This window comes from Convolutriloba macropyga, chromosome 6 (assembly GCF_964194025.1).
Source record: "Convolutriloba macropyga chromosome 6, txConMacr16.3, whole genome shotgun sequence".
NCBI classification, from domain to species: domain Eukaryota; kingdom Metazoa; phylum Xenacoelomorpha; order Acoela; family Convolutidae; genus Convolutriloba; species Convolutriloba macropyga.
This window is the reverse complement of record NC_134473.1, coordinates 10,628,915-10,701,003: the sequence shown is the minus strand read 5'-3', so window position 1 is coordinate 10,701,003 and position 72,089 is coordinate 10,628,915. Positions and strand designations below refer to the sequence as shown.

The 72,089-nt window shown below is 34.0% G+C and overlaps 2 protein-coding genes across 2 annotated transcripts in view; both read right to left on the bottom strand.

The window, feature by feature from the left end:
• Positions 1-6,977, bottom strand: part of LOC142341224 (4-pyridoxate dehydrogenase-like) — a 7,138-nt gene extending 161 nt beyond the window's left edge. Inside the window, exons 1-5 of the mRNA XM_075392144.1 lie at positions 6,889-6,977; positions 6,312-6,428; positions 2,256-2,486; positions 482-668; positions 1-20 (exon numbers count right to left, since the gene is read on the bottom strand). The exon at positions 1-20 is cut by the window's left edge and continues 161 nt beyond it. Of these exons, the coding sequence (XP_075248259.1) occupies positions 1-20; positions 482-668; positions 2,256-2,486; positions 6,312-6,426 (553 nt within the window). The 5' untranslated portion in view covers positions 6,427-6,428; positions 6,889-6,977. The remainder of the gene's footprint in view (positions 21-481; positions 669-2,255; positions 2,487-6,311; positions 6,429-6,888) is intronic.
• A 5,967-nt stretch (positions 6,978-12,944) lies between these two features.
• Positions 12,945-40,540, bottom strand: LOC142340753 (choline dehydrogenase, mitochondrial-like). Its single transcript, XM_075391457.1, has 9 exons — positions 40,418-40,540; positions 36,476-36,592; positions 32,334-32,564; positions 26,212-26,398; positions 23,144-23,319; positions 20,412-20,602; positions 19,778-19,948; positions 16,531-16,773; positions 12,945-13,560 (listed from the first exon to the last, which is right to left on the bottom strand). Exons 2-9 carry the CDS (start codon positions 36,588-36,590, stop codon positions 13,225-13,227), a joined length of 1,650 nt encoding a protein of 549 aa, XP_075247572.1. The 5' UTR covers positions 36,591-36,592; positions 40,418-40,540; the 3' UTR covers positions 12,945-13,224.
• Positions 40,541-72,089: the final 31,549 nt, after the last annotated feature.

Sequence of the window (72,089 nt, the reverse complement as noted above, 5' to 3'; positions counted from 1 at the left end):
TTTGACCACTGTTCAAGTCACTAAAACATGAAACCAGTTGGTGCTTCAACTAACCGTAAAAAAACCAATAAAGAACCGTAACAAAATTACGCGAAAAAAGTTGTTATATGCAGTTTAAAAAAAAAATGTACATTTCCCACACTGACATTAGGATTATCTTTAAGACCATCTTTTCAAATTCATTTTTTGCCAGAAAACTTTGAATCTTTTTTACAACAAATTTCTTCTGAATTGCTTGCAGCTTTCTACATAGAGCTTGTTTATACTGAAACTTCAGTGACGATAAAGAACGGCAAAATAATTTGAAACCCAAATTCTGTTATCTCACTAGAATTAAACAAAATTTCTTCTGTGGAGCACAAATGATTAAAGAAAAATGCTTTTTGGGACTCATATTTGACAACAACTAATTGGTTACTTTTATATGACAATTAATTTTTCTTAAGAAAAAGCTGTTAATATTTTCTTTTAGGTTCCCTACTCAGTGATAGGATATCCCATCTGTTCTGCAGCTTTAAGTACAGCGGACACAAAGTGACTCTTCTCTTTGGGTTTTGTGAGTTTCATAGGTCCACTGGTTCCTCTGATGTCTGTGTTGCATTTGAATGTACATCCCTCTACTTTTTTGAAATAGGGAGCCACGTCACTCCAACTCCAACCTTCAACTCCTTGAATAGAAACAAAGGTTTCAATTGCTTTAGTCGACCAGAATTTACGTAAGAGAGGCGCAAGTACCAGTTTAGCTCTTTCGAAAACATATTGAAGTTTAGATGTAAGGTTTTTTGTTTCAATATTAAAAAAGAGAGATATCATTTGAACAAGGTTACTTATTAGAAAAATAATGAGAAACTTTTTGTTCAATTTCTAATTTAAGCGGACAATTTGGAAAGTTCGAGGATTGTTTTACAAAATCAGAGATTAAAATAGTTATCTTTGGTCAAAATAATTTTTCCTCGAACTTCTGATAAGGGCGTTTATTGGCAAAAAATTTTTGCAATTGAGAAAGAGAACCAGATAGACGTAGAAAAAATCTCGGCTGGTCTGACTATATTTATGTATAAAGATTTACTACTTTGAAACTTGCAGAAAATTTTCAAATTTTAAATATGATAAATTTTATAAATCATTTTCTCTTGATTAGCTATAATTTTTTTTACTCAGGCGTTATTATTTTAAAATTGTATGTAACTTCAGTCAATCGAGAGCAACGTTACGCATTTGTGCATGGATAAAAGAGCTACGCTTTTGGAGGTGGTATTAGAAACTTACGAACATTCTGTTTTTGTTGACAGAGATGTCTCATTTTTGTTACAAAGTTTTCATGAAAGCAGGAACTGAAAAATTTTCAAATTTTTATTATTTTTGAAAAATGGTTAAGGGCTCAGATGAACAGAGCAATACTGAAAAAAAAGATCATTCCATGAAAAGAAAGTCAGACATCATTGATTTAGTTTTGTATTATATTCATTATTCCTTTACGTATATTTAATTTTTTTTTCAACAATACTATCATTCAGATACTCAAATCTTCTTCCCATCTATTGCATTCATAAATATGTTCCAAACAATTACTAACTTTTCACTACAAAAATTTTGTTAGTGTTCTTACCCAAAGCAGTTAAAGCGCAAGGATCTTACGGGTGCTTATTGTTTTCTTGGGTTAAACCTGCGCCTCTAACAGAGCAACAAACGTATTGTGGTCAGAAGACATTTGATATTTTAGTCAGCCATTATTAATGTTTAAAGAAAAACAGTTGTTCTTCTATTAGGATGATATTAAGAATTGAATTAAGTAGCAAATGTCCTCTTAGAATTTCCTCCAAATTAAATTTATCTTGAACTTGTCAAAAAAATTTCGCTGAAATACTGTAACAAGAACACATTTCAATGATTTGTCGAAATTTACAATCAATTAAAAATGTAACAATGCTCGAGAAATATCATTTTTAACATTTGTGTTTATATTAGAAATGCAAACTTTTGAGAAGCGATAAAGAAAAATGCTAATTGCTAAATGATTTTATCCAAAAACTGATCATCAAAAACGATCCCATACGAGTTTATAGAGATAAATAGCTAATGTCCAAAAATTTTGAATCGTAGTTTTTTTAGTGTTTCTTTTGTCACTTCATTGCTATTACTTCTAATAAGAAAATTGAATGATGAAAGAAAACTGCTGAAAATATTTGCTAGCATGAAAGGGCATAAGCATCATTTTGCAATGATTAATAATGATACTGAATTTGACCTCTCACCCAATGAAGCCCATGAGTCGTAATCTGATTGGTTGCCTCGCATCCAGCACATTGTGTTAATGCTAGCCGATCCCCCAATCACTTTGCCAAGGTATGCAGTAGTACTTTTACTGTTTTTCAGGTGAACTTGTGGAGTTGACATTATAGGCCAACTAAATCTCTCATCGCCCCAGGTGAGACCACAGTGCTGTGGCATCAGAACCTCCCATGATGAGTCCAGACCTCCCGCTTCTGGAAGAGAGAAAGTGAATAAAGTTTTTCTGTTGTTTATTTGAAAGCTGCTAAAAACAAAACAAAACTTCAGTTTTAATGTGGATAAAATTATCTCACACATTCCCAGGTCGAGGTGGCCAGACCGAAGTGACCCCTGATCAGACGAGTTTCGAGCGCACACATGTTCCCGGTGCGCTCGAATTACATGGTCTGGAAAAGGCTTCGAGCGCACTTTTGTCTGGACAATGGTCTGGAACTTGCCTGATCAGAGGCCACTTTGTTCTGGGACGGTCTGATCAGAGGCAGTTTCAAGCGCACACTAGTCTGATCAGAGGCCGATTCGAGCGCACACTAGTCTGACCAGAGACCAATTCGAGCAAAATTTTTTTCAATTTTTTTTGTTTTCTTACTGACTTTGGTTGTCTCGGGTGAGAGACAACAATAAAACAGCTTTGTGATCGGAACTTCATCTGAGAATCTGATGGGTTTGATCAGAACCAAGGGGTCCAGCTGATAACAAATGCCGGTCCCCTCAAGAAAAGATTTTGAATTAAAGTAGATCAAGACGTTTTTATGCAGAGCTGTCTAAGTTCATTTTTTCAGTTAAAATCATAAAAAATGGCATACTCAGTAATTTTTTTGATCATTTTTTTTTTATTTACTTTCATTAACGATACTTTCAGGATTGGTTTTTTTTGTTAGTTGAATATAAGATTGATAAAATGATAGATGAAATGAATATGTTATAACGATATTGAGAGATTTGTTCATGTTCAAAATCATTCTCCGATCAGAGGTGATTTCAAGCGCACTTCAGTCTGGGACAATATTTCGAGCGCACTGTAGTCTGGACAATGGTCTGGAACTCGTCTGGACAATGGTCTGGAACTTGTCTGATCAGGGGTCACTTCGGTCTGGATCTCGTCTGATCAGAGGCGGCTTCGAGCGCACTTCGAGCGCACAATGATCTTCGAGCGCATACTCGTATGATCAGAGGTCACTTCGGTCTGGGACGGTCTGATCAGAGGTCCCACTTGTCTGTGACGGTCTGATCAGAGGTGATTTCGAGCGCGACCTCAACCTGGGTTAGTATAGCATGCAATTCTAGCAAGAATACGATATGCAACAAGGAAATGTAAATATTATATAGTGGTTGAAGAGAGTTGAAGAGAAATTACAAATATATATAGTTTTCAATCCAAACAGTATTCAAAATTTTTTGGTTTTTGATTTCAGAAAAACGCGCAATAAGATATTCTAACCCAACGATTTCATTGAAGAACCAATTTTTATATAGTCATCATCACGAATGAACACTTGCAAGGTAGTTGATGAAAAAAAAGGTATTGATTATTGCAAATCATCCGAAAGCCTGATTAGTATAGATATGTGATTAAAAAAATGTGGAGCTAAAAAAATTAGTAAATGCGTGAGATTAACTACGATTGAATACTTATCAATAAAATAACAGACCAAAAACATTGTTAATTCTTTTTAATACACATAAAAACAAAATATATTAGTAAAGAGGCAGTGTGCAGTTGAAAGTAAATCGTTATGCATTTTTTTTAAAAAAAGCTTTAAAATAGTTATTTAAAGTACTTGACCTCAAATTAAAATTAAAATCGAATTTTTTCAATGACATATGGCACATCAATTACTCTTGGGTTGTTCAAAAATTTCTATTCTTTTTTCAAGGAATGTCTCGATGTTGTTTCAAATCTGATATTCAGGGCAGACTATTACAGAATTGAACCGCATATGCAACAAAAAGTCAGCTAAAAATTTATTATGCCTTCTTATACCAAAGGTAACTTTCTTTGTCTTGTCATGATTTTGTTTTTAACTGACGGTAGCTACAGATTCATTTTTCAGAAGAGAAGATCGTTGATGAGTACGCCAAAAAATGATTTGAACAACAATATTTTTGAGAGAAAAGCAACTGGTAAAATTTTTGTACGAAGTTTAAGATCTATGGAAAAATTATATTTTCTCCTATTAAAACTTCTTGTTTTCCCCAAATTGATTTTTACCTTTTTAGCAACCCCGACAAAAATTAAGTCTGAAAATTGTAAATGATTTGTTAAATTGCATTAAGTAATGTAATTTTTGTTTTCTCCCCTAATCTTTTACCCATTGTACTCAAAATTTTTGTTCCCCACACCGTTCTGTGAATAATGTTTTTCAATTCTTCATCAAACTTTAGTTTGCTAACAATATCTACACCAAGAAAAATAACCGTAGTTGGCTCTACTATTTTTTGTTGCCGATATTGAAAATGTTTATCGTTAACTTTTCTTGCTGCTAAATGATATTTACTCTGTCTTTTGTTTGTTCGCCATAAACTGGGGATTTTTCGAAAAAATGATAATTTTATATATGTTTTGTTCAAGTATTATATTTGACAGGCTTCCTCACTGTTGTATGTAAAATGTAAAGTGTCGTCTGCATACTGGACGAGCTTACAATCTTCTTCTATAACTTTTGCTAAATCGTGCTTGTAAATGGTAAATAACAGAGGAGCTAATTTTCTAATTTGTGGCACCCCTCCTTTCAAAGTTATCCAATCGGATTGAATTCCGTTTAAAGAACTAGATGCGTTCCTTTACTCAAATTGTTTTCTTTAAAACTGGTAGCGTGTTCGTCAAAAGCTTTTTTTTAAATTCTCCGTAAACTTTCTTTTGTAGACTCAAATTTTTTTGAAAGGTCCAGTAATGTACTTGCGAAAGTTTTTTTTTCGATGAAATCTTATCCGATTCGTTCTGTAAATTTTAAGGTAGCATCCATTGTTCAAATGTTTTCTACGATCAAACTGAGTGACGGACCTAAAAGCTATCTTTCTAAGAAATCTATTATATGCTAACTAAATGCTTTTGCAAAATTTTCTGATAAAACGGAGGGTCTATAAGTTAGTGGGCCTTTGGGATTTCTTTTTTGAAAAGAGGAGTTTTATATTCTTTTTCAGATGTTCTGCAAATTTTCCTTCTGATATAAGCTAACTAATGCGGTAGCAAAGTTGTTCCGCTAGCACTGCTTTAGAGTCTTTTACCGCCCGTGCTGGTGTTTTTGAAGGACCGAGTGGTTTATTTGTATGTAATTATCAGACTTCACACAAAAACTTTTAACCCCATAATCCCACGTTAACAATACTGCCTGATCAACTTTTCTTCAATTTGTCCCATACTAGGAGAAGGTAAAACAAATATAAGCAACTATTTTGTATATTGAAAAGGATATAATTGAAGAATGAGAGAAGGAGAGAGACATAGAGATTGAGAGCGATAGAGACAACGAGTTGGAGAGAGAGATATATGCAGTTAGATAGATAGAGAGAGAGAGAGAGAGAGAGAGAGACGGAGAGAGAGAGAAAGAGAGAGAGAGAGAGAGAGAGAGAGAGAGAGAGAGAGAGAGAGAGTTAGAAAGAGAGAAAAAACAGAGAGAGAAACAGGGAGACAGAGACAAGGTGAGAGAGAGAGAGAAAGAGAGAAAAGAAGAGAAAGAAAGAAAGAAAGAAAGAAAAAAAAGAGAGAGATAGATTGATAGATAGAGAGAAAGAGAGAGTGTTTTTGCCGATAACGTGGGGAAAATTTGCAGTGAAAGTCCGTTAAAAGTAAACAGTTACTGGCTGAGAGACATCATAAACTATTGAATTTTCATTCACTTTGCATTTTAATTCACAAATGAGACTTTGCATTTTTTGTTTTTATTGGACAAATATTTTGCTGATTAATTTTTGAGCACTGTGAAATAAACTTTGGACCCTATTAAGTTATAGATCCTAACAAGTTATAGATCCTAATAAGGTGTAGGTCCTAATCAGCTTTTTGTGGCTTTGTTGCCTACCAATGAGGAGAGTCTTGTTTGTGCTGCTGAGTCTGTTTGCCACCACACAACCAGAGGCGCCTGCTCCCACTATTATGTAATCATAACACTCCTCTGCACTGTCTACAAAAGGCATGTCTAAAAAGTAAACAAAAGCTAACATGCGCAAAAGCTATCATGAATAGTTTGAACAAACGTGAGTCTCATCAAACCAACTGTAGAGATTACTGAGAATGATTAGAATGGAAAAATGGAGAGCTAAGATAACAGCCAACATGCCGTGTTTGGTCAAGTTTAGTTGGCAGCTGAACTTTGTACTGGTTTTGCAGGGGTGAATGAAAAAGGAAGCTTGGATTGGATTTTGATGAGCTATGATAGTCATAATTAAACCTAAGTATATCGCAAATTCTTTGATTCCATCCTCGCTAAGGTTCTAGTGAAATTTAGTGCTAATTAGGCAGGAATAATTTTAAAAATGTGAAAAAACTAAAAATTTTTATGAAAACGTTTGCTGAAAGTATATCATTTCATGCAATTTTTTTCTATATACATATTAAGCGCTAATCACTGCTGAAAGTATATCATATAATGAACACACCTTCTCACTAGTCAAGAAAGTCTAAACCGATATGCGCCAGCGTCTATATACGAAAGATATTAATAACTTTTAGTTACAGATAGTTTACTTGTTTCAACTCAAAGCAGATATCAAGACAACAATGTCACGCTAATATGAGATTGAAAAACTTTTAAAGTGAGATTAAAAAATTTTAATTTTATACTGATAGATCGCTATCTTGTTTAGAAAGAAGAACACATACAAGCAAAAACCATTTTTATCAAAAATTATACGCGCAAAATTAATGACGCTACGAATACCAAATGAATATATATAACGAGATAACTACATTTTATACTGTAATCGTTTGAATCTATCAATATTTCATTTTTTAAATTCGATTAATCTACCATCGGCGCTGTTTTAGTTGTAAAAAGTGTTCACACACATCTCGTGAAACTTTTCTTCTGATCTCGTTAACCTTTCAAGGCCAAGCATTGGTACACGCCGATTTTGTGCGATAAACAGACAAAAGTAAAACAATGCCTTCTGTTTGGCTCTTTTATGCTTTTTTGAACTATTTTAGCAAAATAGCAAAAAAATTTCCCACAAAACGATTTGCAGAAGTATAGTCAGACAAATTCTGAAAAAATACGCTTTTCAAAAAGTGCTTTCAAGAAATTAAAAGAAAATCAAGCTTTTTTTCAAATTGGAACTTTGATTTGCTAAAGAAGTTTTTTCTTGGCAGAATGTAGTTATTAATGTTGAAATCAGAGCATTCTTGTTCAACAACGGAATTGTTCAAGTCGTCCAAAAAAATTGAACGCATTTAAAGCAAAACAGAAAATTTAGCATGCACACCCGGACCTGAGTGTCAGAGTTATTCATGATTGGACCATTCAATTTGAAGTTAGAGTAGCACTGATTCAGTGTCTTACAAATATAAAGTGCCTAATCAGTCTATCCAGAGTTGTCACAGTTCTGTGTTTTCTAATGTAGAGAGCATGCTGGAGACGCCTGATCTATGAATTCAAATTTTTGAAAGAGTTTAATTGTTTCAATTGCAGCAGCGTTGTTTGTAGAATTTAAATTGAAAGAGGGTTAGCTCTGGTAGTTCGCCATGTGCAGAACGAGAAATGGAGGGTAATTAGCCTGCTCAGATAGAGTGAATTTGGATAATTAGCAATGCTCAGCTGGAAGACATTCGTGAGTAAAGCTTCACAGACAACGCTAATAATAACAAAAAATGCGTAGATGATTCACTAATAGTTTTCTGAGCAAAACATGCTGCAAATTGAATAGTGGTACTTGTTACGAAGAAAGGCTTATATAAAATCGAGGCTGTAAAGCTTCATGTTCCAGCACTGATTTTAACTGCCTAACAGATCCGGGCAGACTGTCACTTATGTTTTGGGCTGCAACACAATCAGACGGACAGAAGTGCTCATTAGATGTCGAAACAAGCTCAAATTTGTCGGTGATCTAAAATTATGAATGATTGTGAAGAATTCAAAGACCGTTTCATTGCTTTTTTTAATTTTTCATTGAGAGAATGCTCGTGTGAATAAATCGAAGAATATAAATTTTTACCCATGAAAAATAGAAGATACCGGAATGGATAATTTATAGTCAAAATCTGAATCAAATTAAAAAGTTATAAAAGTTTTTGCAACAGCGATTGCGGTAACAGTTTTTGAGGAAAATTTAGAAGAAAAGCATCAAAGATTGGGAACAAAATTGACACAGATGTTTCACATTCTTGTACAAAACCATACAAACCGTATATTATTCGTTATGAGAGCTAAAGGCATAATGACGTGTTATTAGAGAACTAATTATAACTCAAATCAAAATGTTTCAGTTGTTTTATTTCATGTTTATTATGTTTTCAAAAAAAATATTTGAATGTCGTATTTTTGTGGTACCATAGTCTACATAATTTAGTTGCTATTGCACGCAAAAATTTCTCAGTGTCTGGAATTTCAATCAAAGTCTCATTTTTGAAGTGTCTACTCGGTTTATTCAATCTTTTTTACGTTCCAAAGTTTTGTCCGGTTCCTCACTGTTTACCAAAAATTCGCTAAGTTTTGAATCATGCTACTAAATGTTGCTGAAATCATGGATCTTTTCGGATCTGGATCAAACGTGTCGAACCTCAATGACCTCGCCCAGGGTACGGTTCGTGAGCTTTCCTCCTCATGTCTATTTCTCAGTGAGGATTTAAAAAATTGACGCCCATTGCGCCATTGCAAGAAATGTTAAATTTTCATCCTTCAACGCACTTACATTCATCTGCAGTTTTTAACTATAAGTAAATTTAGGTTGCTAACCGAGTTGCCATTGAAAATTTGTTTAACTATGTTTTTTTTCAAAAAACGAGTCTGGTAAAAGATTTAAATTAAAGACAACAGAATTGAAAAGTGTAGATTTGTATTAAATAGTAAACAACTTTTTGTGCCACTGCTAACTCTGAAAAAAATGCATTCATTTTTTATTAGCTTTAAATTTTAGCAGATATCACTGCAGATATTTTATCATACAGCCTTGCATGAATTGACCGGAATGGCCTTCTCGGTGCATCTGATGTGATTGATCTCTGAATCACCCTTACATCTCCCACACCCCACACTCGTCCTTGGTTATCAGTGTCAGCCATTGAGTCAGAGTAACTTCCCATCTTACAAGTGCCTGAATAGTATCCGTGAGAACCTGTGATTTATATCACAAAGTTCTCTAGCTGCTGTTCGTCAAATGTTCTCTAGCTGCTGTTCTGTTGTCTTATAATGAGTTCGTCAAATGTTGACAATTTCAGGTAAATCAAATTTTAAATTAAATGGCTAGCCAAATTTTTAATAGTTAGCTTAAGGTTTCACAGATATCGAAAAAATGAGATGCAAAGCTAATCATTTTTCTCTTTAAACAAAATCATTGTTCTTTATCTATTGTCCTATAACACATACTTGTTGAATCTGGGTCACATCTCTTATCCACGGAAACTTTTTTTTCAAACTTGTCCAATATTCAAATGCAATCAACAAAATATAAAGTGAAAGAATCTGTAAATTTTTCATTCTCTCATAAATTTTTCTGTTTTCTTATTTCGTGTATTCAAAAGAAAATTAATCGTACATAAATTTAATACGTAAATTTTAAATTAACTCATTGCTCTGATTTTCGGGCATCTCAATAGTTGAGAAAAACTACAAGGTAAAGTTAAAAACATTATCCACTTGGATTTTGAAACACAATTATTTGCCCGGTTTTCTTCTTGGATTCTAACAAAACAATTCATTCTAACCTCAATTTTAATCTGAAGAACCACGAGAAAACAAAATAAATAGAACTAAAAAATTTTTAGTTGCTTAGAATCAAAATTGTCGTTATATACCATAAATTAAACCGTCAGATAAGATTAGAGAGAGTTGAGTAGTTGCGTCGTAATGACTGTGGTTCTGTTTTAACAATCAAATGGTAAGATTTCGTTTTTTGATCTATAAGGCGTATAGAAAAAGAATCTTTTTCGTTTGTACCCCCCAGCTTAGTGGTTTCTTTTTTTTGCACCCCCCCCCCCCGACGCACGTGCCATATTTTTACATAATGATTTAAAGAAAAACATTGTTAATTCCTTTGAGTATGAACTATGAAATACAGAACATAGTTTAAAGGCAATGTAGTGTTAAGAAGTATAAATGAAACAAACGTCACATATTGTGAAAGTTTAAAATTGTATTAAATTTTAAACTTTCACAATACCAGGTAATTTACTTTCACAATTTACCATGTAATGACACGTGCTTTGTGAATGGGGGAAGCAAAACGTACTGGGGGGGGCAACGGAAAAGATCCAGAAAATAAAATAAACAAGGCTTGGGTGAAGATTAATTTTCTAATTTCAAATCTGGTTCTTTGTAAGGATCCCGGATTGAAAAATGTCAGCGCATTATTGTATAATGCTTTTTGCAGTGAAATTTTTGGAAAATTAGCTTTTTTCAGCGCATTTCTTAAATAGTGTTTGGAATTAAACTGTAACGCTCAGTTCTTGAAAAAAAATTGGACTTAAAAAACATTGAACGTAATCAGACGTAAAATTGATTGGCAACTAAAATTAGATCGTTACAAGCAATATCGTTTACAATAACCAGATCTCTAAAAGGTGTCTAATAAATGCAATAAAATTAAAATCTATTGGTAACATTGTTCTGTTCCGTTAGTATTTCAGAATTATAGACAGAATTATTTTTCCTAATTGTCTTCAGTAAATTAAAACTTTTGCTGAGCACTCTCGATTGCATTGCACATTTTCTCAGCTAGCATTGTACAAACTGGCAAGAATGGCGTACTGGGTGCGTCAGGTATGATTGAACTATCGATCACCCTCAAGTTTCCCACACCCCACACTCGTCCTTGGTTATCAGTGACAGCCATTGAGTCAGAGTAACTTCCCATCTTACAAGTGCCTGAATAGTATCCGTGAGAGCCTGTGATTTCTCTCACAAAGTTTTCAAGTTACTGTTTGGATTGTACTCTGGGTTATGGAAGAACCACAGCCGACGTCTTCAGCAAAATATGGATGCTGAAAAACCTTGACAAAAAACTGGAAAGAAGCACTAATTAACGTTTTTCACCATTTAACCTTCGGGGAATTTTCTTTTTTTTTCTGAACAAAGGAAAGCAAACGTTTTCCTTCTTTGTTTGACAAATTGACATATTGTAGATAAATTCAGGCTCTGTTGAGACTAATCCTCATACAGAAATTTTCAACATTCGTATGTAATAGTAGCTAACACATCTTTTAAAATGTGATATTTCTTACGACTTTTTAAAAATCATGGTTGGTTATCTTAGAGAAAAACGGCCTTGGTTGATTTATTTGGCAAATGGGAATCAAAACCAGCTGAATACGTGGTAAGACTTGAGTTTTCAGAGGAATCAAAAAAGCAAAAGCTGCAATTGAAAAAGCTTTGTCTTTACAATCAACTCTGCTGATACGTTTAATAGCAAATGCAATGTACCATTTTCTAATGATTTAAATCACATTATTGCAATTTTTCGGATCTATTCTGTCGCCCCCCCCCCAGCTTAGTGAGCATAAATCTCTTATGACCCCCAGGCGCACGCTATTTTCTTACATAGTAACGTGCTATATAACATATAATTTGTAACTAGGGGTCATAAAAAAACACTGAGGGCGAAACAGAACACATCCAATTTTTTATGCACAGCAGTAGCCCAGTGACGGCGTCTAATCGTTTCTCCTATTTTGATTTTTGTTTCTTTAGTGTTTAGCCAAATGAACAGATTGATGACCTAAATTTTCCTACTGATAAAATGCTCCTTTTAATCTAAAATCTCATAAATGCTCAAAAAGGTCAAATATTACTCAAAACGAACAACGAATTGTCAATTTTTGCTCTAAATTTATTTTCGACTGAATAAGTTAAAATTCCCTCTGATTTTTGTTTTCATCAGATTGACCTGAACAAGTTGAGTTTTCATCCTATGAAAAGAGAGGTACAAAATCGATCTCCATAACACCACTTCAAGTCGTAATAGGAGTGCAAAAATAGCCAATTGAGAAAATGATGCGGCTGTCAATAAGCTAGAAACAAGAGTGATAATGAGGCTCCTACAAGAGTGACAATAAACTGATCCTCATTCGTATCACTCAATGAATGACTTCATTTCACCTTGATTTTAAGACGGTCATTAAAAAAAGTTTTCTGACGATGCTACTACAAAAATTACTTTTTGAAGGTTTTTGAAGAAACTTCTTTGTTTTTTTAAACTTACGTTAGTAGTAGGGTGTATACTTTGACATGCTGCAGATTCAAATCAAATTACTTACGTAAATAATAGGAAAGTTTTCAATTGGGGCGGCGTAAATCATATTTTTGTATTAAAAAAAATAATTCCCCGGTACTGTAACAACAATACGATTTCTCTGCTGTCTTGATAAAAAAATTGTCCTTATATTTGTATGGATTTAAATATTTCTCTGTTTATATTAAATTTGTCTCTATTTTGCTGCTAGTCAAAAAGCTGATTTTTATGATCCTTCATCTGTATTGCAAAAAATATTTAGGTTCTATGAATGTTTAATTAATATTTGATTGTAGAATTAATTTCACTTAACAAAATCATTCAAAGATAAGCTACATCGTAGAGAAATCAGATACATTGTTTTTTTTCGATCTAGTCTCTTTGGACTCTATTTTCTATATTCCCGTTGTTGAATGTTTTGTAACACTAAGTAACGTGCTATGCAATGGCGAATAGATTGTTATCGGGTCCAAATATCTTTATAATTTTTAAAAATCAAATCAACAATGAAGAAAAATGGACAAAACTTTGAAATAGAAAGTCAAAAGTATCAGTTCAGAATTGATGTTGAGCTTCTGTAATCTTATCGGAGATTTTCTCAGCCATCATAGTGCAAACAGAGACCAAAGGTCCACTGGGTGCATCGGGAATAATTGAACTATCCACTACCCTCAAATTTCCAACACCCCACACTCGACCCTGGTTATCAGTGACCGCCATGGAATCGGAATAGCTTCCCATTTTGCATGTGCCAGAATAATATCCGTGTGACCCCACAAACTCTCTGACGAAGCCTTCCAGCTGTTGATCCGTTTGGACATCAGGAGGTGGGAGAATTATAGTTTGAACATCATCTGAGAGAGCTTCGTGTTCGAATATTTGTCGGACAACCTTGAACATGGAATGAGCAGTTATAACAAACAGCGAAATCACATACTCTCTCTAAGGTTGAAAAAAATTGTTAAAAAAATATGAATTGAGAATAAGAACGTCCGATCTGGAGTGTGAGCACTTGAAATTGCTTTTAAAAACGTATAAAAACCCGAAAAAGTGTGATGAATGCTGTGAAATAATTTAAGAACTGCATTTCTTGGCACTAAATTTAGCAATGGACAGAATTTTTTTAAAATTGCGGCAGCTATATTTGGTGAGCTTTTATAATAATTTCGGTTTTAAACGGTATTTTTTTTGTTTTCCGTTCATAGCAGTGAATTTTTAACGGCGTTTTTTCCTGTTGTTGTTTTTATCTTTTTTTTGCTGTAAGTTTTGTATGGGTTAAACGATGAAAACATAAATTGACTAACATCGGATGAATTGCTCTCGAAATACAGGTGTGACAGCTTCGAAATGTCGAAATGTTTTATGCCTGCAAAGGTGCGACCCCCATCACCCCCAACGGACTTGATTTCAGAGAGAGCGCAACTTAGATCAAGAAAAGAGCAAAAAGTGTCAAGCAAAAGTTTTTCATAAAAAAGACTAACAGGTTTACAATAATTCCTTCAAATTTTGTTCGAGAGCAATTAATAAATGTCTCTCAGATATTCACCCCACTTCAACGCTAAAAAGTTAACCATATATTTCACTATAAAGTGACCTGAATCTGATTTGTTTAAAAACAAACACAAGTACAATAAGTGAAAGGTGGTGCATTAAAGGCACACGCGACTGATAAGCAAATGTCAGAGGATCGAAGGATGACGAAGTAGCTGGTTGTTGTCCGAATTGCTGGCAATTAATTGAAAGACCAATTGTCATCCGTAAATCCACCCCAACTTGTTTCTTTTCATTCGACGCAAAAAAGTTCATGCTCTTTGCGAGGAAAAACAGTTTTTTTCTAAGCAATTCTATCTGCACGATTTTTGTTGTGACACCTCGACATGTGTGACAATAAGTTTTATTTAGTTTTGAGAGACTGTTTCTTCTCTCCTGGTATAATAGAAACCGAAACAATAAATGTTTAGATTCATAGAAAAACCATGTAAAAACTATTATATATGAGAAGCTGAGAGAGGATGAAATAACTCGTGATCCATTTTTGAAAAGTTAGGTCACAATACTTTGTTTCGAGCCTCCAATGTTTGTATACGCCCCGCATATACATTGTGTGTGTAATGATATAGCGAATTTCTATGTAACAAAGAACGTGTCGCAGGGGGTGTAAACGTCATATGCCGAAGGGGGCCGAACAGGTCCATTTATTGATTGAGGCTATATCCTTTTTGATGTATAACTTTATAAACAATATCCAAGGCTCATATACTCTGTGCATTTCTCATGCATGATTTCTCATTTCCATCATTTATGGTGGAGTTGTCAGCATGGTCCAAATATAGTTGATAATTTTACTTTTTATTTGTAATTGTAAAATTATATGTTGATTTCAATAGCCACAGAAACGAAAAATGAAAGATTTTGATTTTTTTGCTCAAAAGCAGCCTGATTTTTGGTCGGAATCCTTGCAATTGCACGAGTAGCTTTACCGTAACATTAAAATAATACCAAGAGTAATTGATTCTGATTTTTTTTGGTTTCTTTCGTTTAGACCATTTAGTTTCAAACCATTTAAACAAAAATTGTACTATTTAACTTTTTTGGCCATGTATTTTTAATGCGTCTCCTTCTTTGGTTCCAATTTCGAAGAGTTTGACTATTTCATCCAACGTTTCTATGAAAAAAATATCCCTAAACTTTTTGGCAAAAATTTTTTTTGGCATAAAGTAACTTATTGAGAGAAACTTATCTTTTCCGGCTGGGAAATTTTAAAATTTGTCTGCTTTTTGTCAATAAAAACATTCGATTTGTTCAATTTTCAAAAGTTCTTCCATTTTTCCAAAGGTGTCATCTAAAAGGCTTCGATGAAAAGGCTTCGCCATCTAGAAGGCTTCTCCAAAAAAAACCATCACAAATCGATTAATCAAAATTTGTGAGCATAATTATGCATTCAAATGTAAATTTTTTGTTCAAAATGTTATCAAGACTTAGTAGTTCTGGCTAAATTTGCCTGAAATTGGGTTTTAAAACGCTGTTTTCATCATAACTTGTGTTTTTGCCGAAATGGTCAAGAAAAGTCCCGACATAAAAGAACCGTAAATAAACCTCTGATCAACACCGTAACCGACAAAAATTACCTATGATCAGACTTTCCGGCAACCCATAAGAAAGTGCGTTCTTTTTGCGACCAGAATCATCTCTGATCTACCAAAATAACCTTTGATTACACCTTGTTATCACCAAACTCTTTGTCTAATTTTCGAGCAGCTTACGCTCCCTATGATCAGACCACCCTCCAGACCAAGCCCCTGATCAGAACGTTCTTTGGAGTACAAATTGCTTAAAACTTGTAGAAAATATACCATTTCAACATAGAGTACTGAATTTTATTGTGAATAAGATAATTGATCATTTTACTATTAGCTTAAAAATAATGTACAACATTATCACCAATGTTTCTTTCTAAATGCGTACGTTCTTGTTTTTGAGTTAATAAGAACATTGGTACTGAAAGGATAGATCAAATGAAAATCGTCACTTATTATTCTGTGGTCAAGTTTCAATGCAACTTACGATAGACTATGTCCAGTCGTTTGTCTCTGATCAGACTTTTGTGCGACCATTATCACAGTTTCCCGAAATTTGTGATCAAACTATGTCCAGATATTGGTTTTGGTTTATGATTATTTTTTCGTGCGATCATTGACCAGAATTTAATGCAACCCTATGCTTTTCCAGACCATGTAATTTGGGTCACGCCATAAACCCACGTGTGCAACCCAAAAAGTCCGATCAGAGGTGACTGGGCTTCTTCATTCAAACAGGGTGTACTATGATGCTATAAATCCTTCTGTTATATTAACAACTAACCTTTACACCGTCAATAGCATTTTGTACATCCCGGTTGTCACTCAACATGCCAAAATCTACCAGAGGGTCAGTTTTTGGGTCGCTGTTCTGGAGAGTCACGGATCCTTTGCTGAAACACTGGGTGTTGGAAACACCGCACAAGTATCCAGGAGCTTCCGAATGGTCTTTTTGGAACATGTTTCCTCCAGGGAATGGTCCGAAGAGGGAATCCACAAACATGAAGTTGGCATTTGGTCGCATCAGCTGAATTACAAGATCGGTTACGTAATCAAGGTGTTATTGGTAAAAGTTACGTGACTCTGGTTAATTCAGTGAGAAAATTTGGAATTAATTGAGAACCCCGCTGTGGCTCGAGGTGCAAGCCAGAACTTCAAAGTGACCATAAGAGTAATGTAGTTTGTTTGAAACACGCACTTGCAAGTATTTGAATGCCAGGCCTCTATGCTGCCAGACTCTAAAATACGAGATCTTCCTATATGAATTGCTAGATTTCAAACCGCTAAGTTCGTGTTTCACGCAAAGTTACGTGAATGTCACTTCAAAATATTGGTATATCTTGAGTCGCAGAGAGATTCTCGACTAATGGCAAGTTTTCCCAGTGATTTCATCTGATTGACGTAACCTAGTCTAGAAACAAATAATTGCAGATTTAAAAATCAACCTTCTTGCATATAGGAAAATTTACGCGCAGTAGAAATATGGTTTCCGGAAACTTGCACGGGCTTTTTAGTATTATTGAGAAATAATTAAGTTAAATAAGGTAGGTGATAATAAAATTAGCTGTTGCAGGTTCTGTAGTTTTTGATGTCAAGACGAACAATATATCTATTTCCGAGGCCACGTGAAAACTAGAATTTTTGAGCAATTTTTGTTGAAGTTGCAATTTCTTCGTGATTTTATACAATTCAGATGCAAACGTTACATTTAAGATTTTTTAAGATAGTTGTTTTCATTGTTGCCTAAAAAACAGGATCCCAGTTGTAATAACAGGAAGAAGCTTTCTTTAGCGGAGCTCATCAAAGCTCATTTGTGGGCATGTATTTCATCAAATTTAGATCACAAAAATTGAGTAACTTGATTGTTCTGAAAATGCAACTAAAAAGCAAATGAAGTACTTAAATTGGCTCTGGAAACAACAACAGCGGCTAAACTAAAGTTAAGAAGCTTCAAATTTACGTGTTCTACTTTGCATTCATTTCAGGCAATAGCTGTAAAGTGTCCTCTCTTGAGCTATTCATGACGACACATTTTTTTGGGAAAAATTAACTTTTCTGCTTTCAACAACTTTTTAAACAAACAGCAATTCCCCAACAGCCTCAAGAAAGCAATGGTGCCTTTGACGATCAGGTAAAAAGGTAAACATTTCTCTAACAACATAAACAGCGAATGATTTCATTATTAATTTCGAAACAGTAAGTTATATAATGGATTCTCCTATGGAAATCAGATAATATTTGAATCCCAATTCGGTGTCAGGTAAAACATTGATTTCAAACTCCATTTCAACAGTAGTAGCACTTGATTAATTACCAAAAAGATTTAGGGAATATTAGAACTCAGCAAACTTCGTTTCAGCTTTGTTTTCTGCCCGTACCGAACCCCCAGAGACCATCAGGCCTGATTCAGAAAAAAAATCAGGTAAGGTCCCAGGCCTGGAAAAAAATCAGGCAAGGTCCCAGTACAACCAAGACTTGGTGACCTCTTGGCAGGCAAGACACATGACTTGTGATTTACGGTTAGGTACGGGTGGTATATCAAAAGAATGATAACTTCTGAAAAAAATACATCGTTTGAGGCTGAAAACATATGCGGTTAAATTAATAAAAGCCGTTAGAAACAAAGACTATTTTCTAGAAAATTATTTGCAGTCCCATTGGTTAAATTTCAGTGACAAAAATCTTCAAAGAACGGTGCTGGCCTCTATATTTTTCAGCCTGTACGTTAAGAATATAAAAATGTAATTGCTATTTAATTCGAATGCTGCTTAATTCTTTATGCAGTTGACATCGTCATACTCAACAGTAACCAAAGTTCCGACAAAAATATACCGGGGAAATTATTCCGTTTGTGACATGACCGAATGGTTTAAATTAGTGTTTTCATTTATTTAAAATGAATTTTGAGGAGACAAACTTCGTGCTTTTTACCTATTTGATACACAAAAAAAACTGAATAAATAATAATAAAAATTGCTCGCAAAACTGCATTGCTATACACACTTAAAAATCTTTTTAAATTACGTCGGATTTCTTTTGCTAAAAGCATTTCTCACATGTCATGAGAAATGAGCAGTGGTATCACTTTAATAATCAAGGCCCATTTGATGGTAGTCTAAGAAAATCAGCTACCTAAGATAATAAAAGCATGATTTGATCGAACTACATACAAATCTTCCACTCTATTAAAGTTGGCAAAAAAATTCATTTAATACAACTTTTAATTGCACCAGGCATGCAGCTAACATCGCTGAAATCGACGCAGCCTCTTTTTGTAATGATCCTCGATTTAAAGATAAAAACTTTTAAATTCTCGGCCAAATAGGATCCACAGAATCATTTCAAAATTTATTGCTAAGTAATTTTTCAAACCACAAGTATTGCAGGAAAATGTGAAATAAAAAAATTGTGAAAAAAACCACATGATAACTATGTTAATTATTATTATTTATTATTATTATAATTATGTTAAGTATAATTATTATTATTATTAATAAATAATATTTGGGATCAACGAGAATTTCACATATCTTTAGTTACTAATAAATTGTTTCCCTATCAGGCAACCAATCTCCTCGATGGAGGACGCTGGTAAAGCCAAACGGCTGCAGAGCAGAATGCAATAAAATGAGATTTAATGCCAATTACTTTCCGTGCGCTGATTGGTTGATTTTCAACTGATTACTATATCGCTCTTTTTGTGAAAAAGAACTTCCAAAATAGCGTAACGATGGTCTATCCGTGGTCGCGATCTCCGACATGTGAGGGGGTCGAGAGACCGAGTGGAACGTAATCCGACCCCACACCATGGCTAATCAAGCGACGACAACTAATTATTTTGTCATTTTTTGCATTAATTGCACTTTAATTTAAACCAATCAGATTATTTGGCTAATCAAATTTAAGCATCTGGCTCTCATCCTAATTTTTTTATCAATCAGCTCTGCGCTCTTTTGACTCTAATTCCTTGCTCCCTTCTTGAGGGCGCATTTTCATTGAGTACATCTGTACAGCGGTTTGTTGTGGCTGACCTTGTTATCAGTTTTGACAATTGCTGCAACGTCGAGGCCGAGTGACGTATGAGGTCCCGTGTGATTCACGAACCAATCGCGTTGTGCCATTTCCTTCTTGCTGTTCGGATACATGCCATAGTAGTAATTGTCTGATTTGTTCACCGATGCAACAGGGATTAATATTGGCACCTGGATAAAAACACGTTTCAGTTTCTTAAATACTTTTTCAATCGCAGCTTAGCTCTCTAAAAACTGTCAAAATAAAAAAAAATATGGTAGTTCTACATCAGAACCTTATAGGGAGGTTAAATGGGCTTTGGTTTGAGGTAATTCACGCCAATTTTGTTAGTTAATTACTTACTTGGTACTAGGGGACTAAGCTCAGAGATGACTTTTTCTCCGTCCTTTTTTGACAAGTCTGTAGGATTCCCTGGTAGATGTACAGAATGAAAAAACCGACTGCGTGTGATAACGTAAGTCTTGTATTTAACGCTGATCAAAGATATTGTAATTCTGATGAAGTCAAATCAAATGATAATGCAACAATTATGCGAAGGAGCTATTGCTCACTAGAAAATGCAAAAGGAGGGAGACAAGATAAATTTAAATGCTCGCAGAAGGCTACTGAACAAAAATGTGCTGTATACAATACCTGAAGATTTTTTCCAACTCCAGGAAGGTTGCGTACACTTTCGATTCCAAGTGCCTCTAACTCCTGTTTTGGTCCAATTCCGGAGAGCAGAAGGATTTTGGGTGAGAAAATGGCACTGCCGCACAGGATGACCTCTTTACTTGCTCTCACAAGCGCTAGCTTTCCTGTTTGACCGTCCACAAAATCAACACCTGACAAGCATTGTACATGTGCAACGAACAAATAGGCTCTTTTGGAAAATTTAATTTGCCTCTAAAATCAGTAGACTCTAAAATCTCTAAAATCAGTAAACTCTAAAATCAGTAAACATATTAAAAACATATTAAAAATACTCTAAAATTAGTAAACATATGTAGACTCTAAAATCAGTAAACATATTAAGAAACTTAAGTTCAGATTAAATAAAAAACATAGCAGGACAAGACCTGACGTACAATTCAAAGAATTTTCATTGACTAAACAGAAAATCTAGACCTAGAATGGGCTATGAGTGAATTCAGAAAACCATTTTAAAAAAATCAGAACAAAAAAATAAGAAAAAAACAGAAAATCAATATCAAAATGCCGCATGTGAGCAAAAAAACCCTAGCGAGAAATGAAATTTTAATTCAAACAAAAAACTAGGCCTAGAATGAGCTGTGAATGGATTGGGAAAACCATTTAGAAAAAAATCCGATCCAAAAAATCGAAAAAACAGTAAAAATCAGAGTGAAATTGCCGCATGTGAACAAAAAACCACTACCGAGAAACCGAATTTTTGTTCAAACACCGTTTTCTCACTCTACTTTAAAATTAGAGCGAAAAAAATTCACGCCGCAAAACCACTCGCTTTTTCGCTCCACTTCTTGTTTCGGCGTGACCAAAATCACTACGCCAATTTGACTTCAAAAATCATGAAAATGTGTGAACAGATCTTAAAAAAAAAGACAGCGCCCCAATACAATTCAAATTCTTTGAATTGTAAAAAACTCATTCGGCGAGACACAAATTTCCAAAACTTGATTTTAATAACGGCAAAGGATAATTCAGCTGCAAAAACAGCGGTCAAATTTTTTGCGTTAAGATAAAAGCCATACTTTTTCCATAATTTTCCACGGGAAACATTGATAATTTTTCTATTCCAACGTAAAAATTATTTTTTTTTATTTTCGACTCGCTTCATTTAGTTGTACTGAAGTTAAACTGGCTGAGTTTCATAAAATATCCCTAATTGTTCTTAACGGAGATATAAATCTCGCAGAGGCACTTGAAATGCTTAATGTTACGAAAAGAAGAAAACATTTTTAATACTTGTTTATAAATTGCTGTAAAAAGCGAGTTACATTTTTCAATTGAAATTTCAACTTCGAACTAATCAGTTTTAACAATTTTTAAGTTAGAATTTATTATTTTTATCTTACCTTAATAATTAACGTTTTAGAACCATATAGGAGTCGTTGAAACACATTGAAATTATGTTAGAAATACGCTGAACTTCCATCGAATTTTTGTACATAATTTTCGGACACTTCTTACAAAAATTGTTACTAATATAAAAAAAGTTAAGTGGGACAAATTATAGAAAAATATGTTGTAGTGGATAAAGTGATGGCTGCGACAACGGAGAGGAGTTTGAGGCTTTTTCTTAAAACAAATTTTCCAAAAGTCGGCGGTTTTCAGCGCATTATTTTCTCTCAAATTTTCAACGCATTATTACATAAGGTTTTTGAGCAGGGAAAAACGGAGGATTTCAGTGCATTTCTTATATACTTTTGGACAAACTTCTTGACCCGGGTAATGAAATTGTACAGCAAATAACTCCAGCAGGCTAGCGGTTTGTGTTATTTAAACAAAAACCTGCTTTTGTTGCTAATTGTTATAGAAAAGACTATACTTTTAGGTAAGTGTGAGTGTCTCATTCGGCAAGGAGAACTATGAAACAGCTTTTTTCATCAACCAATTTGAGATTGGCAAATATGTGACAAAAACTCAAAAAGTCTCGAAATCAATGCGCTGTTGTTTTAATTAATAATTTTTAATTGAACTTGGAATGTTGGTATCTGCAAGCTGCACAAGTTAAACGTTGATAGATAGCTTTGATGAGAAACATAATAAAATTGGGGAAATCATATCAAATCATTGCCTTTGTGCTCGGTATGGAAACACAAAGATGCGTGCAACCTTTCAAAACCTTTGCATTTGTTAAATAAAATCCAATTAAAGTACAAACAAAATTGAGGGGTAATTCAAATGTCGAAGAGCCGTGAGTTTTGTCATTTCCCAGTCTTATTAGGCCAAGAGTATTGGCAACTCTAACTTCAGTAGATCCAAGCTAAATATAATCTAGTTCAAAACATTTTTTAACGCTCATGTTAAAATCAAGAACTAAGCAAAATATACCGATGCTAACTGATTGATCGTGAGAAGAATTTAATACGAACAGAAAAAGAATCCACAAGAGTTTCAGATTGGGTCAACTTTTTCATAGGGTATTTGAAGCTTCGTCGAGAGATTCAAAACCTTCATTGTCCTGAAGTGGTGTGGCGAGCTTCTTTACACTCTTCAATCAATTATTTAAAATGCAATAAAGAACGAAAATTCGGGAAACATTTAAGGGATTGAAAAAAACACTCCACAGGGTTTATTAGACTTTTCGAGTATTGATTTTAGAACGAATTTTAAACATTTTGAAGGAAGCAACTTTTAGAGTGCATAAGTAAGATGTCAACAAACCGAGATGCAGAATTACTCACCAGTTGCATGTGATCCTTCCACAGTTACTTTAGCAACTTGGGTTTTACACAACACATGAAGATTCTCCCTGGACAGAACTGGGTGCAAATATCCCTGGGAGGGACTGTGTCTGACGCCCTTATGGGTTTGGGATTCAATGGTGGTGAATCCTTCCATTTGGCCACAGTTGATGTCACTGGATAAAAGTCAAAAATGAGTGATCAAAAACGCAAGTAATAAGCATCGTGATCAAGTTACGATCGAAAACTTTGATGAATATTCATTATGATAGTTGCTGCGTGCAATGGAAATCTATGCCAGCACAAAAGTCATTAAAGATGACATGATGTAATGATGTAATGAGATATAGTTTAACCAAAATTTAGCGCATTCCCCGTGTTGACTTTTTGCTGAGAAAATAAGGCAGTACCGATGTGGGCTCCTTTTACAGCCTTAAAATATAAAGAGCTAGGGCTACTTATTTCTGCGCGCGAAGTAGACTTACCTATATCTCTAAGACTAACGACTCTGTAAAACACTGAGAGTAAACTTCTATTATTACGGTGATTAAGAAGTATAGCACCGGAGTCAATGATATACACATGGTGTATCTAACTAAAAGACTGACTATAGTTAGTTCAGTTCTCTCTATTTAAAAAAGAATGGTGTCTTCTCAGTTTCTGATAGGTTGAAGGTGCACATTCAGTAATTTCACTGCTACATGCATCTGGGGTTGAGAGTTTCAAATCCGAATCTGTAAAGTGTAGCAGAAATACAGAGTGCGTCGTCCTCGTTGAGAGTAGGTGAAGTGAGTGATGAAGTGGTCCATGCTGTGTCCTCTCTGAAGTGGATTATGACTTGTGTCGTCATCTGGAGTCCCTATCAGTGAAGTGATGACTAGTGTCGTCAGTGAAAAGGCTCGTCTTGATTGTAGAACCAGTAAGGGTGCCAGTTACAGGGCATGCTGGCCAGTAACGTCAGTCCTGTTGAGAGTATGTCCAACTGCTCTCACTGTCTTGTAGTGAGGATTTGTTCCCAGAGGGAGGATCGCTTGTAGTCGTAGTCTGTGTCTGGTTTGCACAAGGAGATTTCTGTTTATCTCCAACTGGTACAAGGTCTGAACCAGTCGGATTTACCAGCTTATCTTCTGGTGGAAATCCATCTTTAAGCTATTGTGTGAGCTACTTTTCCTATTAAATCTATTAGTGAGATATAACTATTTGTGAGTGGATCACAAATGAAAAGAACTGATCCTTTTTTGAGTTGAGTTCCGTAAAATTCAACTAAATATGAAAGAAAGGCGGTTCGTGAAACCTGTGATGCCTTTTCTGGTAAAGAGAGGTGAAGTTGTTGTTCTACTGCAAAGTAGTGGTATTTAAGCTGTTTAGCTGTATTTAAAAGAATATTCAATTCATCTTGGTGCTTATAGTGTTTAACCTCAAAGGGTAAAATTTCGCGTGTTAACCGCTTGTTCTGTTGTGTAAGAACAGCTAGTTGTAATTCGTCCGAGTGTGTTGGAACGTGGGAAGAAGGTTGATCAATATGATGATCCATTTTAGTTATTTCTTTTGTTTATATGTTAACGGTTTTTGTTTTGTTGGGGGCTGTGTTCCCTTTTTTCTTTAATTTTAATTAAATAAAGAGTAAAAAGCTATGTAATCTAGTTCCAAATTTCTTTCTCAGGAGAGAAAAGGGTGTTTTGTGTGAGTTCTTTTTACGGTTAGAGTTTGTTAACTCACTGGTTGCACCAGTTAAGGCAGACCCGATGTGGGCTCCTTTTACAGCCTTAAAATATAAAGAGATAGGGCTGCTTATTTCTGCGCGCGAAGTGGACTTACCTATATCTCTAAGACTAACCGACTCTGTAAAACACTGAGAGTAAACTTCTATTATTACGGTGGTTAAGAAGTATAGCACCGGAGTCGATGGTATACACATGGTGTATCTAACTAAAAGACTGACTATGGTTAGTTCAGTTCTCTCTATTTAAAAGAGAATAGTGTCTTCTCAGTCTCTGATTGGTTGAAGGTGCACATTCAATGTTTTCACTGCTACAAAATAAGTTAAATTTTGTACAAATTGTGGTTTTTGAAGGAGAAATTTTTGTCACCACTTCAAGTTAAGTGGCCATCATCAGTGGCTCTAGAAACTATGACACCCTGCCTGTCATCAACCCCTGCCTGTCATCTATTGTGAAATAAATAAGTTGAAATTTTGTAAGATTCGCGGTTTTTTGTGGTGAAAAAGAAGATTTAACCGATACCAAATATAGAGCCTTCGCGATTTGATCGCTAAAAACAGAAAAGGCTATTTTCTCCGCTTCCACCGAACTCATTGCTTAAATTAGCAATTCTAGCATATATTCACCGCATTCAACGCTTGCGAAAATAATGTGAAAGAAGCCGAACTAATGTGGTACTTGTAAACAAAAAAGCACATGGTTTTTTTAAGGCTTTTTGTTTTTTTTTCATACATTCTTCAGGTGTTTCGCACGTTTTTTGCGCTTTTCTATCAGAATTTCCACACTGTCGACGAGCTTTTTCCTGTCTTGCGCACGTTCCTTACAAACTTTCCACACTTCTCCAAACTTTTTTCTGAATTTTCAGCTCATTTTCGCACATAGCATTAAAGCTTTCTTGACATAATTTTACCTTATTTTACACTTTCAGCATTTACCTAATATTTCACACTTTCATCACACATCTTACATAATTTCCACACATTTCTTGAAAAAAAGCTCTTGAGGGCTTGCAAAAGTTAGTTTAAAAATAATGCTGAACTGCATTTTGAACTGTTTATTTTATGTAAAGAGTTTACTGGAAATTTTACTAAATTTTGTAGGAAATGCGTAAGAAAATTACGCAAGGGGTGTGCTGAAAGAGGGGTGTATCGAATATCAAATTTTTGAAAGTGTTGAAATTGTGTAAGAGATGTACTGACTTTAAAGAGATATACGAAGCACTTTCAGCGCATAATAATATACTTTATATATTTTTCTCGCATTCAGTAGATTTCGTATAAAATTATCCGCTTAAACCCGCTGTCACCTGGCGAAAAATGATTGAAATTTTTCTAAACAGTGTCTAACTCAGTAAGAGGATATCCCATCTGTTCAGCCGCTTTGAGTACAGCTGACACAAAGTGACTCTTCTCTTTGGGTTTTGTGAGTTTCATGGGTCCACTGGTTCCCCTGATGTCTGTGTTGCATTTGAATGTGCATCCCTCCACTCTTTTGAAGTAGGGAGCTACCTCACGCCAATTCCAGCCCTCAACTCCTTAAGTAAAAAAATATTACACGTTGTTCATACCGCTCAATCATAAGTTGCATAAAATAGAGCACCGGTTCCATAGTAGTCCCGTTGCTGGTCGATCTAGTCAATCAACTCAATTCCTTAAATGGAAAGATTTGTTCATTCTGATCGTCAGTCACGCAAAAGCTACTCCACCCTAGTGATGAGCGGATTCAAATCTTGCAAGAATCTTGCAAGATGATTCAAAACTTTCAAGATTCTTGCAAGAATCTTGCAAGATATCAATCAAGGCAAAAAAATAAATCGGGGTACAAATGTTTTAGGAAACATCTTTGAAGCGAACTTTTGTTTATTAAACAAATTACAAAACCGAATTCAATGAAAAAAAAATTAGCTCGGATTCAAAAACTTGCAAGAATCTTGCAAGAATCTTGCAAGTTTTTGAATTCTGGAAAGTTTATTTGTGTGTAATTGGTGGCTGAAACTAACTGAAACCCAAATGAAATGACTGATATCAGTTTTTTTGATCAGCAAAACTGAACTTAATTGACTTTTTTTGAACACGCCTTTTGAATGTGAAATCTTGCAAGAATCTTGCAAGAATCTTGCAAGTTTTTGAATTCTGGAAAGTTTATTTGTGTGTAATTGGTGGCTGAAACTAACTGAAACCCAAATGAAATGACTGATATCAGTTTTTTTGATCAGCAAAACTGAACTTAATTGACTTTTTTTGAACACGCCTTTTGAATGTGAAATCTTGCAAGAATCTTGCAAGTTTCTTGCAAGATTTTGAATTCAAAATTAAATTTCCGACAAATAACTAGAGACAACTCGAGGCAATCAAATCAGTCTTTTTAAAGTTCAATTTACCTAATTTAAGACAAAAACACTTTCAATCTCTTTCTCATTTTTCTTTAAAATAATTATTTTTAGAGAAACAAACATTTTTTGGAATTTTTTTGTTACTGAACCTATCGGTACTTTAGCATGTTTTTGTTGTCGTAAAAATTTCCGATTATTTATGGTGCGGTCTAAATATCTTCCTATTGAGATTTTAATAAACGTTTATGATGCCTTCAGTTGATAGCTATTGGTGTTAATGTCCTTGAAGTTTTTTCATTCTGAAAAATGTTGGTGTGTTTTTGGAGTTCCATTTTTTTGTTCTTCTTTCATTGGATTTATAGTTTAGTCATCATCTAAAAAAATTGACTTCAAATTTCTAGTAAATCAAACATCAGCTCCGTTTTTGATCTTATGCAAGTAATGTTTCTTTTTAAGTACAAAGAGAAAACAACAGTCGGATTTTTTTTATTACTGATTTTTCACAATGTACCACAACAAACTAATTGTACAAAACGATATATTAGTTCATTCAACTATCATAGTTCATTATCAGTACTCCTATAGTTTACTATATCAGTACTCCTTTAGTTGATTTCAGTAACTCCGCCACTTCCGGTCCTAAGCCCGGAATAAAAATAGAGTAGCGAAAAACATTATTTATACCGGAAAATCGCGAAAAAGTTGGTTTTTAAAATGGCTTGAAATCGTTTTCCGATAACTTCTTTGCTATATTGTGTTCATATTGATTTATTCTGTCTGGTTTAGTTGTTTTGTTTGTTTCGGAGAACTGTAAGTGCGGTTTTTTTGCCGTACTGAATCAGTACTCCTATAGCTTATTTCAGTAACTCCGCCACTGCCGGTCCCCAGCCCGGAATGAAAAAAGAGGAGGGATGAACCACAAAAATCATACTGGAAAATCTCAAAAAAGTCTTGTTTTTTAACTTGACTTGAGATAATTTTCCGACACTCTGTTTGCTATTTTGCATTTATATTGATTTATTTTGATTTATTTTGTCTGGTTTAGTCGTTTTGTTTGTTTCGGAGAACTGTGTAAGTGCGGTTTTTTTGCCGTACTGAATCAGTACTCCTATAGCTTATTTCAGTAACTCCGCCACTGCCGGTCCCCAGCCCGGAATGAAAAAGGAGGAGGGATGAACCACAAAAATCATACTGGAAAATCTCGAAAAAGTCGATTTTTTAACTGGACTGAATTAGATTTTCCGACAGTAGCTTAACTATTTCAGCTCCATCAACCGCCGAGTGCAGCCAGCGAACCAGGTAAAAAAAATCGAAGAATTCAAAATCTTGCAAGAAACTTACAAGATGAATTCATAATCTTGCAAGATACTTGCAAGTTGAATTCAAAATCTTGCAAGATTCTTGCAAGATGATTCAAATCTTGCAAGAATCTTGCAAGCTGCTTGCAAGTAGTATGCATTCCCTTCCAAGATTGCTTGCAAGATTCTTGCAAGATTTTGAATTCGTCGATCACTAGGGCAGAGGAAAAACAACTAGTTACCAGTGTACTCACTCTGTAGCTCCTTTTAACTCTCTCGGTTTTGTTTTTAATAATACTGCTTTCTGACCTCACATATTGTATGATTCAATAATTAAATTCGGCTGCCAATCACGGGAAAACGTAGAGCGTGGAAGCTAAAAATTATGAAACGATTGTTATGGTAATCTGTTTGCTTTCCAATTTATCTAGAATTCATAAATTTGTCTGTTCTGATCGAAAACGAGAATTGATGGAAAAGCAATTCAATTAATTTTGCCAAAATGATCATCTCAAACCAATTTGCCGAAATCGCAATAACTCGCTGATATCACAATAGATTGATGGAAAAGAACTAAAAACATTCAAAACGACTAAAATCGCGGAATGCAGTGAAAGTTTAGCTGTTTCCTGCATCATCAACATCGCAGGATTCCAAAACATTTTCAAAGCCATTCTAACGGTTACACGATAAATTCTCCGCCAGTTCTTCTAGAATTTCCGAAATTCCATCCGTCGGCCGCAAATGTCAATTAAGATTGAATACATTGCCACGAATGCATTGCATTGGTTGAGGAGGGAAAAGATTATATAGGTACATGGATAAAACTGAGATTGGTAATGTCTACGTTCTTACTGTATGGCCTAAACATAACATGTAGCACACAAATAATACACGTTTTTTTTTTCAAAATTATCAGTTCTTTGTCCTGTAAGTGTGAATACGTTTCCCCAAGATGTCAATCAGTGCCAAGGCAGTTTGTGGGCAGCCTTTAAAACATGTAACAATTGGATAACTTGGGCTCCATAATGGGTACTTGAACAGATATTGGAAAAGGCTTTATTCTCTGTTTTTCTTTCGAAACTGGCAAATTATCAGAAGAAGATTCTTCAAAAGACAACTTACAAAACAAAAGGTTTCCAACAGAATTATAGTAATTAACACTTGATGGTAAAATTAAAAATTGGTTAAAATCCATCTATAAAATTCCATTTATTAGCGGAGATGAAATATTGAGTCAAGAGCACAAAACTAAGGTTCTTCTTCTTTTCATCCCGATTTGTTTAACCATCCATTGTTTAAAACCATATATGTTCAGCCCATCAGTCACGTAACCCCCCGCAATTTAATCACCAAACTTGATTTAAAACCGAGCTTTCAAACCTATTTGGGCTTCAAAATGATCCGATTAGCAAAGCTAAAGTGCCAAAGACGTAAATAACACAAAACCACTGACCTAAAAATAGTTTGGTTTTAAACATTATGACTTTGTTTGAGAGAATAATGACGAGAATGGCTTTTCAATATCCTCCTTTAGATGCCCTTAAAAGAAAAAGAACAATTGTCTTGTCCGAAATCTTTTATGTTGCACTTTGATGTGAGTCAAAAAAGTTAAAAAACCAGCTAATTGTAGACGTCGGAAAACGTTACTTACCAAATGAAACATTCTAAGTTGAATTTAGGAATCTACTTTTAGACCCTACATGAATCAAAGAAAAGTTGTGTGTTTAATAGATTAAAATATTTGCTAGCAGCAATACTCTGCAAGTTTTTATCCAAATGAATAAGAACTTTGTTCTGAATCAGAGTTCCCCTCATATTGTTCACAGCTGGGATCAAACTCCTTAACCAGTAACTATATGATTCTTCAAATAACAATCGATTTCAAACTAAACAGAAACAAAATGTTGACTTACTGTCAGGAACCTAAAACAATGGATGTCAACTTTCGTTCTTGTAAACTTCCATCAAGATATGAGCCCTTTTTTAAAACTCTGATTCTTTATTCTTGAAGAACCATTGTCGTTCGAAGAAGCGGATTTTGTAAAGCCCCTGATGTTTGCAAATTAGTCAAATGTTCCAAAATTCGGCTTGGGATCAGCTGACCGAGGTTTGTATTCCAAAGTGCCGACCCACGTATTTAATTTTTGTTCCGGCAGTTCACGCTACGGCTGCCTATTTGTGATTCCAGATTTCAAAAAGACGCTTCAACAATGGACATTAGATTTACTGAGTTTGAAATTTAAACAATGCTGTTGACCTGGTACTTTAGCTATGTCTTCAAGATTAGTTTCGATCAAATTTTTTGAATTCTCTGATGTTTTAAACACAAAAGCTGGGATCTTTTTAACAGCCAGGAATACTTCATGGTTTTCTGATACGACATTTTCTCCCCTAATTGTCTACATTTGAGCACAAAATTTTCAGTGACTTGGAAAAATCAGCCAAATGACTTTGAATGGTTAAGGTACTTTTAGAGGCAACGTTAAGGGTAAAACAGAAGTCATTCAAGTCTTTATATATGTTATATTTTGGAGCAAAAGTACTTAAGGCATCAATTAATTGGCCTTATGTTTTTTGTTTCTTGGAAGCATAACATAATAATCAGCATTAGCACTAACCAGACTTTTAAATAGAAAAAGGGTGTAAATTTGTTTAAAAGTTTTTTATGATAACTTAGAAATTCTGTCAGCACGCTTAATTTCAGAGCCTTCGAGATCTGATATAATTTAAAAATCACGACAAAAGGGCTCTCCTGATTAATCTGTTTGCGCTATCAAACCATAAAAAGTCTGTTAATTTACCGGTTATATCAAAAAGCCGCTCCGCCGCGTCTTTCATGAACGTTTGTCGCATATTGATGTTTATACGATGAGATATTTGCTTTAATTTTTGCGTTGACGGGAGCACATGCCATAATAGGAGAACGTCGGTTACTGATAGTATGGCGGTGGCTGAGGTTGCTGCGGGACTTAAACTGCCGTTCATATATTGAATCTCTTTAAGAGATTTTCAGGCGGCTGTTTCAAAAAAGAAGCGTTTTGATTCAATTCACTGTTTACGCAAAAATTGTAATACTGATTTTGAGAGGCAATAAAACGCAAAATGATTAAAAGAAAGCTCAATCCAATTTTCAATTGCCTTTAATTGCCCTATGAGTGACTGGATGAGATAACTGAATCTCAATTTTTTTTTTCACTTTTTAAGAATTGGGTCTGTCGTTTTGTTTTTCCGACGTTAGGGGATCCTTAAGTTACAGAACAAAATTAATTCCAAAATAATTGAAGTGTAAGCTTGATTTGTTCACACCTCTGTCGTTTCATCTGGAGTTATCTTCGTTAATTGAGCTTAGTATAATTGATTGATACCCATTCATACTCAATCAGAGGAATTTTAACATCAAGTGAAACAAATTAGGGGTTAAAATATTGAGTTATCTAATATTTGGATTATATATTGAAAAACGTTAAGATATTGAAACACTACAAGGTTAAGTGATATAGGAAATCAAAAGTTTTGGTTGAAAAAAAGGTGATTAGGGAAAATTGGTGAAAAAGCAGGACACCCAAAACTGGATTCTCTTCGTCATTTTCAGGCACTATGAGATTTATTTTAGTTGTTTTGAAATCTTCAATCAATGACAAAGAAACTTGTCGTATATACAAGAAGCAAAATCTTGTTCCCATGTTTTATAATGGGACTATTTTTTTCTGGTTCTTCTCATTATAGCCCCCCCAGCTTTGTGATCATATAACGTATACCTACTTCCATAACACACCTGATGATGGGTTATGATTTTGTGGTGGGTTATATTGGGAAAAACCCGTTTTTTCTCTCACCAAGTGATGCCCACGAGTCATAATCTGAATAGTGGCCTCGCATCCAGCACATCGTGTTTATGCTAGCTGAGCCCCCAAGCACTCTGCCGAGGTATGCAACAGTGCTTTTGCTGTCCTTGAGGTTTACTTGTGGAGTCGTCACTATAGGCCAACTAAATCTCTCATCACCCCAATTGAGACCACAGTGTTGGGGCATCAGAATCTCCCACGAAGAGTCCAAACCACCTGCCTCTGAATTACAGAGTATAATGTTTTTTTTTCTCCTAGATTCTCTCCAAAATGTCAAAGCTCCCTGGTGTTTCAAACTCTACCTTTGTTACTAGGAAACCTAGAATGATTATGAAAGCTTAAATTTCAGGCCTTTGGGGCAAGAAACACATTTCATGTTCTTTAATTGCTCGGGTCTTTAAAATTTGCACCTCAAGATTTTGAAGCTTGTTTAATATCTTTAATTAAGGATCATTTTGGTTTCTTATTTTTTCCATGAAAGTGGTGTTAAATTTATACTTGACATAAGGTTTACCCAAGGAATAATAAATAACAAATAATGAGAAAATTTTGATAAACATTTAACAGAATATTGAGAACTTAAGAAGCTAGGAAGGTTTTTGTTTTAAAAAAGTCTCTTACTCGCCTCAAAAAATAACGACAAAAACAACAACGACAATAATTACATTTTGCTCAAAATTGAGTGGTTATTTAATTGAAATCTCCTATCTCATTTTTGGGCCGAATTTTCTGAATTTATATTTTGAACTGAACATTATTTCATTATAAAGCACAGAACAGTTCATTCATAAACACTTGTAATCAATGTACGTTGCTAATTGTTCAATTGAAAGTTTCTTCAGCTCAAAGGAGACAAAAACTATAATTGCGAAATTTATAAATTTCCATTATCACGGAAACCAAAACTCTGGGAGTTGTAAAACCAATATTAATGGGAATCAAAAATTTTTTCCCTTTCGTCTCACTAAACCATAGTTTACGTCTCACTAAACCACAAGCAAAGTTTGATTGCTTGTGCTCTCTTTGAAAGTTTTCTAATTCTGTATTACAAAAATCGGATTACCCAGTTTGATTACTCATGTGCTTATAACACACTTTTTACGTTTAACATAGTTTTGCACTTTCCTGTAAACAATGTATTAAAATTGGTCTCTTTTATCAGCAGAAATTTCAGAGTGTAGGTTTTTTCCTAAAATGCTAACAACAAAAAAGTGATATAAACAATTAGTCTAACTTTTAAAAACAAGAAATGTTAGATTTTAATGTTTTTGGTCGCTTTTTAAATGCGAGAGTTCCTAGTGAGGGAAGCACACAAAATCCGTGATTGCAATTCAGAAACCATGTCACTGGCTTCTGAAAAGTGATTCAAAGCTTTTGCTTGAAATAGGTCTGCCAGATTTTGTAGCTTAAAAATTGGTTTCCAATCATGTTCAATAATGAAAATTGTTGATTGCAAGCATTTATAGATGCCACTAACATAGCGGTTTTGAACGTGCCCATATAATTTTCTTGGTTCGCGGTATCTCGAAATACTAAGTGTTCCTTCAAACGCATTTTTACATTTGATATTAGGAAAAAATATAAGGAGTGACATCTTATCTCTAGGCAGTCCCAATCAAAATAAAAAACAGTTCAGTCAAATTTAAAAAACGCGGCTTTTTTTAAAATTTTCCACTTGACGCATCCTTGGGTGCGATTTAGCGGAAGTTCATTGCAAAATTTTGAAAGCCTTAACTACTATTTGTTCGCCAGATTGCTCTTTTATGGGGTACATTCGCTGCATAATCAACCTACGACAAAAAAAATTTTTACCCGGGTTGACTTCATGCTTCAAACAGTTATAGAACTGATAATTCATTTTAACGCTTCTGTAACAAGTTGTAGTAGTCGAACTTCTATAAGAAAGGTTTTTTTTAATTGAGAAAACCTGTAAAAGCTGAAACGCAAAGTAATAAATATGTTACAAAACCTAATGCGACGGAGACCTGAAAATTTTCCGTAATTATCCTTTATATATGGCAAAAATTGCTGTCATTGAATTTCACATCAAAAATTATTTTGACGAGAAATTGGGAGATCAAATCATGTTGTTTGAAAGCCATTTAGTGTTAAGTCGATTGAGCATCAGGCAACTATTAGTTGTATTATTCAATGGAAAAGTGGTAGACTTAAGACTTCCCAGGACAAGAAAGGTTGTTATCAGTGTTTTTTTTTCTTATAATGTGTAACTTGTTGTTCAAAAACCTATGAATTTAGATAGTTAAGATGCGCATAGAAGTTTTTATATAATTTTTAGCCTCTTTGAAAAATTGAGAACCGCAAATTTCATGCGTGAAATCCATTCTAGAAGATTTGAGTTAAATAGTTCAGGCAATGTATTTCAGGGGTGGTTATTATTTGGAAAAGACAAGTCAGTCGAAAAATAATTTGGAGGTTGTCATAGAATCCCAAAACTAGGTAATAATTCAATAATTTTTTCAGAAATTGTACCATTACCCGTTGAGACCAGGGAAAAATTATGACTCATATTGCTTTTTTGCGTTTCAAACAAATAAGATTAGTCGTATTTTAAAAAATCAGGAACCTCTAAGACCGTGTGCAGGCCGCAACTCCGCGAAGCCAATAATTTTATCCATCCATCCAAAAACAATTTTTAGTAGGCTTTGTCTCTAATTTTTCACCTTCCTGAAAGGTTTTTTTTGCAAATTCTAATGTCGGATAGTTTGATTGTCAGCTATTTAGTTAATTAAAACAGTTTCTTGAGATGCATTTAAGGTAGCCAAAGAAGGGTTAACACTGTTGGTTTGTCTACCCGAGTTGCCACTTCTTAGTAATCACACTAAGATCATATATGATTCCTTATTAATTATACGATATCATAGTATGATCTTAAAAAGATTTTCCTTTTTCATTTATGACTTTGTATAATTTTTAGAAAATCGTAAATGATCTCTTTATTAAAAAGAAGAACCCATGAACAATTTCCTTCAATTAGACGTCGAATAATCATATACGATTTTTCTATGAGGACTAAGATATCGTATACGGTCTTAGTATGATTTTTAAGGAATCAGATATAATCCCAGTATGTTTGAAAACAAAAACATATATGATCATAGTTTGATTTTTAACGAAAATGATGAATGTTTCCCAGCTTTCTCGTAATACTTCTTACCGCTAGAAAAACATTCCACACTTTAGGCAAGTTTTTCTCAGCAGCTCAAGAAAAAACCGATGCTTTGGTAGCTAAAAGACACAAAAAAGTTCCAGATAGGCCAAAACTTAAAAACACTTTAGTAATGTAACACAATAACAAATAAACCATACTACTGATTGGCAGAATTCGCTATAAGGGCACAACAAAAGGGGCGCCTAAGAAAAACCCGATATTTCATTTCAAAAAATCGACGTTTTGGAAAGTAAAAAAAACTCCCGAATCAACGAGGTGACAAGTGAGTTTAAAAAGCACCTGAAGACAAAAATGGATCTCGTTCTCAAGGTTTTTAGGACATAATCATAAATTTTTTCTAATAACCACAGATCACTTAGTCTGATTACTAAGATGGATTCATTACTAAGATGACTTTATATTTTAGAACTTGTTGGTTTTGTTATTTTTAGGCACCAACCATTTTTTTAAATTATCTTAGTATGATTGTCAAGAATTCATACAAATCCTTTATGACTTTGTGTGGTTACCGAGAATCATTTGTGGTGAGCAACACCGGCTAGCGATTAAATTCAAAAAATTTGCGGTTGCACTCCTGAGTGTCTTGGATGGACTATATTTGAGTATCATTTATGCGGATCATATATGACATTGTATGGTTATTGAGAATTATATATTAATTTGTATGATTGCTAAGAAGAGTTATGGTGAGTAACACGAGTAGGCGGTGTAACTCAAAAATTGTGCGGTTGCATCCCTGAGTATCTGGCATAGTACAGTAAACTGTTAGTTAACAAAAAAGCAATATTTAATTTTGTTTGACGAACAGTTGACCCAAGTTGACCTCAGAGTTCAAAAAAGTGCAAAAGTACAAAGGCCGGTTTATAAAGGTTTAAAATATCCGTATTTTCCTTTGCATCAAAATTATTGGTAATGATTCCATCAACTGTCTAATTTTGTCTACCAATGAGGAGTGTTTTGTTGGTCCTGCTGAGTCTGTTTGCCACAACACAACCAGAGGCACCTGCTCCAACTATTATGTAATCATAGCTCTCGTCTGCACTGTCTACAAAAGGCATGTCTGAAATGTGCACTACACTTAACATGCATCCAATTGAAAAAATTTAGACCTGAAATGAACCAGTTAGAAGGAACCCAAAACAAAATTCAAGAGATTACTTAAAAGTTTTCAATGGACAAAACTTAAAAACTGCGTGGTCGGCTCATTTTTGGTGCAGCCAAATCATCGTCCGCGGCCAAAAAATTTTGTCTCTTTTTCAGATTGACAAACCCAGATATTTAAGAATTTTGTGTCGAATAAGATGTAGCAATATGTGCATTTTATAACTTATGTGCATATTATAATATTTTTAGAGATCTTTTCAGATCTGATAAGATGAGTGTCAAATATGAACTTCCAGGATCAATTTTTTGTAATCGATCCTTTCGAATTTTTTTGTTTAGGTCTTTTTGTGTTTGTAAACATGCTTTTCCTAACATGTTGCGTTTGTTGACATATAAAAAGAACATTGTTAATTTCCTCTGGTACACATAAGTAAAAAAAGAAAATGGTAAAAGAGGCAATGTAAAGTTAGGAATAAAACATTATGTAAAATTATAAAATCATTAAATTACTTAACTAAAAATTTGACCTGAAATTATTAAAAAATGGCCTAAAATGCGAGCATAAAATGTTCTCACAATTTTATATGTACATCAAGAAGATGAAAAAATAAAATTAAAATCTAATGTTCTCAATGTAATCTTTTATATCAGTTACTTTTGGGTCCTTCAAAAATTCTTTCCAAAAATATTCTTTCAGGTCTTATTTGAGGAAGTTTTCGAGTTGTTTTAGAGTTTTTTTCAGTCTAATATTAGAAGGCAGACTATTATAATTGGAATGGCTGGTGCAATAAAAGAATCAGTTAGCAACTTATTGTTCTTTCTTCTATCGAACGTTACTTTTTTCGACCTGTCATGATGTTTTATTCTCATGGTAGAGAGAGGTTCAATTTTATATGCTGGAAGATCGTTGCTGAGTAAGGGAAAAAAATATTTTGAGTAATGGTATTTCAAGAGAAAAGAAACTGGTAGTATTTTGTTGCGAAGTTTGAGATCTGTAGACCGATCGTATTTTCCCCTATTAAAAATGGATTTTATTCCCCAATTCAGTTGTTTTTCCAAAGTTATCAGTAATGACTTTCGCAAACCTATCAGAATTAGAGCGGAGTAATGTAGATGACTTATTATAATTGCATTAAGTAATAAGAATTTCGTTTTCTCTGGTAATCTTTTACTTAGTGTATTCAAAATTTTTATTCCACAAGCCATTCTCTGAAAAAATTTTTCTCTTCTCCATCAAATTTTAGCTTGCTATCAATAATTACGCCAAGATACTTCACACTATTTGATTCTGCTGTTCTTTCATTGTCGACATTCAGAACATTATTTGTTAACCTCTTCCTGGTGCTGAACACAATATATTCTGTTTTTTTGTTTGTTCACTACTAACTGGGACTTTGCAAAAAAGTCAATAATTTTTGAGATGTTATATTCAAGTTTTTTGACGATATTTCATCAGTGTCCGATGTAAAAAGAAAAGTGTCGTCTGCGTATTGGACGACCGTGCAATCCTTTTCTACAATCTTTCCTAAATCGTTGACGTAAATGTTAAATAAGAGAGGTCCTAAAAAAGTACCTTGTGGAACTCTTCTTTTCAAATTTATCTAATCTGATTCAATTCCATTCAGAACAACTCTCTGCGTTATTTATCTGAAATAATTCTATATTAAATTGTTAGCATGTTCGTCAAAACCTATATTTTCAATTATCCGTAACAGTATTGTTTGGTTTATAGAATCAAAAGCCTTTGAAAGATCTAAAAACGCCCCCTGTAACATTTTTTTTTCTTATTGAGTTCTAATCTTATTTGTTCTGTCGATTTCAGGATAGCATCAATTGTTGAAATTTGTTTTCTATAACCAAATTGACTAGCAGACAATAATTGCTCCCTTTCTAGGAAACTTGTGATTTGTGAACTGAACGCCTTTTCAAAAATTTTTGACAAAGCAGAAGTGAAAGAAATAGGTCTATAATTGAGTGGGTCTTCGGGATTCCATTTTTTGAAGAGTGGAGTTACACAAGCTTTTTTAAGATATTCTGGACGTTTTCCTTCTGTAATGAACTGATTAATGAGATAACATAGTGGATCCGCTTGCGCTGCTTTAGCATCTTTTATTGCCCAAGCTGGTATTTTTGAAGGACCGACTGGTTCACTTGTATTCAATGAATCTATGAGCACGTTTGTCTCCTTGGTTGTTATATATATATATATATATATATATATATATATATATCTGATTATAAATCATTACACGTTGCAAAATAGCTTAAAAACAACAGAAACTGCAGCTAAAATCCGTTTGTATAACGATATGTTTGCCTCCATGGTTTGTAGGTGTTAGACCTACTCACGTATGCACTTTGAGAATATTGCAAAGGTTGTAAACGAACAAAATTACAAGAAGTTAAATGAAAATGACTTAAAACTGCATTTTTAATGAACGGAATTCCCTGCCGAAAATTAAAGTGTACATCATCGTAAAAGAGAGCGTTGTGGTTTGCCATTTGACTCAACATGTTGCAGACAGGAAGTATTTTGATTTTTTTCAATGTTTTCTTGTGTAATATACTCTAACAGTTTTTCATTGAATTCGTAAAATTTGTTGCTTGTCTGTCCGTTTTTCGGCAATTTTTTTAAGGGAGGCACTTCCATCAATAGCAATGTTACTGGGCTGAACTTTTCCTTTATTGCAGAGACAAGATCTTTGTTATCTGAGAATAAAGTTTCTAAATGATCACTTTTTTGCTTTAGAATAGCATGGTCCCATCCTGTAAAATGACTGTTTTCATCTTTTTTATTGTAACCCTGTAATAATTGCATTTTTTCCTTTGTCGTCGAGCCTGGGTAAGCATGTATACTGCAGTCCTGAGAAAATATCCGATCTCTTGCCAGGTGTTTGACGATACTACTACCAATTTAAAAATTTTCTGTTTTCTCCTCGATCTTTAATGTTTCAAACTTTCGAATAAAAACGTCATTTTTTGCACTCGTGTTTATCGTTGGTGTTATTATAGCTGAAGTAGTTGTTACCTGTGCCGATTTTATAAGGAATTCACTCACGGTTACCACATGCTGGGCGATGAGACTGTCCTTCTCTTCTATTTTTTGATAAAGTTCGCAATAAATCGCATAAAGATCTGCTTTCGAATAACTATTAAACTTTTCTGCAGTCATCATTATGATTGGAATATACTACAGGAGGATATTTACAGGAGTAATTTACAATTTTTGATATTTACAATTAGAACTTTGTTACAGAATCTGTTGCTTAAAAAGAACTATTGTGCTAACGTTTAAAACTAGCAATGCATAAGAAAGTGCTTCAAACGTTTAAAAAATGAAGGTCAAGAAGCAACTGTACAGAATGAAAGAATTGTCTTTTACAGCTCTTCTTTAATTCTGATTAACATCGCAGCTTTCTAGAATCTTCCCAATACAATACATATCTTCCCAATACAAAAAATCTTGAAATTCAAGTGCTTCTTAAAATTAATAGAGGTTACACTTCTAGACTGTGATCAATTCTAGAAAGCTGCGATGTTAATCAGAATTAAAGAAGAGCTGTAAAAGTTAAACTTCATTTGATCAGCCAATCTACGAAGTCTTATCTGTTCTGATGTTAGGAGACAATCGCAAACATTCTAAATCTACCCAAATTTAACGGGCTGAACTCTCCCTAAGTCAAGGTAACAGATGGCGAACTAACTTGTCTAACCGGTCTAGGAATGTCCAAAGAAAAATGTCACCGTTTGATAAATTAGATTTTCGTTTTAGAAAGCTTACCTCCTAGTTAAAACTGTTATGAAGACAAAATGTAACGTTAATCAGATACTGAAAAACTTTTAATTATTTGCTTAGAAAGAAAAATATCGACGGCACTTAAAATAATAGCTGCGTCAAAAATAGACAAAATTAATTAACGCTACGAACATCGAACAGTTAAAGCTCTCATAGAGCGACAGATTAAAATTGTTTAACTTACTCGAAGCATTTCTTATACTGTACTCTTTCGACTCGACTAAAACTTTACTGTGCAGTTTGATTACTTTAGCAGGTATGATATTTTAGTTTGAAAATAGTGCTCACACCCATTCATATCGTGAAACTCTTTCTTTCGTTAACTTTTCAAGGCCATACATATTTACACGCCATTTCTGTATAAAAAATAATTTGCTCAGATCAAAATTTGAAATTATGATCAAACAACTTTACCACACTTGATGTTTTTGCGCTGTCTATGTTATAAGAGTTTACAAGATTGCTTCGCCAGTACTGCAGCAAAAATTACATGCCGGGTTTTGTGACAATATATTATTGCTCTATATTTCACCTCAAGTGAAAAATGATTTTATGATAGCATTGCCATTGAAAAGCGGAATTCGATTTTGCGAGTAAATATCGACATCAGCTGAAATTTGGATCTTTTCCGTTTGTTCCCCCAGAACGTTATGCACCCCCAGTTACATATCACGTGGCATTACATAGTAAATCATTATGTAAAAAAGGCGCGTACGTCTGGGGGGTGCAAATAATATGCACCCACTAAGCTGGGGGGGGGGGGGGGAGCACAAACGGAAGAAATCCAAAATTTCGATAAAGGTACGGGACATGACAAAAATAATAATAAAAAAAATACTAATAATAATAATAATAATAATAATAATAATAATAATAATAATAATAATAATAATAATAATAATAATAATAATAATAATCAAAAATAATTATAAAAATATTAATAGTAATAGTAATAATAATGATAATAATAATAATAATAATAATAATAATATTAATAATAATAATAATAAAAATAATAATAATAATAATAATAATAATAATAATAATAATAATAATAATAATAATAGTAATAATAATAATAATAATAATAATAATAATAATAATAATAATAGTAATAATAATAATAATAATAATAATAATAATAATAATAATAATAGTAATAATAATATTAATAATAATAATAATAATAATTGTGGTGCGGGTGGCACCTTCCCTAGGGATTACCTGCAAATGAATCTGATTACCTAGTACAATCACTATAAAACTCTCATACAACTTTATTCTAGTTCACTTTGTTTCATAAACTGTTCATCTGTATTACGTAACCATTTGTTAGCTATTGTTACTTGAACTACTTTAACTGGTACCAACAGGTACCGTCTGACTGTCTTCTGTAAATCTTGTCATTGTGTTAACTGAACTTATTCTGACATAGTTTGATATTGAAATATAACCGAATCCCTCGGTGAAGAAAAGAAGAAATTAACGACTTGAGACCTGCGTTTTGAATCAGTCATAACATGGCGCAGCCATCAATGAAGTCACCGATTGGTGTACCCCTCTTTTGGGAAAGCGGGGCAAACCCGTCAAACGAATGGCCAACGTGGTTTTCCACGTTTAAAATGGCCGTAATGGCCAAGGAAAATATGCATGTGGATTTACTTCTACGAATCAAACCCACAGCAAACGATTTATTTTATCCAATAATGCCGACCCTAGAAGAAAGAGTCGAAAACACAAGCGAGGAAGAAAATCGAAAGAGAGAAATAAGAAACGAACGTCGCAAGGTAGACTGGGAAAACGAGTGTAAGCAAATACGGAGCAGAGGGCCAATGATAGACAGATACACGTGGGACGAAGCCGATCTGAAGGTGAAAAGCCTAACATACCTATCCCTGGGGACCGAAGCCACAAGAATATTTCATCAGCGAAACCCCCACACTGTCATCGACCGCTGCTCCACAAACGAACTCGTATACGAGTTAGGTATAACCTTTACTCGACCCAGAAACCTAACCTTTGATAGGTTCCAGCTCATAACAGTTCAACAGAATCCAAACGAAACACTGGAAACTTTTTGGAGCAGATTACGCGAGCTGGGTTCAAAGGCAGCCCTGGAGAACGTAGAGGAAGACCTAATAAAGGATTTCTTCATCGCCAAGATGAACAATACGACAATCCAAATGGAACTCCTCTCCGAAGTGCGCACCGCTGCACAAGTACTTAATTTTGCTCTATCAAGAGAAAGAGGGCAAGAGAATCAAAAAGAAATTCTCAGATCATCAGCCCCCAAATGGACCAACCAAGTAAACGCAATTTCAAACAAAAACACACGTCCCATCCAACGTTCCCAACAACAAAGCCCCCAACAACAAAACAAACCAAACGAGCAATGTTGGAGATGCGGGGGTATATTTACAGCAGGGCACATGAACCAGTGCACAGCCAAACAAGCTACCTGCAACATATGCAAGAAAACGGGACATTTCGCCAAGATGTGCAGGTCTAAGATACCCCCACTCCCAACCAGAAAACCCAACCAAAGAATTCAACAACAACGTCCCCAGGGACAAAACAATCAACTCAGAGTAAGACAGATACAGGAACAGTTAATCGATGAGGAAGAACCCGAACAGGAAGAGACAGAGTCCGTTGACCCGGAGTCCGCACTATACATTAAAGAATTGTCAGAGGACTGGGCGGACATTAACCACATCGCACCAGACTCATTCTCGGAAGTAAATAACATTCACCTCCAAGCGAACTCGACAAAAGAAGTCTGGGTGCAAACAACTACAAACAATCTAAAAGTACAATGGTTGGCGGATACAGGATCCCCAAGGAGTTTCATCACGGCGGAACAAGCAACCGAAATCATGAAATATAACCCTGGAGTAAAATTACAACAATATTCCAGCCCAACAAAATATAAATGTTTCAACAACAACAATATAAATATCGATGGAGAAAACAACATCACCCTGCAATCCGGCTCCTGGACAGCAAAGAACTGCAGAATCTTAGTAGTAGGACATAAGACTAACAACTTAATGGGCAGGGACGTTCTTCAGAAACTGGGAATTGCACTCCAACAAAAACCCAACAAATCCCCAGGTAACCAAATTAATTCAATCTCTACTATCCAAACAGAGAAAAATATAATCAAATGGATATACAAAAAATACCCACATTTATGTACCAGATTAGGAAAATCAAAAAACCACATAGCAAAATCGATTTTCAAACAAAACCACAACCCCATACAACAGAAAGAACGACGAGTTCCCCTTCATCTACTCGAAAAAGTAGAACGCGAATTAGACAAACTAATACAAGACAAACAAATCACTAAACTGGAAAAATGTCCCGACGACCTGTTCGTTAGCCCAGTAGTAATAACAGTAAAAAAGGATAAATCAGTCAAAATAGCACTTGATTCGAAAAAACTAAACAAAGCAATACACAAAAACAAATACCAAATGCAAAGCATTGACCATCTAGTAGACGCTGTAGCACTATATATCACACAAAGAAAGAAATCCCCAGGGACTTTCTGGTTCTCAAAAATAGATCTCAAATACGCATACAGCCAAATACCATTAGACAATTCCATAGCCAAACACTATAACTTCAGCATCCTCGGGGGACAAGCAACTGGCACATATAGATTTCTAAACGGCTTCTATGGCCTAACCGATATGCCAGCAACATTCCAAAAAACAATAGATAAAACACTAGATGGAATAAACTCCAAATTTGCATTCCTTGATGACATACTAGTAATCACCAAGGGATCCATCCGAGAACACGAACTTGAATTAGACAAAATCTTAAACCGGCTGAACAACGAAGGACTAGCCATTAATTTACAAAAATGCGAATTTGCCAAAAATGTCATAGAATGGCTAGGCTTCACAATAACTCCAAGTGGAATAACACCACTAATTACAAAAACAGAGGCAATCACAAAACTCGACAACCCTAAGACACTAAAACAACTACGGTCATTCCTAGGGAGCGTCCATCACCTCACAAAATTTATACCAAACCTCGCCAAACTCTCAGAACCACTACGCCCACTATTAAAGAAAAATCCCGACGCCAAAAACAATAAACTAGATTGGAACGATGAACACAGTACTGCATTTAATAACATAAAAGCAAAAATACATCAAATAATCGAAAATAAACACTTCGATACCACCAAACAAACACGAGTCAAATGCGACGCAAGCGCAAAAGGACTAGGGGCATGCATCGAACAAAAACACGAAAACGAATGGCATACCATTGCATTCGCCAGCCGATTTTTAAACAAACACGAATCTCGATACAGTACAAACGAACTAGAAATACTAGCGGTAGTATGGTCTCTCGAACATTTTAAACACTATCTATTCGGAACCGAATTTACGTTACAAACAGACCATAGAGCACTGTTAACAGCCCTCAATGAAAACCGCGGAAATAAAACGTACCAAAGTAGATTAACACGTTGGGTGGATAGACTACTCCCCTTCAATTTTAATCTTGAACATATCCCGGGGAAAAATATGGGGTTTGCCGACTATTTGAGCAGACATCCAAAAAATAATCCACCTCCCCCATCATCAGACGACACACAGTATATAGTGAACTTAATAAATGACTTTAAATTCATCCTCACACAAAATTCGATGAATTACAATTCGGCCAATTGCACAGACAAATACCAGACAAGACAAGCAACTACGACTAATAGTAAGCACGCGCGTGAATACAATAACGCTTTTTGCCTTAATCGTTCCAACTATCAGCAGCTTATTTCGCCTCTTCCAAATTCAAACAATTCTAATACTTTAAATACTTTCAATTCAACTCAAAAATTCCATTCAAACTTAGCCAAAAATCCCCAGGGATTAACCCACAAAATACATTCCATCTATTTGTTACATCCAAAAAATTCATTAAAACTTCCCCAGGGATACCAGACCATCAACGTTACTACTAGAAACAAACCCCAAGTAAATACATTTGATCAAACAATCATCAAACGAAAACGAGCGCCAAACAAGACCAAAATGAACTCTAACAAAGTTACTATCGCCACTCAAACTGATAACGAGAACAACAAGGGACTTTATATCAGTCATTATACCCGATACCCAAAACCCAATCTACCCCCTATCTAATTGTACGGATATGCCCCAATACAGAAAAAAACCTCAACCAAGTATTTGGGGAAGAATATTGTCGATTCCACGGCATACCACGCTCCATCAGATGCGACCAAGCCCAAGCATTTAAAGCAAGAGAATTTGAAATTTTCTGCAAAAACAAAAACATCAAACTAATACTAGCCCCCGCGGGAGATCACAGGGCCACGGGAATGGTAGAAAGATTAATTCAAACACTAAAAAGGCGCATCGCCGTAATGGAACATGACCCTCTATGGTCATCAGCCGACTTAGCAACAATAGTAGCTAAAATCATAGAATCGATAAGACTAATTCCGAACGCAACAACAAAAATAAAACCTTTTGTAGCCCACTTCGGCAGACCTCCAAATACAGAACTTTCTAACATAATTACAAAACCCTCAAGCAAAAATCTGTCAGATAAACAAATAAATAAATATGCTTCAGATCAAGCAACGCTACAACACCCAGCGCTCCCCAGGGAAATAATGTGGGACTGGGACCATGATAGCGAGCCCGAACTTGACATTCAATACAAGGCGCAATCCCAACCAATCCCGGCCAACAGCGACACAGATGACTCAGAGAACGCGCCGCTACTTAGCCACAAGCGCGTTCCTGGTAAGATCATACCTGACAGATTAGAAATTACCTTCGGCGATAAAACCTCCACCGTAATCTACAATAGAAAAAACATAGCAAGTAAAACTCTAGCACGAAAAGTACCGGAGCCCCGGGGAACGTTAAAACCCCAATGGAATATCATCCCGGACGGTACCATAACTAACTACTCTCCCCACACAATAACGTTAGATACTGATAATCGAAAAAATACTGTAATAAGAAGAAACGACCTAGCCATAGTAACCGAAACAAAACCCCGCGAACCCGAACCTGAGCCTAAACCTAGACTAATACATATGTTAGCATGTAAAACAGTTGGCGAATATAAACGCAACCAAGAAAAAATAAGAAAGTTCTGTTTAGAAGAAAAAGCAGCCCTCGCCAAACAACAAGAGGCCATCGCGAAACAACAGCGAAAAGCCCCACTCCAACAAACTTCGACACCACAGAACCAACCGGGCCCCAGCCGCAGCGCAATAGACACCCAACCAATGGGACACGCAGACATAGTTGCCATGGCCAAGAGAAATCAACAGGCCCACAAACGCCAGCGAGCCACAAAGAAAGCCACGTCGAAGCCACCCCAGAAACAGCAACGCCAACAAGCACCAAGAAGCAAATCCCCCTGGAATCCCCAAAGGCCACAATGGCTAAAAAATGCAAAAGCCAGATTGACGAAACCATCACTTGCATCCACATTCGAACTAAAATCGAAAGCCGCCGCCCTACCGCATTCCCGAGAAGCAAAGTCAAAACCCGAACGCAAACTACTTTACTCGAGCTCGTCGGAGAGCAAAAGCTTTACATCAGTCAACAAAAACAAGCTCAAGTTTTCGCCAACAGTCAAAATACATAACATCCAGCCCGAGTCCCCAGGGACAAAACCTTTTGAAATCATCACATCATCCGACCCACAGGACTTTATGATGGATACAAACGTCTCCACCAACCAACAACAAGCTTCCAGCTCGTATTCTCCCCCAGCACGAACATTTCCCCAGGGCATCATGAAGTCCACTCCAAAATGGGACAAAATTGTCGAAAAAATCTGGAGCCAACCCAACCACGAGAGCACTGGCCTGGAAATGAGCTCCACGGAGGACTTCCCAATCCAACCGCCTATCAAAAAAGTCGAAGTTGTATACCTGGACTCGACAACTTCCGAAAACGCAAACACGGCGGACACCACTATAATAACAATCAGCGAGGACAACTCTGAGAACATCCTGAATGAACCGGCAACAGAACCGGCACCAGTAAACGATCACCCAAACGACCATCAAGTGCAAAATACAAACGATACGAACAACGATATCGCAACCGCAACGTCCGCGAACGACGAGGAGCACAAGACCCCATCTACGTCTCCCGCTAAGAGCTCGATCTCGAGCTTACACACAAGCGACTTCTTCAATCCAGAAGAATTTTGAGTACCCCAAAATTCTTGTCGACGGGGGTGTGTGGTGCGGGTGGCACCTTCCCTAGGGATTACCTGCAAATGAATCTGATTACCTAGTACAATCACTATAAAACTCTCATACAACTTTATTCTAGTTCACTTTGTTTCATAAACTGTTCATCTGTATTACGTAACCATTTGTTAGCTATTGTTACTTGAACTACTCTAACTGGTACCAACAGGTACCGTCTGACTGTCTTCTGTAAATCTTGTCATTGTGTTAACTGAACTTATTCTGACATAGTTTGATATTGAAATATAACCGAATCCCTCGGTGAAGAAAAGAAGAAATTAACGACTTGAGACCTGCGTTTTGAATCAGTCATAACAATAATGATAATAATAATAATATTAATAATAATAATAATAATAAAATTAATAATATTAATAATAATAATAATAATAATAATAATAATAATAATAATAATAATAATAATAATATCAAAATTAATAGTAATAATAATACTAATAATAAAAATGATATTATTATTATCATTATTATTAATAATAATAATAATAATAATAATAATAATAATGATAATAATAATAAAAATAATAATAATAAAAATAATAATAATAATATCAAAAATAATAATAATAATAATAATAATAATAATAATAATAAAAGTATAAATAATAATTAAAATAATAATACTAATAATAATAATAATAATAATAATAATAATAATAATAATAATAATAACAATAATAATAATAATAATAAAAATAATAATAATAATAATAATAATAATAATAAAAATAAAAATAATAATAATAATAATGATAATAATAATAAAAATAATAATAATAAAAATAATAATAATAATATCAAAAATAATAATAATAATAATAATAATAATAATAATAAAAGTATAAATAATAATTAAAATAATAATACTAATAATAATAATAATAATAATAATAATAATAATAATAATAATAATAACAATAATAATAATAATAATAAAAATAATAATAATAATAATAATAATAATAATAATAATAATAATAAAAATAATAATACTAATAATAATAATAATAATAATAATAATAATAATAATAATAATAATAATAATAATAATAACAATAATAATAATAATAATAAAAATAATAATAATAATAATAATAATAATAATAATAATAAAAATAATAATAATAATATCAAAAATAATAATAATAATAATAATAATAATAAAAGTATAAATAATAATTAAAATAATAATACTAATAATAATAATAATAATAATAATAATAATAATAATAATAATAATAATAATAACAATAATAATAATAATAATAAAAATAATAATAATAATAATAATAATAATAATAATAATAAAAATAAAAATAATAATAATAATAATAATAATAATAATAATAATAAAAATAATAATACAATGGTTCACCTAGGTTATGGGTGTTGCTGTAATTAACCACTCTAGAGCAAAACACAACTTACTTGTTAGGTCATCATCAGCTCCTTACGGTCCTAGTCAAATTATGCCAAGTAGCAGCACTAACGTTCACCTGAAATTGATCAGCGGTGAGAATTGTATAAAAATGAGAAAAATGATGAAGAAACAATAACCTAATTTGATTGGCTACCGAGTGTACAACAGCCTGATTGCATTAATCAGGAGAATTTTGTTTCAAACTTAAATAAACTTTGGAATGCTCGGTGTTTTAAACGTCAGAAATTTTTTTTATGTTCAGTTTTAAATCACCGGAAATTGTTGGCATATTTGTCTTTAGATCTGAAATTCGTACGTATGTTCGATTTCAAACGTACAAAACTGTCGGAATGTTTTAAATAAAAGAACAAAACTATCGGCATAATTGGCTTCAAACTACAAGAAAACATCAAAACTCCGTGAAAATAATATAATCAACAGAAGTAATATCAATGTTTATGTAATTGTCGTTTTTCAAAAACAACCAGGAAATTATATTTGCTCAGAGCTGTTTTCGTTAAAGAGCTACAAAAGAATTTTCATTAAATTTGCACATTGATTTGACATTTTTCTCAGGCAAGTGTGTGCAAAATTCTTGCAAAACGAACTCAATCACAGCATTTGACTATTTGAATAACCGAAACCAAATTCTCGCATTTACACAACCGACAACTTTTTACGTTTCAAATCAAACATACCCAACATTTTTTTCGATTAAAAATCAAAAATACAAAATCTTGCAAAGCCTAAGTTTTCTTACGCTCTAGATCAAACGTACCAGAAATGTACTCTGTTTATTACCAAACATGCTAAACAAACCTAGCATATCAAAGATTTCATACGTTATTTATGCTTGGTCTTCTTCGCTAGGGAGGAGATTGTCTCACGGTTGTAGAATTCAGGATGGGAATTCGAGCTCAAAAATTATGGATAATCAGACGTTACTTTTTTCCGGGATGATAAAATTAGCGACCTTTTCAATCTGTGTTGTCATTTTATGTAGTTTATACAATAGGTTGTATTAAACTGCAATTCATGTCCCAATTTATACACTACGTGCAGGAAGCTAAATCTTTTAACAATTGTCACCAGGTTCGTAGAGTTAATGTTGCGCACACATGCCTCAATTATTTTCATCTGGAAGATTATTCCTTTGTTCACAAATGCAGCTAAACGGTAGTGCAAATCACGCGGATTGCTGTGTTTTTTGCTTTAACCAATTATGTGAACTCTAATTTTAATAAAAATGGCGTACTTGGATGAGAAAGATGCGAGCATAATTTATTATAAAACTGCCCGAACTGAAAAAATGAGAGTATTCTGATTCGAGGTTGACAATGGTGTTGAACTGAATCGGTAATTTAAATTTGTCTGTTTAACAGTTCTTAATTGAGTTAATACTGAAATCAATTTGACTCCCTTGCGAATTTTTTGGTAAATCTAATTTCGGACGGCTTACATGTCTTTTGGTTTGTTTTTAAATGAGTATTACTACCAACCCTGTTGATTTCACGTCCTTTATTTGCTCCTAACCTTCAATATTGTGGTCATTACAGAACATAGGTTTTTTTCACAAAAAAATTAACGGAGTGCTAGGATTAAAAGCATTGAGCTAGCTGCACTATTAATGATGTGGTACTCGAGGAATTAGATACAATTAAGCTCAGCCAGCAGGCTTATTTTATTTTACTTCTAAACAAATTCGCGAAAAGAATACTTCTGACAGATAAGTGAACAAAAACGCTGGGCAACAGGAAATTAAAAGAACGAAAGAGGTAAGCACACAGATGGTGAACTGATTGGCATTTCTATCCGCGTGATGTCTTTTAAAGTTTTGGATTGATCGACCTTCCAAACTTATCCATCTCTGATTGATAAATGCTTTTTCAACTACTTCGAGCTTGTTAAATCTGTAAACCTTACCCGGGTCGAGGTGTCACCGCCAATCAACGCAAAAATATGTAAGATAAGCGGATAATGCGGAAATTTTTTTAAGATAAGCGGTGAATGCGGTGAAATTACATAAATCAGGTGGTGAAGGCGGTGAAAAAAACTTTATCGCATGATAGCGCTGAAATTACATAATTTCACCGCTGAATTTAGCGGTGAAATTACATAAATTCACCGCTTCGAAAAAAAGTGTACGAATTATGTAAGATAAGCGGTGAATGCGGTGAACTTACATAAATTCACCGCTTAGAAAAAATTGTTAAAGATGTTTGAGATCAGCAAAGAATGCGTTCAAATTAATGGTGAGTGTGAAAGGAATTGTTAGATTTGCCTTCCCACTAAAACTACCCCTTAATCTTACATCTTTTTGACACTTTTTTCTAAGCGGTGAATTTATGTAATTTCACCACTAGAGTAAGCGGTGAACTTACAAAAATTCACCACATTTCACCACTAAAATATGTAATTTCACCGCTAAAAATTGCAAATCTTACAAAAATTCACCGCGCATTTTTTGCAGAAAGTAGAGTGAATTCGATTTATATTCAAACAAATAATAATAATAGAAATTAGTGAGAGATGGCGCAGTGGAAGAAGAAGTGGATGACATGCAGGAGGTGAGAGGTTCGGACCCTTGTAAGGGCGGTGAAATTACATATTTTAGCGGTGAATTGTGGTGAGTTTTTGTAAGATCACCGCTTAGTGTAGCGGTGAACTTACATAATTTCACCGCATTCACCGCATTTCACCGCAAAATTACGTACGAAATTTGCGGTGAAAAAAAACTAACTTTTCACCGCTTATCTTACACATTTTTGCATTTTTTTCTCGACCCGGGTAATGATTTGATTACCAATTTGAAAGCTTGTTAAGTCTATGCGGTTTTGAAAGGTACACCAGGCATTATTATATAATTTTTTTCTATGGATTGGAATATTTAATACATGATCTGTATCAAATACTGCAGAGAAAGCGAAGATACAAAACGTCACTTCACATCCTAAATAGAAAAATTCACTATCTTTTCTGAAAAAAAATTCCGCCCAAAAATATTTAGTTTCCTTCATTCATAGCTTTGAATTTTTCAATGGCTTCAAAGAGGTTGTTGGATTCAATAATTTGAATAATATTTATCAATTGCGGTAAACAACTTACATTCCGAAAAAAAACCAGTTCATGTCGCTGTTAGACCATCACCCAAAGCAAGCCAATTCTGTTCAACCTTGTCTACATTTTCCTTATATTAATATCGTCCACACATGCATCCATCCAAATAGGTGGAACACTATCTTCTCAAAATTGTAGCTACCTTGATGTGAAAATGAGAAGTGGAACAGAAGTCAACGTGTTAGCATGAAATCAGAACCCTTTCAATATGTGATGTCACTTTATGTTATTTTTAAACATATGTTGTTTTAAACTGCAGTTGATATCCCAAATTAGACAATTAGAGAAGGAAGATAAATCTTTTAACAATTATTGCTAGGTTCGCAGAGTTAATGTCGTCCACACATGCCTCCATTATGTTTCCTGAAATATTATTCTTTTCTTCACTAAAGAAGCTAAACTGTAGTGCATATCACGCAAGTAGCTGTGATTGCTGTATTGTACGTTTTAACCATTTATGTAGTCTCTAATTTTAATAAAAATGGTCTACTTGAATGTAAAAGATGCGAGCACAATTTACTATAAAACTGCCGAAACTCCACAAATGGAATGATTCTAATTCGAGGTTGACACTGGGACTGACGCTGAACTGCATCGGTAATTTGAGTTGTGTTGTCTGTTTAACAGTTCTTATTTGAGTTACTACTGAAATAAAACCTGACTTCCTTGCGAATTTTTGATAGGTCTAATTTCAGACGGCGTACATGTTTTTTAGTTGTTTTCAAATAAGTATTATTATCAACCCTATTGATCTCTGGCCCTTTTTTCGCTCTCAAACTTCAATACTGTTGTCTTTGCAAAAGAGACGCATTTTCACAAAAATATACAGAGTGCTAGGATTAAAAGCTTTGTGCTAGGTGCGCCATTGATGATTTCGTACTCGAGAAATTAGATGCCATTATGCTAATCCAGCATGCTTTTTTTATTTCACTAAACAAATTCACAAAAAAATACTTCTGATAGATAGGTAAATAAAAACGCTGGGCAACAGGAAATTAAAAGAATGAAAGAGCTAAGCACACAGATGGTAAACTGATTGGCATTTCTATCCTCGTGATGTCTTTTAAAGTTTTGGATTGATAGTCCTCTCAAAATTATTTATCTGTGATTATGAAATTCTTTTTCAATTATTTCGATCTTGTTAAGTCTGTAAACCTTAATGATTTGATTACCAATTTGACAGCTTGTTAATTCTATGCGGTTTTGAGAGGTACACCAGGCATTATTATAAAATTTTTTCTATAGATTTGAATATTTAATAAGTGATCTGTATCAAATACTGCAGAGAAAGCGAAGATACAAAACGTCACTTCACATCCTAAATAGAAAAATTCACTATCTTTTCTGAAGAAAATTTCCGCCCAAAAATATTTAGTTTGCTTCATTCATAGCTTTGAATTTTTCAATGGCTTCAAAGAAGTTGTTGGGTTCATTAATTTGATTATTATTTATCAATTGCGGTAAACAACTTACATTCATAAAAAAACCAGTTCATGTCGCAGTTAGACCATCACCCCAAGCAAGCCAATTTTGTTAAGTTTTCTCTACAATTCTCTAATTTTACTAACGTCCACACATGCATCCATCTAAATAGGTAGAAGTCTATCTTTTCAAAACTTTAGCTACCTTGAATTGAAAATGAGAAGTGGAACAGAACTCAACGTTTTAGAATAAAATCAGAACCCTTTCAATAAGTGATGTCATTTTTTGTTATTTTTAACCATATGTTGTTTTAAGTTGCAATTGATATCCCAATTCAGATATTACGAGTAGGAAGATAAATCTTTTAACAATAATTGCTAGATTCACAGAGTTAATGTCGTCCATACATGCCTCCATTATGTTTTCTGAAATGTTATTATTTTCTTCACTAAAGAAGCTAAACTGTAGTGCATATCACGCAAGTAGCTGTGATTGCTGTATTATACGTTTTAACCATTTATGTAGTCTCTAATTTTAATAAAAATTGTCTAATTGAATGTAAAAGATGCGAGCACAATTTACGATAAAACTGCCGAAACTCCACAAATGGAATGATTCTAATTCGAGGTTGACACTGGGGCTGACGCTGAACTGCATCGGTAATTTGTGTTGTGTTGTCTGTTTAACAGTTCTTATTTGAGTTACTACTGAAATAAAACCTGACTTCCTTGCGAATTTTTGATAGGTCTGATTTCAGACGGCGTACATGTTTTTAGTTGTTTTCAAATAAGTGTTATTATCAACCCTATTGATCTCTGGCCCTTTATTCGCTCTCAAACTTCAATACTATTGTCTTTGCAAAAGAGACGCATTTTCACAAAAATATACAGAGTGCTAGGATTAAAAGCTTTGTGCTAGGTGCGCCATTAATGATTTCGTACTCGAGAAATTAGATGCCATTATGCTAATCCAGCATGCTTTTTTTATTTCACTAAACAAATTCACAAAAAGACACTTCTGATAGATAGGTAAATAAAAACGCTGGGCAACAGGAAATTAAATGAATGAAAGAGCTAAGCACACAGATGGTAAACTGATTGCCATTTCTATCCTCGTGATGTCTTTTAAAGTTTTGGATTGATAGTCCTCTCAAAATTATCTATCTGTGATTATGAAATTCTTTTTCAATTATTTCGATCTTGTTAAGTCCGTAAACTTTATTGATTTGATTACCAATTTGACAGCTTGTTAATTCTATGCGGTTTTGAGAGGTACACCAGGCATTATTATAAAATTTTTTCTATAGATTTGAAAATTTAATAAGTGATCTGTATCAAATACTGCAGAGAAAGCGAAGATACAAAACGTCAATTCACATCCTAAATAGAAAAATTCACTATCTTTTCTGAAGAAAAGTTCCGCCCAAAAATATTTAGTTTGCTTCATTCATAGCTTTGAACTTTTCAATGGCTTCAAAGAAGTTGATGGGTTCATTAATTTGATTAATATTTATCAATTGCGGTAAACAACTTACATTCATAAAAAAACCAGTTCATGTCGCAGTTAGACCATCACCCCAAGGAAGCCAATTCTGTTAAGTTTTCTCTACAATTCTCTAATTTTACTAACGTCCACACATGCATCCATCTAAATAGGTGGAAGTCTATCTTCTCAAAACTGTAGCTACCTTGAATTGAAGATGAGAAGTGGAACAGAACTCAACGTTTTAGAATAAAATCAGAACCCTTTCAATAAGTGATGTCATTTTTTGTTATTTTTAACCATATGTTGTTTTAAGTTGCAATTGATATCCGAATTCAGATATTACGAGTAGGAAGATAAATCTGTTAACAATAATTGCTAGATTCGCAGAGTAAATGTGGTCCATACATGATTCCATTATGTTTCCTGAAATGTTATTATTTTCTTCACTAAAGAAGCTAAACTGTAGTGCATATCACGCAAGTAGCTGTGATTGCTGTATTATACGTTTTAACCATTTATGTAGTCTCTAATTTTAATTAAAATGGTCTACTTGAATGTAAAAGATGCGAGCACAATTTACGATAAAACTGCCGAAACTCCACAAATGGAATGATTCTAATTCGAGGTTGACACTGGGGCTGACGCTGAAATGCATCGGTAATTTGAGTTGTGTTGTCTGTTTAACAGTTCTTATTTGAGTTACTACTGAAATAAAACCTGACTTCCTTGCGAATTTTTGATAGGTCTAATTTGAGACGGTGTACATGTTTTTAAGTTGTTTTCAAATAACTATTATTATCAACCCTATTGATCTCTGGCCCTTTTTCCGCTCTCAAACTTCAATACCGTTGTCTTTGCAAAAGAGACGCATTTTCACAAAAATGTGCAGGGTGCTAGGAATAAAAGCATTGTGCTAGGTGCGCCATTAATGATTTCGTACTCGAGAAATTAGATGCCATTATGCTAATCCAGCATGCTTTTTTTTATTTCACTAAACAAATTCACAAAAAAATACTTCTGATAGATAGGTAAATAAAAACGCTGGGCAACAGGAAATTAAAAGGATGAAGGAGCTAAGCACACAGATGGTAAACTGATTGGCATTTCTATCCTCGTGATGTCTTTTAAAGTTTTGGATTGATAGTCCTCTCAAAATTATCTATCTGTGATTATGAAATTCTTTTTCAATTATTTCGATCTTGTTAAGTCCGTAAACCTTATTGATTTGATTACCAATTTGGCAGCTTGTTAATTCTATGCGGTTTTGAGAGGTACACCAGGCATTATTATAAAATTTTTTCTATAGATTTGAATATTTAATAAGTGATCTGTATCAAATACTGCAGAGAAAGCGAAGATACAAAACGTCAATTCACATCCTAAATAGAAAAATTCACTATCTTTTCTTAAGAAAAGTTCCGCCCAAAAATATTTAGTTTGCTTCATTCATAGCTTTGAACTTTTCAATGGCTTCAAAGAAGTTGTTGGGTTCATTAATTTGATTAATATTTATCAATTGCGGTAAACAACTTACATTCATAAAAAAACCAGTTCATGTCGCAGTTAGACCATCACCCCAAGCAAGCCAATTCTGTTAAGTTTTCTCTACAATTCTCTAATTTTACTAACGTCCAAACATGCATCCATCTAAATAGGTGAAAGTCTATCTTCTCAAAACTGTAGCTACCTTGAATTGAAGATGAGAAGTGGAACAGAACTCAACGTTTTAGGTTAAAATCAGAACCCTTTCAATAAGTGATGTCATTTTTTGTTATTTTTAACCATATGTTGTTTTAGGTTGCAATTGATATTCCAATTCAGATATTACGAGTAGGAAGATAAATCTGTTAACAAAAATTGCTAGATTCGCAGAGTAAATGTCGTCCATACATGCTTCCATTATGATTCCTGAAATGTTATTATTTTCTTCACTAAAGAATCTAAACTGTAGTGCATATCACGCAAGTAGCTGTGATTGCTGTATTATACGTTTTAACCATTTATATAGTCTCTAATTTTAATTAAAATGGTCTACTTGAATGTAAAAGATGCGAGCACAATTTACGATAAAACTGCCGAAACTCCACAAATGGAATGATTCTAATTCGAGGTTGACACTGGGGCTGACGCTGAACTGCATCGGTAATTTGAGTTGTGTTGTCTGTTTAACAGTTCTTATTTGAGTTACTACTGAAATAAAACCTGACTTCCTTGCGAATTTTTGATAGGTCTAATTTGAGACGGCGTACATGTTTTTAAGTTGTTTTCAAATAAGTATTATTATCAACCCTATTGATCTCTGGCCCTTTTTCCGCTCTCAAACTTCAATACCGTTGTCTTTGCAAAAGAGACGCATTTTCACAAAAATATACAGGGTGCTAGGATTAAAAGCAATGTGCTAGGTGCGCCATTAATGATTTCGTACTCGAGAAATTAGATGCCATTATGCTAATCCAGCATGCTTTTTTTTTGTTTCACTAAACAAATTCACAAAAAACACTTCTGATAGATAGGTAAATAAAAACGCTGGGCAACAATAAATTAAATGAATGAAAGAGCTAAGCACACAGATGGTAAACTGATTGGCATTTCTATCCTCGTGATGTCTTTTAAAGTTTTGGATTGATAGTCCTCTCAAAATTATCTATCTGTGATTATGAAATTCTTTTTCAATTATTTCGATCTTGTTAAGTCCGTAAACCTTATTGATTTGATTACCAATTTGACAGCTTGTTAATTCTATGCGGTTTTGAGAGGTACACCAGGCATTATTATAAAATTTTTTCTATAGATTTGAAAATTTAATAAGTGATCTGTATCAAATACTGCAGAGAAAGCGAAGATACAAAACGTCACTTTACATCCTAAATAGAAAAATTCACTATATTTTCTGAAGAAAAATTCCGCCCAAAAATATTTATTTTCCTTCATTCATAGCTTTGAATTTTTCAATGGCTTCAAAGAAGTTGTTGGGTTCATTAATTTGATTAATATTTATCAATTGCGGTAAACAACTTACATTCATAAAAAAACCAGTTCATGTCGCAGATAGACCATCACCACAAGCAAGCCAATTCTGTTAAGTTTTCTCTACAATTCTCTAATTTTACTAACGTCCACACATCTACTAACGTCCATCTCTAATTTTACTAACGTCCATCTAAATAGGTGGAAGTCTATCTTCTCAAATCTGTAGCTACCTTGAACTGAAAATGAGAAGTGGAACAGAAGTCAACGGGTTAAAATAAAGTTAGAACCCTTTCAAAAAGTGATGTCATTTTTTGTTATTTTTAACAATATGTTGTTTTAAGTTGCAGTTGATATCCCAATTCAGACACTACGAGTAGGAAGATAAATCTTTTAACAATTTTTGCTAGGTTCGCAGAGGTAATGTCGTCCACACAAGTCTCCTTTTTTTTCCTGAAATATTATTCTTTCCTTCACTAAAGAAGCTAAACTGTAGTGCAAATCACGCAAGTAGCTGTGATTGCTGTGTTATACGTTTTAACCATTTATGTGGTCTCTCTTTTTAATGAAAATGGTCTATTTGAATGTAAGATATGCGAGCACCATTTACTATAAAACTGGCGAAACTCCACAATTAGAATGATTCTAATTCGAGGTTGAAACTGGGGCTGACGCTGAAGTGAATCGGTAATTTGAGTTGTGTTGTCTGTTTAACAGTTCTTATTTGAATTACTACGAAATAAAATTTGACTTCATTGCGAGTTCTTTGGTAAGTCTAATTTCAGACGGCGTACATCTCTTTTAGTTGTTTTCAAATAAATATTATTATCAATCCTATTGATCTCTTTTGCCCCTTTTGTCGCTCTCAAGCTTCAATATTGTTGTCTTTGCAAAAAAGACGCATTTTTCACAAAAAATACAGGGTGTTAGGATTTAAAGCATTGTGCTAGGTTAATTCACAAAAAAATACTTCTGATAGATAAGTAAATAAAAAACGCTGGGCAACAGGAAATTAAAATAGTGAAAGAGGTAAGCACACAGATGTTAAACTGATGGGCATTTCTATCATCGTGATGTCTTTTAACGTTTTGGGTTGATCGTCCTCTCAAATTATCTATCTGTGATGGTGAAATTCTTTTTAAGTTATTTCGATCTTGTTAAGTCTGTAAACCTTAATGATTTGATTACCAATTTGACAGCTTGTTAATTCTATGCGGTTTTGAGAGGTACACCAAGCATTATTATATAATTTTTTCTATAGATTTGAATTTTCAATAAGTTATCTGTATCAAATACTGGGGAGAAAGTGAAGATACAAAACCTCACTATACATCCTAAACAGCAAAGTTCACTATCCTTTCTGAAAAAAGCTCCGCCCAAAAATGTTTAGTTTCCTTCATTCATAGCTTTGAATTTTTCAATGGCCTCAAAGACGTTGTCGGATTCAGTAATTTGAATAATATTTATCAATTGCGGTAAACAACTTACATTCAGAAAAAAACCAGTTCAAGTCGCAGTTAGACCATCACCCAAAGCAAGCCAATTCTGTTAAATTTTGTCTACAATTTTCTAATTTTAATATCGTCCACAGATGCATCCATCCAAATAGGTGGAGGTCTTTTTTCTCAAAATGTTAGCTACCTTGAAGTGAAAATGAGAAGTGGAACAGAACTCAACGGGTTAAAATAAAATTAGAACCCTTTCAATAGGTGATGTCATTTTTTGTTATTTTTAACCATATGTTGTTTTAAATTGCAGTTGATATCCCAATTCAGACACTACGAGTAGGAATATAAATCTTTTAACAATTTTTGCTAGGTTCGCAGAGGTAATGTCGTCCACACAAGTCTCCATTATTTTTCCTGAAATATTATTCTTTCCTTCACTAAAGAAGCTAAACTGTAGTGCAAATCACGCAAGTAGCTGTGATTGCTGTATTATACGTTTTAACCAATTATGTGGTCTCTAATTTTAATAAAAATGGTCTACTTGAATGTAAAAGGTGCGAGCACCATTTACTATAAAACTACCGAAACTCCACAAATAGGATGATTCTAATTCGAGGTTGACAATGAGGCAGAAGTTGAACTGCATCGGTAATTTGAGTTGTGTTGTCTGTATAACAGTTCTCATTTCAGTTACTACCAAAATAAAATTTGACTTCCTGCGAATTTTTTGGAAAATCTAATTTCAGACGGCGTACATGTTTTTTTGTTGTTTTCATATCATTTTTTATTCAACCCTATTGATCTCTGGCCCTTTTTTGCTCTCAAACTTCAATATTGTTGTCTTTGCAAAAAAGACGCATTTTTCACAAAAAAATACAGGGTGTTAGAATTAAAAGCATTGTGCTAGGTGCGCCATTAATGATGTCGTACTCGAGGAAATAGATACCATTATGCTAAGCCGGCAGGCTTATTTTATTTTACTACTAAACAAATTCGCGAAAAGAAAACTTCTGATTGAAAAGTGAATAAAAATGCTGGGCAACAGGGAATTAAAAGAACAAAACAGGTAAGCACACAGATGGTGAACTGATTGGCATTTTTATCCGCGTGATGTCTTTAAAAATTTTGGATTGAACGTCCTCCCAAAATTATCAATCTGTGATCGTGAAATGCTGTTTCAATTACTTCGATCTTGTTAAGTCTGCGAATACTAATGATTTGATTACCAATTTGACAGCGTGTTAGGTCAATGCTGTTTTTAGAGTTATACCAGGCATTTTTGTATGATTTATTTTATAGATTTGCATTTAATAAGTGATCTGTATCAAATACCTGTTGAAAAGGCGAAGCTACAAAACCTCACTTTAAGGTCTGCCCAATAACATTAGGTTTCCTTCATTCATAACATTGCATTTTTCAATGGGTTCAAAGGCGATGTTGGATTCAACAATTTGAACAAGGACGCTCGTTAATGTGCGTTTGCACATGATGTTCCGACCCGAATTTGTCGAAATTCTTTACTTAATTGTCAGCCAAATGACGATATAACAAAAATTGATATTGGAGTTTAAAACGATCGTTACACAATCTAATCACTAATTGAATTACATAATGCAATGCCTCATTACAGCTCCAACGAGATATGCCGTTGAAGAGACTACGAGAAAAAAACAAACAACAAAATTAGCAAAAAAAATTTCACGGCAGAAACTGAATATGAAAAATTAAAAGCACTTAGTAACAACGTCTAAATGCAATCAGATAAAATCTTAACTACACAAGTTTTCTTTTTCCTAACAAAACAGCAGATGGAAAATATTCTTAATCAGAATAGGTAACAAGTCGACAAAAAGAACGAATAATGAGGCGAATTTCAAAATTTAATCAATGTTTTTTAAACCAAGAAATTTCAAAAGCCTTAAAAAGCATTAGCTTTCAAATAAATAAACCCTGAACAACTACTAAAAATTTATTGCGAAACCAAGAGGACATAGAAACGGAATAAAGATGCAGAAAAACTCAAAAAAAAAATACAAACGATTTGCGAAAACAAAAATTATTGATACCTTTAAAATCATTAGCTATTATCTGAATATTATGTACTTTTAATTCAATTGTTATGTCTATTTCAGCTAAAGGATTGATGCTTAGATATTAACAAAGTTTAACTGGGCCATATTTGAAAAACCATTGGGATCTGTTATTACGCGATTGTGTTGAACGAAGAGAAAAAGAAACACAAAACTGACCACTTAAAGAACCTTTATAAAAACGCATATTGTCCAACAAACAAAACGTCAGTGAGAAATCAAATATGCATATATGTTAGTTTTTGAAATACATGAAATTGGACGTGACACCTCAATGATGAAAATAGGTTACAAGTTGACGAAAAGAACAACAAAAATTGAAAAGTGTGAAAAAAAATTGAAAAAATAAATCATAACATTTAAGACTGTTCTTTATAAACTGAATGCTTGCTTCCGGTAACATTATTCATTGAATGTTCAATTACAAGCCTACTTATGCGACCGGTCAGCAATTTACGGCTACCTAATGAACAAAAAAACAGGAAGAACCAGCAAATTCAAGAAAAAAATTGAGCGAGAAAAGTGTCGAAGGCATTAAAAAGTGGTATTTTCAATAAAAACTTTTCTAATTTCAAATAATATTTTTAACAGCAATGGGATTTTTTGTTTTTAAAAGCATAACTTCAAAAAATCATCAAATATGAACAAATACATTAGGACCATGAAATTTTTGAGAAAATTCCTAGTATCAACACCTTGAAATTCAATACGCTACGGAGGCCAGTAAATACGCTAAATTGATGGGACAACAAGGTTGTTTGCCATTCATTTTTAATGAATGAACCATTAAACACGCCACAGACCATGAAAACAAAAACAAATACAGGCAAAAACGAAAACTTCAGTAGAAGAGTGCCTGAAGAAAGCGTCGAAGCAATTTAAATCATAAGCTATACTCTGAAAATTTTATCTATGATCCATTGAACGTCTTTCCTCAACCAATGCGAACTATCAGTATTAGAATAATGTGATAAATTTTCAAAAGGAACCAAAAAAAAATTAACCAAAAATTATAAAATTATGAAAATTCGTGGCATTGAAGTCTTAAAACTACTAGGTAGAAGATAAAACCAAAACCCAGATTCGTTTTATATGCAGTAGAAACGAAGTAGTCCTCTCAATACCGAGACTGACTAACAATTCACGAAAAAAATTGTTGGTAAATGTTGAAAAAAAATTTCGAAAATTTTTTTTAAGGACTTAACAGACATTAATTTAAATAGCTTTCAACGCAATTCAATAAAAACACTCCGTTATGCCCCAAGGATAAGTACGGGATATTTGACATGCATAGTTACTCAATAAAGCATCACAAAAAGTCTTATGACTATAAAAACAATAACAAAAACAGGCAAAAATCAAAAATTCAGTAGGAAAACGCAAAAAAAAGTGTCGGAGCCATTTAAAACATAAGTTTCTCTCTGAATTTTTTATCAGTGATCCACTGAACAGTTTTTTTAAGCCAATGGGAGTAGGCCAATGTGATATGAGTTCGAAAGTAACCAATAATACGAAAATAACCACCAAAATTAAAAAAAAAATGAGATCTTGAGTCATTGAAGTCATATATCCAATAGTTAGTAGATAAAACCGCTGACCAGATAAAATATGGTTGCAGTAGGAGGAATGAGGGTCCTTTCATTACTGAGATTGACTTACAGTTCACGAAAATAAGTTTCTGATTGGTTATTGTTCAAAAAACTTTTCGAAAAATTATTCTTAAAGTCTTAACAGCCAATAACTGTCCACTCAAAGCACTAGATATGTTCACTTATTGCGCGTTACGGAACATATTGCACCTTTAGTGAAGAATTTAATGCCATAGGATTCCAAAAAATTAGTAAATCCTCAGAAAAGAAATCAAATTTTCATTCAATATTACGAAAAGTCAGTGTCGAAGCCAAAAAAAACATGAGCAATTCCTTGAAAACGTTTTTTTTGTTCATTGGGCTTCATTTGACTGTAAATGAGGTTTGTAGTTAACGGAACCTCGATACGAAAAGTGACTAGTCTCTAGGTGACTTAAAAAAACAAAAAAAACTGATAAGTTTTCTAAGAAAAGGGCTCTAAAACAAATTTCGATTTTTGGTGACATTCCCTATGAGACCAGAACTAGCCTTTTTTATCGCATTCAGTCTATTAGGAACAAACAACTGTTTCATTTTGTGGCATGACATCTAAAATTGAAATACTTTTTTATAGGAAATATCTTAATTTGAAGAAAAATTTCACTAAAAGTGAACAAAATCATGCCAAATATCCCTTGTTCACACAAAACTTCAATCCTCGATAAGTCCTCGAAAAAAACCAAAATAAAAGAAAATCTTTTTAACTTTACTCTGGAACAGCTTTTTAATGATACCACTCACATTTCTCTACGATGAATATATCGATCCGCCAAAATTGACTGAACAAAAAAAACCCATTTGAGTATGTAGGTCCTCCCCCCACAATTGGTCGGAACAATAATATCAATTGTGGTAAACGGCTTACATTCAGCTTTCGTCCGAAAAAAAACCAATTATTATCCCAGTTAGACCTTCACACAAAGAAAGCCAATTCTGTTGACCCTTATCTACAACCCGGGCCGAGGTGTCAACGCTAAAAAACGCAAAATTATGTAATATTGGCGTTGAATGCGTTTAATTTATGTAAGATCTACTCCTGAGCGTATATCCTACATAAATTCAACGCATTCAACGCTAATCTTACATAATTTTGTGTTGAAATTTGGCGTAGACCTTACATATTTAGCGTTGAATTTGAGCGTAGATCTTACATATTTGGCGTTGAATTTAGCGTTGATCTTACATAAATTCAACGCATTCAACACTAATCTTACATATTTTTGCGTTGAATTTTGGCGTAGATCTTTTATATTTAGCGTTGAATTTTAGCGTTGACCTTACATAAAACCAACGCATTCAACGCTAATCTTACATAATTTTTGGGTTGAATTTCGGCGTAGATCTTACATATTCAGCGTTGAATTTTAGCGTTGATCTTAGATAAATTCAACGCATTCAACGATAATCTTACATAATTTTGCTTTGAATTTTGGCGTAGATTCTACATATTTAGTGTTGAACTTTAGCGTAGATCCTACTAATATAGCAATGAATTTTAGCGCTGATCTTAAATAAATTCAACGCATTCAACGCTAATCTTAAATAATTTTGCATTGAATTTTGGCGTAGATCTTAAATATTTAGCGTTGGACTTTAGCGTAGATCTTACATATTTAGCAATGAATTTTAGCGTTGATCTTACATAGATACAACGCATTCAACGCTAATCTTACATAAATTTGCGTTGATTTTTGGCGTAGATCTTACATATTTAGCGTTGAATTTTAGCGTTGATTTTACATAAATTCAACGCAATCAACGCTAATCTTACATCATTTTGCGTTGAAATTTGGCGTAAATCTTATATATTTAGCGATAAATTTTAGTGTTGATCTTACATAACTTCAACGCATTCAACGCTCATCTTAAATAATTTTGCGTTGAATATTGGCGTAGATCTTAAAAAATTAGCGTTGAATTTTAGCGTAGATCTTACATATTTAGCGTTGAATTCTAGCGTTGATTTTACATAAATTCAACGCATTCAACGCTAATCTTACGTAATTTTACGTTGAAATTGGGCGTAGATCTTATATATTTAGCGATGAATTTTAGCGTTGATCTTACTTAATTTCAACGCATTCAACGCTAATCTTAAATAATTTTGCGTTGAATTTTGGCGTAGATCTTACATATTTAGTGCTGAATTTTAGCGTAGATCTTACATATTTAACGTTGAATTTAGCGTTGATTTTACATAAATTCAACGCATTCAACGCTAATCTTAAATAATTTTGTGTTGAATTTTGACGTAGATCTTACATATTCAGCGTTGAACTTTAGCGTAGATCTTACATTATTAGCAATCAATTTTAGCGTTGATCTTTCATAGATACAACCCAATCAACGCTAATCTTACATAATTTTGCGTTGAGTTTGGGCGTAGATCTTACATATTTAGCGTTGAATTTTAGCATTGATTTTACATAAATTCAACGCAATCAACGCTAATATCGAATATTTTTGCGTTGAAATTTGGCGTAGATCTTATATATTTAGCGATGAATTTTAGCGTTGATCTTACATGTTTTCAACGCTTTCAACGCTAAACTTAAATACTTTTGCGTTGAATTTTGGCGTCGATCTTACATATTTAGCGTTGAATTTTAGCGTAGATCTCACATATTTAGCGTTGAATATTAGCGTTGATTTTACATAAATTCAACGCATTCAACGCTAATCTTAAATAATTTTTCGTTGAATTTTGGCGTAGATCTTACATATTTAGCTTTGAACTTTAGCGTAGATCTTACATATTTAGCAATGATTTTTAGCGTTGATCTTACACAGATACAACGCATTCAACGCTAATCTTACATAATTTTGCGTTGATTTTTGGCGTAGATCTTATATATTTAGCGCTGAATTATAGCGTAGATCTTACATATTTAACGTTGAATTTAGCGTTGATTTTACATAAATTCAACGCATTCAACGCTAATCTTAAATAATTTTTCGTTGAATTTTGGCGTAGATCTTACATATTTAGCGTTGAACTTTAGCGTAGATCTTACATATTTAGCAATGAATTTTAGCGTTGATCTTACACAGATACAACGCATTCAACGCTAATCTTACATAATTTTGCGTTGAGTTCTGGCGTAGATCTTACATATTCAGCGTTGAAATTAGCTTTGTTTTTACATAAAATCAACGCAATCAACGCTAATCTTACATAGTTTTGCGTTGAAATTTGGCGTAGATATTACATATTTAGCGTTGAATTTTAGCGTTGGTTTTACATAAATTCAACGTAATCAACGCTAATCTTACATAGTTTTGCGTCGAAATTTGGCATAGATCTTATATATTTAGCGATGAATTTTAGCAATGATCTTACATAACTTCAACGCATTCAACGCTACTCTTACATAATTTTACGTTGAAATTGGGCGTAGATCTTATATTTTTAGCGATGAATTTTAGCGTTGATCTTACATAATTTCAACGCATTCAACGCTAATCTTAAATAATTTTGCGTTGAATTTTGGCGTAGATCTTACATATTTAGCGCTGAATTTTAGCGTAGATCTTACATATTTAACGTTGAATTTAGCGTTGATTTTACATAAATTCAACGCATTCAACGCTAATCTTAAATAATTTTGCGTTGAATTTTGGCGTAGATCTTACATATTTAGCGTTAAACTTTAGCGTAGATCTTACCTATTTAGCAATGAATTTTAGCGTTGATCTTACACAGATACAACGCAATCAACGCTAATCTTAAATAATTTTGCGTTGAGTTTTGGCGTAGATCTGACATATTCAGCGTTGAATTTTAGCGTTGGTTTTACATAAATTCAACGCAATCAACGCTAATCTTACATAGTTTTGCGTTGAAATTTGGCGTAGATCTTATATATTTAGCGATGAATTTTAGCAATGATCTTACATAACTTCAACGCATTCAACGCTAATCTTACATAATTTTACGTTGAAATTGGGCGTAGATCTTATATTTTTAGCGATGAAGTTTAGCGTTGATCTTACATAATTTCAACGCATTCAGCGCTAATCTTAAATAATTTTGCGTTGAATTTTGGCGTAGATCTTACAAATTTAGCGCTGAATTTTAGCGTAGATCTTACATAATTCACGTTGAATTTAGCGTTGATTTTACATAAATTCAACGCATTCAACGCTAATCTTAAAAAATTTTGCGTTGAATTTTGGCGTCGATCTTACATATTTAGCGTTAAACTTTAGCGTAGATCTTATAATTTTAGCGATGAATTTTAGCGTTGATCTTACATAATTTCAACGCATTCAACGCTAATCTTAAATAATTTTGCGTTGAATTTTGGCGTAGATCTTACATATTTAGCGCTGAATTTTAGCGTAGATCTTACATAATTAACGCTGAATTTAGCGTTGATCTTACATATTTAGCGTTGAATTTTAGCGTTGTTTTTACATAACTTCAACGCATTCAACGCTAATCTTACATAATTTTACATTGAAATTGGGCGTAGATCTTACATAATTAGCGCTGAATTTAAGCGTAGATCTTACATATTTAGCGTTGAATTTTAGCGTTGTTTTTACATAACTTCAACGCATTCAACGCTAATCTTACATAATTTTACGTTGAAATTGGGCGTAGATCTTATATATTTAGCGATGAATTTTAGCGTTGATCTTACATAATTTCAACGCATTCAACGCTAATCTTAAATAACTTTGCGTTGAATTTTGGCGTAGATCTTACATATTTAGCGCTGAATTTTAGCGTAGATCTTACATAATTAACTTTGAATTTAGCGTTGATTGTACATAAATTCAATGCATTCAACGCTAAACTTTCCATTCCATTTCAGACCTCTTTACAATTTCAAACGTTTTTCAATTTTTTTTTTCAAAAATTTAATTTTTTTGCTGTTTCGATACCCTATACTGCACAGGTGAGAAAAATGAAGACAGCAAAAAATCACTTTTTAGTGCTCTTTTATAGTTCAAAATCCATTTCAGACCTTTTTACGATTTCAGAAATTTTTCAAGTTTTTTTTTCAAAAAATTAATTTTTTTTCGCTGTTTCTAACCCTATATTGCAAAGGTGAGAAACATGAGGTTAGAAAAAATGATTTTAGTGCTCTTTTATAGTGCAAAATCCAATTCAGACCATTTTACGATTCCAAATTTTTCAAGTTTATTCAAAAAATTAATTTTTTTTACTGTTTCGACCCCCTATACTGCAAAGGTGAGAAAAGTGAAGTCAGCAAAAAATCACTTTTTAATGCTCTTTTATAGTGCAAAATCCATTTCAGACCATTTTACGATTTCAAATTTTTTAAGTTTTTTTCAAAAAATTAATTTTTTTCACTGTTTCGAACCCTATATTTCAAAGGTGAGAAACATGAGGTCAGAAAAAAAGTATTTTTAGTGCTCTTTTATAGTGCAAAAACAATTTCAGACCATTTTACAATTTCAAATTTTTCAAATTTTTTTTCTGAAAAATTAATTTTTTACTGTTTCAACGCCTATACTGCACAAGTGAGAAAAATGAAGTCAGTAAAAAATAACCTTTGACTGCTCTCTTGCGGTGCAATAACCATTTCAGACCATTTTAGGAATTCAATATTTTTTCAAATCTTTTAAAAAAATTTAAATTTTTCCCAGTACGCCTCTCATGGTAAATGCGTTGAATATGCTGAGTTAAATACTACGCAAAATCAACGCAAAATATGTAAGATCTACGCTAAATTCAACCCAAAATATGTAAGATCTACGCTTTATAAGAATTGCGGCTCTTAAGTAAGATCAACGCTAAATTCAACGCAAAAATATGTAAGATCTACGCTAAATTCATTGCTAATTATGTAAGATCTACGCTAAATTCAACGCTAAATATGTAAGATCTACAATAAATTCAACGCTAAATATGTAAGATCAGCGGCAACTAGCGTTCAAATTCAACGCATTCAACGCAAAATTATGTAAGAAAATGAAATTTCCGACTTGAAAAGTGAATTTTCCGACTTGTCAACGCTAGTTGCCGCTGATCCCTCATAATTTTGGCCAAATTCCTCGGCCCGGGAAGTTCCAAAAAATAATATCGTCCACACATGCGTCCATCCAATTAAGTGGAAGACTATTTTCTCACATTTGTAGCCTACTTGAAGTGAAAATAACGCAAATGATGCCACTAGCTGTGTTTGCCTCGTTATTGGTTTCAACTTTTTATGCATTTCTCTTCCTTCATTGGAAATGCTATTCGTGAATATAAAGGACACCAGCAAATAGTTTGTGTAAGTTTGCCTAAATTGCAAAAATAAATCTATGTCATTTGGCTTGGACATTGGAGTTAAACTGCCTGACGAATATTATTATCACTGCAAAAACAGAATGCGTGTGGATAAATACTGATTTTGCACAGCTTGTTCTAAGCAGCAGTATAGCCTAGTGGTCATAGGAATCCAAACATAAGGGAAGCTGGTCCGAGCCCGAGCTAAGTCGACTTTTTTTGCAAAAAAAAAGAAAACTGAAAGTTTTTATGTTGAACCTAATAGGTTTTTGATCATTGCGGCTGCTCAAGAATCTCAGCGGAACCGATATATCACAGCCTGGTTCTCGAGTTTTACGCCGGCCTGGTTCTTCACAGGGTTAAATTGACTAACAATCTCACAGAAATAATTAGTTGCTCGCACGTATAAAAGGACTTTAACTTTAATTTGTTTGATTGAAGTTAAGAAAGTCCTAAGTGATAATCTATGTTCAATCTCGTGCTGAAGTTTTTAAGGCTTCAACCAGTGTTAGTAATGTTGCTAACTTTTCGTTAAGTAAGCTCAACTAACTTAAAAGTCGCGAGATCTTATGATCTAGAAAAACTTAGAAAAAAGATTAAAGTTGTTAAAGAATCAAATTTTAGTCAATCTGAGAGCCAACTGCTCTGTATAGCAGTTTCTGATGGTTCTAAATACAATTCGGTTTCACTAATCAAACATTTGGTTTAGGGTAAATAATCAAATATTTATCGATTATAACATCATTGCTACTTGTTTCTGATTGGTTATTCAGTAAAATTATTTGGGTCCTTGTTTACATAGTAAAGGTCAAATTACTGCAAAATTTACTTCTGTTGACATAAGCACGGATGGCTATTAGGTGGCTCCAAATGCCTCGAATATACGGTATTGGACCTTTAATGATCACCTAAAGTATCATAAAGTAAACAACTTAAGAAGTTTAACAATAAATGACAAAATATTGTAAAATGCTAGTTTTGCACCATATAAGAGCTGATAGCCATACTTGTCGGTCTGATGCAATAACGTTCGTTGGGTCCATGAGCAGCTTAGAGGTAACCATAACCATGTGCAATAGCCTCGCGTTGCTCGGGTTTTGCCATCGAAAAATCGGTGGGTGTACAGATTTTCGGTCCCAACTTTAAAAAATTTTCAGTTTTGATCATTTTTGGGTTTTGACGAATTCTAAGTTCTTCAGTTTCAAACGTTATTTCTTGCCGTCTGATGCCTTTTGTAGCTGATTTGAAGTGGTGCAAACATCGCCGGCCCTGTTTTCGATCTCGGAAACACCATCGTAAAATACTGGCGCTAACTTCACGACTGGCCGGTTCAGATCTCTATGTGCCATTTTTGACTCTCGCTGATATTACAGCACCGTCGTTACCAGTGAAGATCTGAGTGATTGGTCCCAGTTTATACTCACAGCGTTACACAGAGTCATCAAGTTCGCCGTCTTTCAGTTTTCGCTCATGTTCTTTTGACCACTTCGATCTCTGGTTCCATTGTGGGCGATGTTCCCGAGTCCATCTTTTCCAGATCATGTCAGCATATGCTTGAGCCGTTTTGAATGATTTTCTCAGGTCATTGTAGCGTTCACTGGATGGCGTGAATCGTGCACTCGCATTCTCTCTTCCTAGCAAGAAATGATTAGGTGTGAGTGCTGTCAAATCTTCAGGGTCGTCACTTACTGCTGTCAGGGGTCTTGCGTTAAGTGTTTGTTTCACAAGACACATTGTTGTGCTGAGTACCTCGTTTCGGTTGTCCAAGATTGCAATCATGACTTTCTTGCAACCTCGAACCAGTCTTTCCCAAATTCCACTAAAGTGTGGTGCTCCGGGAGGATTGAGTTTCCAAACAATCTTTTTCTGTGCTAAGTCAATTCCTATCCTAGCTTTGTCCCACTCGTTCATGAACGCTTTCAGCTCATTGGCTGCTCCAACGAAGTTTGTTCCGTTGTCACTGATGATGGTGTTGGGGAAGCCACGTCTTGCAATGAATCTTGTCACTGCAGATAGACATGACTCGGTGTCCAATGACTGTGCAACTTCGATGTGTACTGCTCTCGTTGTCAGGCAACTGAAGAGGCTGCACCATCTCTTCATGCTACGTCGTAGGGTCGGACTTCGAAGAGTCTGAAGTAGTAGACTCCGGTATGAGTGAATGGGAACACATGTTCATCAAGTCGTTCTCGGGGTAGGTCTGCCATCGGTGGGTGCATTGGGTTGGCGTGTCTGTGTCTGCATTTGATACATCTCGACTTGAATTTCCTTAATGTATTTCACAATCCGATGATCCAGTACTCTTGTCGAAGCATGTTTCTCATATATTGTGTGCCCTCATGTAGGTTGTCTCGATGTGCTTTCTACAACAGAAGTTGTACAACAAGGTGTTTTGATGTCAATAATATTGGATGTTTTGCATCGTAATCAAGATTTGAATGCTTCAGTCGACTTTTCACTCTAATTGTTCCATCTTCCGCTATGAAGGTGATAGTTTGGCGATGTTCAATGTTTTGGAGATTTCTTTGCTGCTTGCTATCGACTT

Excerpts from the sequence above, each read along its gene's own strand:
- LOC142340753 (XM_075391457.1), bottom strand. The coding sequence starts at position 36,590 with ATGCCTTTTGTAGACAGTGCAGACGAGAGCTATGATTACATAATAGTT. Across the intron at positions 23,320-26,211 it reads ATGGGATATCCTCTTACTGA|TGACATCAACTGTGGCCAAA; the intron begins GTTAGACACTGT and ends ACTTTTATCCAG. Across the intron at positions 19,949-20,411 it reads GAGTTGGAAAAAATCTTCAG|GTGCCAATATTAATCCCTGT; the intron begins GTATTGTATACA and ends GTTTTTATCCAG.